Below are 64,796 nucleotides of genomic sequence, written 5' to 3' on the forward strand. Positions count from 1 at the left end.
ATTTCCTTCTGCTAATACATTAGGAACTGCAATCTATATTCATAACAGAGTAACCTTACGATGCTATGTCCTTTAGAACCTCAGAATTTCAATTATCTGGAGTTAGATTACATTTAGATAATAACTCTTTAATATTTATAATATGTACAATCAACCCTCTTGTAACTATAATTTGCAAAATCTACCTAAAGTATTCCCCAAAAGGCAAGAGAATTTCCTATTATTAGGGGACTTTAACTCCCACAATCCCATCTGGGATACCAATTGTGTTGATGTTGACACAAATGGTTCAAAGGTCGAACGATGATGAATGATCACAACCTCTGTATATTGAATGAGGCAGAGAGTAGCACTTACTACTCAAAAACTCATGGCACCTATTCGTCAATTGATTTAACACTCTGTCCCAAATAATATTGTTGATAGGTTTGAATGGAATGTCCTAGATGACCGTTTTTAACAGTGACCATTTTCCTATTTTGATTACCATATTTAGGACATACACCAACTTCTCCGATCCAACGGTATAATATAAATAAAGCTGACTGGGATAAGTTCAAGTTTTACACTAGGCAAATGCCTGCCTTTGATTATCCCCAGGATCATGATAAACAAACGACGACTTTGTGAATTTTATCACACAAGCGGCTGATAAATCGATGCCTCTGACTGGCACTCGACAGTTGAAACATTCGGTCCCATGGTGGTCAGACACATTAACCCAACTGATAACGAAAAGCATGCAATTGGAAGAAAATTAGAAACCCTAAATAAAAAGATTCAAACATTTGAGTACAGGTCCCCTAATGTTAGGGAATACAATAAACAAATTAGTTGACATAGCCATAGAAATTAGTGTATTGAAACCATATTTTAATAAGATTTCTGCTAAATTTAGGAAGGAAGTAATTAAAGTAAACCAGGTCAAGATAATTTCATGGCAAAAATACGTGTCAAGCATATCAGAGATACTTCTATGCAGAAGGTGTGGCAGAAATTTAGGAAGATTAACGGTTCTTACAGCAGACCAGCAAGACACGCATTAATGCATAATGGCAATCTCTAATATTATCGGTCGTAATATTGAAAACATAAGCAGTATTGATAATTTAGTATGCCCACTTTGCGAGCCCCCCCCCCCTTAAAAGATGAGAAGAATCAATACCATTGAATTTTGATACTGTAGAAGATATTTACTACAATAAAAGATTTACTGAAGAAGAGTTGGAATTTGCATTATCAAACTGTAGCTCAACAGCCCCTGGAAAAGATAATGTAAATTTCGATATGATGAGAAATCTAGCCCCTTTAGCCAGGCTATCTATTGGATTTCTATAATCATCTTTGGACCAAACATCTATTTCCAAAGGCATGGAAACATGCAATAGTAATACCAATAGCTAAGGCAGGAAAAGATCCTTGTAATCCAGATAATTACAGACCAATTTCACTAACCAGTTGTGTTTGTAAATTACTGGAAAAGATGGTTAATTATAGATTGAATTGGTGCTTGCGTCGTAATAATGTTTTATCAAATTCTCAATTTGGCTCACAATCGGAGCGATCCACCTTGGACTCTCTTTCACACCTGGAAAATTATGTACGTAGAGGTTTTGAACGAAAACAGATCACAATATCCCTATTTTTTGACATTCGAAAGGCATATGATACAACATTGGAGGTACTCGATAGCTAAAATCCTTGCATCATAACGGTTTCCGAGGACATCTTCCTATTTTTATCAGAAATTTTATAGATGGAAGAACATTTCAAACTCGTATTGATAATATTTACTCTGAATCTTTTAAGCTTGACTGTGGTGTACCCCAAGGCAAGGTGTTTTAAGTGGAACGCTTTTTGCGTTGGCAATTAACGATATAGTAGAAATTCAAATGCCACAGGGAGTGCAAAGTAGTCTTTATGTGGACGACTTTACAATTTACTATCACCAACAATCTTCGTCATTTGCAAAGAATTCTAAATAATGCCATTCGAAAAATACAAGCTTGGACTGCGTCTGTTGGTTTCAGACTTTCGGCAGAAAAAACTCAAGCAATAATGTTTTATAGGAATAGTAGATGGAAACAGAATCAAGATATAAATCTTACTTTGGGCAATGTACAAATCATTTCCAAGATAAAGTAAAATTTTTGGGACTGGTCGTTTGATACTCATTTGAATTGGAAAAGCACATGTATCTTACATCAAATCTAAAATGTAATAGTGCTCTTAACTTAATGTGAAATTGGATCTCTATACAATATGGGGTGCAAGGAGATCAACTTTACTGATGATATATAAGGCATTGGTCTTATCAAGAATAGATTATGGAAGCCCAATATATGGATCAGGATCTGAAGCAACTTTGAAGTCTTTAGATCCAATACATACTCGAGGCCTGAGAATTTGTAGTGGAGCGTTTAGATCATCCCCAAATCTCTCGGTTTTATGTGAAATTGGAGAACCCCCTTTGTCGTTGCATCGGGATTTTGTAACAATGCGGAGTGCATTGAATATTCTGTCTATAAGTTCTCCTACAAAAAGCTCTTTTTTCAGAGTGATATTTTTATAAATAATCATGTGCCACCATTCCCCATTAGAGCAAATAGGCTGTTGCAGTCAACAAATATCAAAATGAACATCATTCAACCATCTCTTTTCCCCCCACCTTGGATCATGAAAAAAACAAGATATTCTCTCATCTTTTTTCATTTATCAAAGAAATTTAGCTATACCCCGAGTCACCATCAACAAATTGCCATAGAGCATATTCAAAGGAAAGGTCCTCACTACGCCATATCACTGATGGCTCTAAATCTTCAGTGGGTGTAGGAAGCGCTGCAGTGTCTTTGAAGAAAATGAGCCAGTTATCATTGCCAAATGAGTCTTCAGTATTCACCTCCGAGCTATATGCCATTTTACTAGCCATCAATATTGTTAAGCACATGAAGAAAGACTAAATTTAAAATTTATCATCTACTCGGATTCACCGAAGTGCCATAGAAGCCCTCAAAAGCTATTCAACATAAGAACCTGTTGGTATTAAAGATTAAAGAACTTTTAAACAATTTTTATCTTGAAGGGGTAGATATTGAATTATGTTGGGTCCCAGCTCATGTAGGAGTTGTTGGAAATGAAAGAGCGGATACTGCTGCTAAAACAGCCGTCAACCTGCCTCAACGGAATATTAATCTCCCGTTAGAGATTACATAACTTTATTAAAAACATTTACAATGGAAAAGTGGCAAAGATTGTGGAGCAACGTATCTCAGAATAATAAATTAAGACATTAAAGTCAACTGTTTCTCCATGGGAGTCATCTAATCAATACGACAAAAAACTGAGGTAATATTGACTCGATTAAGAATTGGCCATACGAGATTGACCAATGGATTTTTTAACGTGTACACCTCACGGCACTATTCCCATGTGCAGTGAGTGTGATACTTTTTTATCTATTAAACATATATTTTCGGTTTGTCGGGTTTTTAAGCGAGAAAGAGAGATATGTTTTGGCCGGAAAAACGTTTTCTGACATTTTAAACTGAATCTAGTAGTTTTTTTTTCTGTTTTTAGAATTTTAACTTTTCTAAGGAATACACGTTTAATTGATAGAATTTAAGTTTTTACCTAAGATTTTTATTTTATTACTAATTCTTTTTAAATTACGTAGATTTTAATATATAGTTAATTTTTTTATCGCTTAGATTTCATATATATATTTATTTATTCATTCATTTTTTCACTTAGATTTAGTACTATATTTGAAGATAAATAGATATATATGTATATTTTTTTTTTATTTTTTTTTTTTATTATTGTTTTTTTTTTATTTAATTTTTTTTTATTGTTATATCCCGATTTTTTTTTTTCGGGCCAGCCCTGTGAGAGTCAAGTTTGACTCATTGGACTGGTAAAACTCCTTTCTTTAATAATAATAAAAGAGTATGAGAGACAAGGTCTGCTCACTTCCCCCAAATCCCCAAGTTGTTGGAGCTTTGACTACTACTAATTGCGTCAGCAGATGAGTTGCCGTCGAGGAAAAACAAAGAAAATGGGTATAATTTGGGGGAAACTACTTTCACTGTCATAATATAATTTTGTGTGTGTGTGTGTTTCGTTTCTACTAATGTAACGCTTCCAGTGGATACCAAGGAATTTTTATTAGAAACCTTTAATGGTCTATGGGTTTCCCATACATCTCCTGATTCCTGGCATACATCAATTGTAATTCCAGGCCACAAGTCTGGTAAAGACCCAGAACTGCCATCTAGTTATAGGCCCATATCCTTGACCAGTTGCATATGCAAACTATTTGAGAGAATGATCAACAACAGACTTGTGTGGTATCTAGAATCAAAAAATCTTTTATCTAACAGGCAGTTTGGTTTTAGGAAGAACCGAAGTACTCTAGACCCTTTGCTGATGTTATCAAGGGAAATTTCAAATGCCTTTTCTAACCAAAACCAGGTGGTGGGTGTTTTTTCTTTTTTGACCTCGAAAAGCATATGACACGACCTGGAGGAGTGGTATTTTAAAGCAATTGGCCTCGTGGGGTATAGGTCGGACATATGTTCTCTTTTATTGAAGAATTTTTATCAAACCGCTCAATTAAAGTGAGAGTAGGGTCAGAGAAACTATCTTCAATCCTACATGCAAGAAGAAGGTGTCCCCCAAGGCAGCGTATTGAGTGTGACCTTATTTGCTGTTGCAATTAATAGTCTCATGAGTCACATACCTCCTGGCATACAAGGATCACTATTTGTCGATGACTTTGCAATTTATTGTAGTGGATCATCTGCACTACAAGCATGCCAAAATCTTCAAATTGCAATAAATGCTGCATCCGCATGGGCAAATTCTTGTGGATTCATGTTTTCACCTCAGAAGACCAAAGCCATTCGCTTTACTCTTACTCGTAAAAGGGAAGAGATCCCCACCCTTTTCTTAATGATTGTATTTTGCCATATGAGGATAATATCAAGTTTCTTGGAGTCATTTTCGACAAGAAAATGACATTTGGTCCCCATATAAATGACCTATCTATCAGGGTTAAGAAGTCACTGAACATTCTGAAAGTTGTATCGCATTTCGATTGGGGTGCTGATAGAACAACTTTGCTTAGAATTTATACATCTTTGTGTCTGAGCAAGTTAGACTATGCATGCCAAATATCTGGGTCAGCTACAAAGACTTTACTTGGAAACTTGATATTGTTCACAATGCTGGGCTTCGCATCTGCACAGGTGCTTACAGAACATCTCCCATTGACAGTCTCTATGTGGATTCTGGCATACCTCCCCTTTCCATTCGCAGAGAGGAGTTGAGTTTGAGGTTTTTAGCTAGGTCCCTTGCTGTGAGAAACAATCCTAACTATAAATATGTCAGGGCGCCTTTAGATCGGGCTCCTAACAGATCTAGAGTGCCCAAGCCTTTGGAAGTTGAAAAATGATGCTAGAGAAGTAGGCTTGTTAACAGCACAGATAGCAGAGGTAGGATATCCCAAGTCTCCCCCCTTGGTGTAATCCACCAAGTTAAAGTATGTTTTACGGCAGGAGGGAAAAATACCTTACCTAGTAGGGTAATGAAAAGTGAGTTTTTAAATCATGCTGCTCAACATCATGGGAAACATGTTTTTACAGATGGCTCCAAATCGGCTGCAGGAGTTGGAAGTGCAGTGCAGCTGTGGTGGGGGATATTGTTATTAGAAGGAAACTCCCATCCTCTTGTTCAATATTTACTGCTGAGCTGTACGCAATAATTCTCGCAGTCCAACATATTTTTAAAAATGGCAACCAAAATAGTTTTTATACAATTTTTACGGATTCCCAATAGTGTTTTACTCTCATTAAACAAATTATGCCAGGGCCATCATTCTAGTAAACAAGAGGAGCAGGACTGGGTAAGTACTTACTGCAGTCTAGGAAGAGTATCAGTGTTCACTTCTGTTGGGTCCCTGCCCATGTTGGGGTGGATGGAAATGAACAAGTAGATAAGGCAGCAAAGGAAGCTTCAGGGCTAAGTAATCCATCCCCCTTGAGTATTCCTTACAAAGATCTTAAAAGTGAGATTCATCTTTACTGTAAAAATAAGTGGCAGGCTCGATGGTCTGAACTGACCACCAATACAAAATTGAAACAAATCCACCCATTGGTGGATAAATGGTCATCTTGTAATTCTACAAGTAGGAGGGATACCATTATTTTAACTAGGCTGCGTATTGGCCATACACATGCAACGCACAATTATTTAATGAAGAGTGGGGAAGGGAGACAGGCCCCTCACTGTAATACCTGTCAAGTAACAATGGATGTTAAACATATTTTAGTTGATTGTCCTGTTTTTAATTTTCAGAGGAGGACACATTTACTCCAGGACAAACCTTTGAGAGATATACTGGGGGAAAACTGTAATACCCTGAACTTGAGAAAATTTATACAAAGTATTGGGTTATATTACGAGCTATAATTGATTTTATTAATTTATTTATTTATTTTACCCTTTTAATCCTATTTATTTATTTTCATCTAGATTTTATTGTATGAAAGTGTTGCGATTGATATTAAAGGTTAAAATGGTACTAAATGGTGTGAGTATACAGATATTATGATTGAATGAATTTTGTTATATAGCGCTGAATGGCCTTTGACGCCCCAGTGCTTGGCTTAATGCCTAAATCCTATATTCAATTCAATTCAATACTAATGTAACGCCAGTAATAAGGATGCAATTCTTGTACCGTAATGAGTTTAATGAATGAGTTGAATATCATGCATTTAGCATTATATTACTTATCAATAATGTAAAGTGTATTTCTTACAATTGGGACAATCGGTTATGAAAACTGACTAAGTGTTAGCTAATTTCCTATTTTCAGGCATTTAACATACAGGGTTTTTGTTATAAAGAAGGTATCCAGTTTTGGCCTCATTCATAATCAGTTAAGATATTCATTTTCTTATGTATTTCATTGATTTGTAACTCTATTTTTAGCATCTGCAAACTGTCATAATTGAGGAGTCGCTCGTTTTTTGTTCCTTGTCGGCAACAGACCAAAAATACAGGTGATATATACTTATCAAAGGAACTATATATCAACACTAATATAATCTGAATATACTTGTTGCTTATGTAGCTATAAATATAGAGTATATTTCTATATATAGTGTCTATGAATATAGATAACGTAATAGATAATATAATAGGGAGATATATACATTGATTGATTGATTGACCAATGTGCTTTTTTGGTGAGTGTGATATAAAGATTCGCGTATCTATTTAGATTGATCCTTATTCTGGTGTCAGCTTTCTCCATTTTGTTTATGGTTAGGAGTCGCATTGCAGTTGCATTTCTCCAACGACGTGGACAAAGTGACATGACAGCCATGACGGCCATGAAAAATCCGTCTCCATCAATGACGCAGTGAATACTTATAGCAGAGTCTAGATCTTGACTTATTGTGCGACTCCTCCATACGACAGACAGCCCCTTGTCATGACGGTATATTACCTGACACGCCGAGGATACTTTAAACAAATACAATGGGAAAAATTAACCATTTCTATGGTCATGACGTCAAACCTCGCTATCCTTTTCATTATGAACTTTCCAATTATCTGCTGGAATTGAAAAATATCAGGGAAAACATATTACTTGGGGGAGAAGTGAGAAACACGCGATAAAGAAAGAGTGAGAGAAAGGGAGAGAGAGGGAGGGGAGGGGGATAGCGGGTGTTCGAATCTGTAAACGAGTCCTGCTGACGCATACGACTTTGCCTTTTAAAAGTCAAGAATAAAAGCCTTAACTAACACCATTTGACAATGCACTATATTACTAAAAATTAGGGCGAGATGTCTTGTACACATTGTCAAAGTACCATTTCGATCAAATAATGAGTTTGAAAGATATTTGAGAAAAACGATGACTCACGGTCACTGAACTGCATAGTAGGAAAAATAGTCCCAGGTATGAAGGGGGATGGTGGGGGGGGGGGGGGGGGGGGGGGGGGGGGGGGGGGGGGGGGGCGTTTGGTTCCTGTCCCACTGACTAATAGTCGGTCATGAGGTTCTCTCGTGCCGTAAGGAAACACACCCCAATATTAAAATTCATGTTATAGAGAGAGACGAAATTGGTCAACTACCCTTTTTGGATGTCCTGGTATTCCGACTTAACGATAGTTTTAATACTGTTTTTTTTTATATATCGAACAAATAGCCTTTTACAGGCTTGCGTTCATATTTTTTTAACCGTGCTTGCTTTTATAATTTTAAACTTGATTCAATTTTTACTCACCTAAACAGGGCTTATACTTTGACCTCGTCAGGGGGAATCATACTATTAAGAAATATTTTTACAGAAATATTTTACTGACGACTGGTTTCCATCTCGTATTTTCTATAGATACAGCAAAAGTTTCCTAAACAGGAAACCGTCCGATTCTCCTGGCATTACTTCAGTACCAGTGTATCACATATTCAAGACGGTAAATTCAGAAAAATCACATTAAGTCGGGAATAAAAAAACAGGTTATTCTTATTCCAAAAAAACCATTTGCAGTTGTAGGGTCACTTCTTAAATTTGAAGATAGACTCTGCCCCGTAATGCGATCTTTAGTCGTGTATATTTGCTCCAAGTGTGGAGGGTCAGAGCTGAGGATTCGCATGAAGGTATCAGCCATCGCACCTGTTGCAGCCAGACTGTCCAATCTTCAATTTTCTTACATTAGAAATCATGCAAAAACGTATAAAACCAATATCGAATACTCTGACTTCTCTGTTTTGGGCCAAACAGCTTGCTTTCATGAACTGCTCATTTCAGAATCGTTATTTATTTTTAGAATCTATTTATTCAGCAGTTTGTGCCCAAGTTGAACTCTCACACCGCCTCTGTACAGCTGCACCTGGTTTGAGCTGGTTTTATGTTGCTTTTCTCTCATTTTCGGGTCGTTCAGTCTTCAACTTATGGTCTAAAAGGGACTTTGGCCTGAATTATTTTGTTTTAATGTATATATATGTTGAGAGTCTTAAAAGAAACATTTTTATATGCCATGTGTTTTGATATTGTAGTACGTTTATTTGTGCCTCTTTTATCCTTGAGAACGTAACGATGTTGGTATGAAACACGTCGGCGTAATTAATGACCCACTTTGAATTCGCCACCCTTACCTGATATATATCTATATATATATATATATATATATATATATATATATTTATTTATTTATTTATTTATTTATTTATTACATATCACGTATGTGAATAGGAAGATGTAAATTTCGTCCATCATCATTAACTGTCAAAGAACCCTCCTCTTTATTAATATTATTAATATATGCATAAATTTGTAAGTAGGCCTGCTTATACTTCAGTGTATGTATTATGCAAACGTTACTTTTTATGTTTGTTTTCAGGCTTAAGTTTAGTATGGGAGTAGAGGCCTTGTGGCGTAGTTGTTTTACTATGCATGCAGTACCGAATAAATGAATATAGATGAAATGATGATTGAACTTGAGTATTTTCCTAACTTACTCTTCAGTTAGCGTACCTTTGAAATAGCAGTCGCTGTGGTGTAGGGGCTTTTGTTGCGCCTTTGGATATGTTGCCGCCAAGTTGTTGGATATGTTGCCGCCAAGTTGTTGGATATGTTACCGCCAAGTTGTTGGATATGTTGCCTCCAAGTTGGTGGATATGTTGCCGCCAATTTGTTGGATATGTTGCCGCCAAGTTGGTGGATATGTTCCCGCCAAGTTGTATAAGAGACGACGCTCTTTGGACACCCGCGCACTTTGTATGTAGGAATCTTCGCGGAGTTAAACACAATCACGGTACATCTAGACCGTGAACACAATGAACACGAGTGGTCACATCACTGAACTCTCCCGTGCTTGCGCTGGACCCGAGGCTGTAGTTGGAATACTCGTCTTTTCCTTTTACTGGAATGTTAAGCAGGCGTGCAACTTCGGTCTTCTTGTTTTAAGCCGACGATGCCACGCTTGGATCCTTCTCTTGTCCCCCTCCTTCTTTTCCGAAGGCTGGGGTTTAATTGTAGCACTACACTTCCTTGGGTGTTCCTCGGGTACCTTTACCGCTGGGAAGGTTACCTTGACGAGACTATGAGAGTGTTTGTCGGGCTCTTGCTCAGAGTGATAGGGGGAGGGAGGGAGAGGAAACCGGTTCTGTGCTTGCGCTTCCATTCCCTGTGCTTTTGGGTGCAAATACTAGTGAGCGTCTTTGGTTCCTTGGCTAGATGATTTTTTTTTTTTTTTTTTTTTTTTTTTTTTGTATCTTGAATGGTTGTGTGTGTGTGTGTAAGAGAGACCGAGAGACAGAGAGAAAGTTAGTATAGATCGCGGTGCTTGCCTATTCGTGAGCGAAGTAGGAAAGTGTCGAAACACATGGGTCTTTTCTAATGCTTCTCGTTTCCTATTTCGTGTCCTCATACGTATTTTCATTGGAAGCCTAATTTTTCTCCCGGTTTTCTGTCCGGTTCTCGGAAAATAATTTGCGACGAGGTTGTTATTCTCATTGGGACCCACCGTAATCAACTAACTGTCAGATACGTATTCAGTGAAACGTGCAACATTCTTACAGCGCCCCCGCCACTCTCGGGAATTGAACCCTGGTTCTGTCATATATATAGGCATGCAACACAATCTACTCTCTCTCTCTCTCTCTCTCTCTCTCTCTCTCAATAATCTATATATATATATATATATATATTATATATAGATACTATAGATATTGAATACTAGTGTTTTGTTATTGAGCAGTTTCCGAAAGTGGTTTGAGGTTTTGAAATCATTTTAAACTGATGATTGAGCACAATTGGATGATCATACCAAGATGTGACATTTCAGAAATTATTATATGAATGAATATGTTAATCATTATAATTTTAACATCATCGCTAAAATGGATTTTAACGTTTGATTTGACTCTACTTCTCATATTATTGCCCATATTATTGTCTCTGTATGTGTCGAGAACAGTTGTAAACGGCTGATTAGATGATTTTGCAGTTCAGATTTCAGGGTAAAATGAACATACCCGCCCAGTTGATTTTCAGACAATCCTCCCCTGAATTTGCCGGCCGTAGTTTCTTGCCAGAAGTTTGAATTGCGGCAAGGTTAAGTTCAACCAAGTCTTGCTATTGTTATTGACAAAATAAATATGACGTGTCGAGCAGAAACTCCGCATTCGATGCTTCATCCATGATGAAACTACTGGAAGGAAGACGGTTTCTCTTAGGGGGCAACCGGTCGGTTGTCTGTCGGGTCACTGCTGTGACCCCTTTGCATGTGCCCCGAAGGTGGCTCTAATGGCCTTCTCCAGGTTGCAGTTTGGTCATTTGAGCGCTTGATGCGTAACAAAAGATAGTGGCATGGAGGTAATAAGACAGATATCTACACCTCAACAGTACTCGGAACACCCTTTTTATGTGAGGGGGGGGGGGGGGGCGCCGTGAACTTCTCGATAAATTTTTTATATCGGCAGCTGTTTATTGCTTGTTTGCTTGTCTGGTGTTTTTACGTTGCATGGAACCAGTGGTTATTCAGCAACAGGACCAACGGCTTTACGTGACTTCCAAACCACGTCGAGAGCGAACTTCTATCACCAGAAATACACGTCTCTAACCCATCAGTGGAATGCCCGAGAATCGAACTCGCGACCACCGAGGTGGCAGGCCAAGACCATACCGATCGCGCCATGAGGCACTGAAGCATTTGCTTATGATTGGCTCATATATTTTTGTTAGTTTGAATCCGTACATAGAGCCTCTAGAACTTCACACGCGTCATCGGGAACTTAATCAGTCTCCCCAAGTTTCTTATAGGCATTTATATACTGGTCATTCCCCTGTATGATTCTGAATGGAAGAATCTTCCTTTCCTCATAAAGGCACTGGTAGTATCGCTTCCAGTGAATGCGAGTAGACCCAAGCAGGGCTTTGCTAACACATCCCCGATATTTACTCGAATCTTGCCAATATCAACGATCCCGCGATGATCACCGGATCCTGTGTCCACATATATTGGTCCACTAAAGCTGTCAACAAAGGCAAGCAGTAGGTGAAACACATTTGTGTCTGGCGACCTATTGGTAACTGAATTGTGCATCCTTGACATGCAACATCAATGAGACGTCCGTTAGTTTGACCAGTAATTAATTATTCAATGAAGTTAAGTATATCTTAGTTTTACCAGACCACTGAGCTGATTAACAGCTCTCCTGGGACTGGCCCGAAGGATTAGATATTTTGACGTGGCTAGGAACCAATTGGTAACTTAGCAACGGGACCTACAGCTTATTGTGGGATCCGAACCTATTATATCGAGAAATGAATTTCTATCAACAGAAATAAATCCCTCTGATCCCACGTTGGCCGAGCCGAGAATCGAAATTCGGATCACCAGATTGGTAGCCGAGCATGAAAACCACTCGTCCAACGAGGAACTATTCAATGAAGTACCGTAGCAATGTTGGAGGGGGAGTGATGTCTCTAATAATTTTGCCTAGAGGAGGAGGCCAAGACAGCTCTTCTGAGGAGAGAGAGAGAGACCTTACAGACCTTACAGACCTTACAGTTCGTTCGGGTTGCCCCAGGTCCCTCAGTGTGAGGCGCCTCTAATGTCTACCAGAGTTGCTAGTACATCTTCCGGTATATTTTGCATCTTCCAATCTTGGATGGTCTGGGATGCAGTTTAGATATTTGTCGAGCTTATTCTTAAACACATCTACGCTCACTCCTGATATATTCCTCAGATGAGCTGGCAACGCATTGAATAGACGCTGCATTATCGATGCTGGTGCGTAGTGGATTAATGTTCTGTGTGCCTTTCCTTATTTTTCCTGGTATAGTTTTGGGCACTATTAATCTACCTCTGCTTGCTCTTTCTGATATTTTTAGTCCATGATTTTATTTATTTTCTTGTTTATTCCTTCTCTATCTGTTTCCGTGCCTGAATTATCATGTAGCGTTCTCTTCTCCTTTCTAGACTATATAATTTTAAGGATTGTAGTCTTTCCCAGTAGTCTAGGTCCTTAACTTCTTCTATTCTAGCTGTAAAGGACCTTTGTACACTCTCTATTTGTGCAATATCCTTTTGATAGTGTGGGTACCATATCATATTGCAATATTCAAGTGGACTACGAACATATGTTTGATAAAGCTAAATTCATGTGTTCAGCTTTTCTTTTGTTTTGAAGTGCCCGTAACAACCTTCCCATTTTTGCTTTACATTTTGCCAACAGAATGGCTATTTGATCATTGCATAACATGTTCCTATTCATCATCACACCAAGGTCTTTAACTGCTTCCTTATTTGTGATTGTGTCATTATTAGGTCCCCTATATGCATATAGCTTTCCTTCTCTGTCTCCATAATTTATTGATTCAAATTTATCAGAGTTAAATACCATCCTATTTACCTCTGCCCAATCATATACTTTGTTAAGGTCTCTTTGTAGAGCGTTCCTATCTTCATCACAAGTAATTTCTCTACTTATTCTTGTGTCATCAGCGAAACTACTCACTACCGAATCCTTAACATTACTGTCTATGTCTTCAATCATAATAACAAACAATATTGCAGCTAGCACCGTACCTTGTGGCACACCGGATATTACCTTGGTTTCATCCGATTTCTCATCGTTTGCAATAACTATCTGTTTTCTGTGTAAAAATTCTTTTAACCATCTTCCTACTTTATCTACGATATTGTGTTTTCTAATTTTCTTTGCTAATATATTATGGTCTACTTTGTCAAAAGCTTTTGCAAAGTCTAGATAAACCACATCTGTTTCATTTCCGCTTTTCATATTTTGAATATGTTCTCACGGTGGACTAACAGTTGGGTTTGTGTACTTTTTCCGGGTACGAAACCGTGTTGTCCTATATTAAACAAATTATTTTTTATTAAATGTTTCATAATATTTTTCTTCATTACCCTTTCATACACTTTTATAATATGTGATGTTAGACTCACAGGCCTATAATTACTTGCCTCTAGTCTTGATCCACTTTTGAAAGTAGGGGTGATATATGCTAATTTGTGCTCATCATAAATCTTGCCTGTATCTACACTTTGTCTTAATAATATTGCAAGTGGCTTTGCGATAGAATGAACTACTTTCTTTAACAAAATAGCAGGGACTCCATCCGGCCCTGCAGCAGCTCCATTTTTAATTTCATTAATTGCCTGCACAATATCAAGCTAAATATTCACTATTTTCGTCCCTTACTTCTATATCATTATCTTCATTATCTTTTAGTCTAGGGGTGAATTCTCTCTTTATATCGTTCTGCCAGTATGTTGCAAATTTCTTTTTCTTTTTTTCATTCGTTAATCTCCTTCAATTCTCAGAGGGCCTATTTCTATTCTTCTTTTATTCATCTTCTTCGCATATGAGTATAATAGTTTGGGGTTTTTGCTTGATATTTAATAGGGTTTTTTCTTCCAAGTCCCGTTTTTCATTTTCTTTTGATTGTATAATCTGTTGTTCTGCATTTCTATCTTACTTTTTAGTTCTATAACTTTCCATGCATTTTTTTCTTTTGCAAGACCTTTTTTCCACTTTCTGATTTTCTGGAACAAGATCCTTCTGTCTCTTGGTATGCATGAATGATGTTTACTTTTCTTCTTCGGTATATATTTATCCACTATTTTCTCCAATATTTTATATAATATCTCCGTATTTACCCTTATGTCATCACTTACGAAAATGTTATCCCAATCTTTGTTTAATTCTTCATTAATTTCTGACCATTTTATATTTTTACTGTAGAAGTTGTATTTTCCATATCCTTCCCACTTTTTCATTTCTTGCTTATCTCTATTTTCACTTGCTTTGGAATGACTGTTAATTCTATGACATTATGATCTGAAATACTCGCATTATAAACTATTATTTCTTTAACATAATTCATCTCGTTCACAAATACTAGTCTAAAGTATTTTCCTTTCTTGTTGGCAGGTGATTTATTTGTTGAATGTTGTATTCTAGTAGCATATCTAATAGCTTTTCAAATTGCCTCTTATCTTCTGCACTACTATTACTCTCTTTTTTATATGTATAAGTACAACCACAGTCTCCTATTCGTTCTTTCCATTCTACGAAAGGAAAGTTGAAGTCACCAGATAGGAGAATAGTCCAGTCCTTGTGATTTCTACATATATCATCCAAATTTTTCAATTATTAAGTCAAACTCTTTAGTATTAGGAGGTCTATATATTACTATGTTCATCAATTTTTCAGATTCAAATTCTACCGCTATTAGTTCACATTCTGAGTTACTATATTTCTCATATATTTTTCCTTTGTTTTTTTGTCTTTCCCATATATTGCGGTTCCCCTTGATTCCTATTTTTTCTATCTGATCTATAAGTTTGGAACCCTTTTATTTGATCATCATTACCAGGTCTCTTCGGGAAATAATCCACGGTTTCCACTTATATTCATTCTAATCTACTTTTCTTTTCATTTTAGGGAGGTTAGTTCTTCTTAAGTACTCTATTTTTCTTTTGAGTTACTCGTAACTAAACAAACCCTGCGCATTCATCACTATGATGGTTTGCGTGTTTTCTCCTTCATTTAATATTGGTAGTAATAAGGATTTTCCCATGTCTCTTCCTGTTCTGGTATGTTGTTCTTTTTTTCATTTCCAGAAATTCTGACATTAAAAATCCAACTTTTCCATAATATTTGATCTTCCTTCTTCATCATAATTATTCATTTTGTGTCTGAATCTGCAATTTTCTCCGTTTCTGCAATATCCTCTTGCATAATAAATACAGTTATTATCTCTTGAGTAGAATTTCGGAGCTGATGCTTTGAAATTTTTTGCTGGACACCTCTGCATATCTCATTGGTGGTTTGCTTTTCTCTTTTACCTGATATTCTTGATTTCTCTCTTATTTGTTTCTTTCTTATTTTGGATTTTATTACTTGGTTGGTTATTTATTTGATTATGATTCATGGCTACAGGGTGCATATATTTGCATTTTTTGTCGAACTTACATCCTTTTCCTTCTTTTAGGTTTTTACATATTTTTGGATGCAGATCTCTGCAATCATCCCCATAGCCACAATAAGTATGCACATTTACCATATATTTCATAGTTTTGACATACCTTAGGATGTTTGTAGTAACATCTTTCTCCAAATCTGCAATTCCCTCTTTTCAAAAGGTTGCAGATTTGTCTTTCTTGTCTATTTTTTCCTCTTTCCCGTCATTGTGTAGATCTGGGTAGAGCCTCTTCGGATTTGCTTTTCTGTTGTCATATCGTAATTTATTTCTTCGTAGGTATGCTGCTTTATTTGCCTCATATGTAGTATCAATGAGTATCTCTGCATCCATACTTTTATCTTGTTCTTTGTTTTTCCTTATTTTTTTTCTGTCATTTCATTTTTGTTTACTTCTCTTCCGTTTTCCTCTTCTTCTTTTTCTTCTTCTTCTTCCTCTTCTTCTTCATCCTCAACTATTTGTACATTCAATCTTGATTTAATAACATGTCTATCCATGATGGCATGTTGAACAAAAATTCTTGTATCTTTTCTCAAATCTTGCATTACCTCAGCACACTGTGGATGGGTCGGAGTGTAGAGAGAGAGAGAGAGAGAAGAAAGAAGGAGAACGAGAGAGAGAGAGAGAGAGAGAGAGAGAGAGAGAAATCGTTAATGACTTTGATGACTATGATATCATAGTTTATCAGTAAAATTGAAATATATACACCGATCTTGACCCTGTATTTGACAATGACCTCTATAGGCGCTCTACTAGCCTGTTTAAGTAGCACGGAAAAAGCCGCTATTCGAAAAATAGAGAAGAATCTCTACAAGTGTAACGCTGCTGAAGTAGCCATTACTTTTAATGAAATAATTACTATTATTATTATTATCATTCAGATGAACCATATTGATATAATAACAGGCTGCAGGGGCCACCGACTTGAAATTCAAGCTTCCAAAGAATATGTAATTTGAAAGAAATTACAGATGATGATAGGAGGAAATAAAGAAAGATGAGATCAGTTATTAGACAACATAGACAAATCAACAAATTCAATAAAAAAACAGACAAAAATGTCAATAAATTAATAAAATTACACGGAGAATTGTTTTAGGTGTGTGTGTATGTGGACTATATATAAATAAATGGATAGACAAGGGCATGACATAGCTTTAAAAAAAACAAAAGTCATAAAAGCGATACAGACCCTCCTCATTTTCCTAATATCATCCAGGGAGGTTGAACCACTCAATCCCGGACTTCCCATTTAATGGGTTTTCCAGCAGTAAGTATTATAGTATTTTACGTAAAGATGTAACAAAATGGGAAACAAAATCCCTTCCTGACAATTTTCCATACTCTCTCTCTCTCTCCTCTCTCTCTCTCTCTCTCTCTCTCTCTAGGAAGATTGTGGATCACCCCATATGAGTCATCGGACCATAATTTGTTCGACTACAGCTGCAGCTACGCCAACTTTGGAAGAAATCAGCTCTTTACTATACTGCCTCTCCTCTACACTATCCCTCTAGTTTTCTATAAAAGAAAACTATTGCGATGACATTGTCAGTTCGCGCCTTTTCTGTCCGCCCTCCTATCTTCAAATACAATTGGGACTAAGGGGTGCAAATTGCAGCGTTGATCACCCACCCTCCAATCATCAAACATACCAAATGACAGTCCTCTAGCCTCAGTTGTTTTGATTTGATTAAGGTTAAAGTTATGATGATCGTGCCCCTGGCACCGCCGAATCCAAATCCGGAGGCGTCGCCGAAGCATCTTCACTTGACCACATCTGGGGAGCAACTGAGCGCTCTCCGGTCGTAGCTGAGATTTAGTACATACTGCAGCACATCGAGAGTTACATCCAGCCATACTATACGTAGTACAGAAAACTCGATTTCTTCGGCGCATTTTTACTTGTTTCTTCTCCTTCTTAGCCTTAATGTAAAAGATCTGTTTCCTTATAACTCGAAGTAAAACAATTCCAAGCAGGTAAATATTGTGTATTTCTCTGAAAGCAAGAATGACGTCATTCATATGTATCTTCTTCAAACAATAAGCAGATCCACTGACGGTCGATAAGCATTTACTTCCACCCTGAGTTTTCATTGGAACTTAACATTCACCAAGATCTTGACATTTACATGCGTCATTGCGACCTGGTAGACACTACACTAACACTTTTCTAACGTCAGTGTAAATTAGCTAATACTTTCTTAACGTTACCATTTATTGGTAGCTACTTTTTTAATGCATGGATTGGTAAACATTTTCTGGAAAAAGCTTGAACTTGTGTGTGAATTATGACAGCATAAACTTTTTCATCACACAGACTGAGTGGAGTGGAAAATAAATGTGGAACGTCAGCGCGAACAGAAAAATATGTACCTATTCTCCGTGTGAACTATCAATACTTATATCTATGTGAACGAGTAAAGACTTGTCTGTCTGCTGTCAGTGAGAAACTCTAAACAATCCTCCAAACTGTTTATACCGAGTGGCAGACAAAGCGCTACTCCCTGTGTATACTATTAAACAATGCTTTTAAGTTACAACGAACTGGTAATAACTGTTTTAGTCTTATCTGGGATTTTGAATATTTCCTTATGGGAACCAAGATGGGAATGAAAGCGTTCCCTACCCGAATCACACGGTCATTTCCAAGACGATCAGGATAATTTATCCATAACATCCACAATGATAATGTTACTCGTTTACTAAGCTTACGCACATTCAAGCGCCTCTCAAATTTCAGTATCATTTCGCAAAAAAGAGTTTCTGACACAAACTAGAATAGGCGATTCCCAGTCTCTTTTATTCCAGTTTACTTTATTTAGGGGGGTAGGGGGTGATTCGCAACAAACTTCATGAGTATGATGTGTTCAGTAATGAGCCACAGCAATGTCAGAGAGACAATGTATGTATATGTGTGATGTAACTATATATGTAGTATACATATATATATATATATATATGATATATATATATATGTATATCATCATCATCATACTATAATGAGCATAATGTCTGTCTGTCTCTCTGTCATTCAATCACGGCCAAACGGCTAGTCAGATGGGCATGAAACTTGGCAGGGTTATGGTGGGGACCCCTAAGATGGTTTGTAGTGGGGTTTCATCCAACCTACCCCTCTCCTTTGTAAGGGGTGGGAGTGAGAAGGGATTCCCTGAAACGGAGCTGTTTCTGGCCGTGAAACGAGGCTGGTTATTGCCGTAGACTTAGTAACTTTACGATTTTTCATACATAATTTCTGTACAACTTCCCCGGAGAAAGTCGCGAATATTTCAGCTCGGACACAATAGAAGATGAAAATTATCATCAATATCCGCAAGATTTTTTGAATAACTTAAATCCATCGGGACTGCCAGTGCACAAAATAACGTTGAAGAAGTACTGCCCGGTAATATTGCTTCGGAATTTCGATCCTGCCAATGGACATAATAAAAAGGAAACTGACAAGTTCCTACTTTCTACTCTTTTTTGGAAGACACAGGATCATAAGAGCATTTATCAGTAGCCATAACGCACTGACATACAAGTTGCGTCTTTGCAGTAACATAATGAAAAGAAAGATACTTTATTATTCGTATCACTGTGCAAAGTAATTGACAAAGAAACGAACCAGTCAAGATCCCTGTTCCGTTAAATGAAAGTCACCGACAAGAGAGAGAGAGAGAGAGAGAGAGAGAGAGAGAGAGAGAGAGAGCGAGAGAGAGAGAGAGAGAGAGAAATTTAACGACATTAATGCACTACAATTTTATAATTTTATCTTGCTATCGAAAAATGAGAGAGAGAAAGAGAGAGGAGATAATTTGTGATTTGAGAGCTAAGTAATCCGATAATCCCATCACCGTCTTCGTTACTTGACTTACATTGAGAGAGAGAGAGAGAGAGAGAGAGAGACTCATTAAAAGAGGGTAAACAATGAATACGAACTTCTTTACGTTCATTGATCGTCCCTTCGCTTACTTTAAGTGAGAGAGAGAGAGAGAGAGAGAGAGAGAGAGAGAGAGAGAGAGAGAGAGAGAGAGAGAGAGAGAGAGAATATCATTAAAAGAGAGGAGACAACAATGAATAAGAGTTTCTCTGCGTTTAAAGATCGTCCCTTGAATTACATCACGAGAGAGAGAGAGACCTTACCTTACCTTACCTTACATCTTGTTCGGGTTGCCCCAGGTCCCTCAGTGTGAGGCACCTCTAATGTCTACCAGAGAGTTGCTAGTACATCTTCCGGTATATTTTGCATCTTCCAATCTTGGATGGTCTGGGATGCAGTTTAGATATTTGTCGAGCTTATTCTTAAACACATCTATGCTCACTCCTGTTATATTCCTCAGATGAGCTGGCAACGCATTGAATAGACAATGCATTATCGATACTGGTGCGTAGTGGATTAATGTCCTGTGTGCTTTCCTTATTGTTCCTGGTATAGTTTTGGGCACTATATATCTACCTCTGCTTGCTCTTTCTGATATTTTTAGCTCCATGATGTTTTCGGCTATTCCTTCTATCTGTTTCCATGCCTGAATTATCATGTAGCGTTCTCTTCTCCTTTCTAGACTATATATAATTTTAAGGATTGTAGTCTTTCCCAGTAGTCAAGGTCCTTAACTTCTTCTATTCTAGCTGTAAAGGACCTTTGTACACTCTATTTGTGCAATATCCTTTTGATAGTGTGGGTACCATATCATATTGCAATATTCAAGTGGACTACAAACATATGTTTTATAAAGCATAATCATGTGTTCAGCTTTTCTTGTTTTGAAGTGCCGTAACAACATTCCCATTTTTGCTTTACATTTTGCCAATAGAATTGCTATTTGATCGTTGCATAACATGTTCCTATTCATCATCACACCAAGGTCTTTAACTGCTTCCTTATTTGTGATTGTGTCATTATTAGGTCCCCTATATGCATATAGCTTCCCTTCTCTGTCTCCATAATTTATTGATTCAAATTTATCAAAGTTAAATACCATCCTATTTACCTCTGCCCAATCATATACTTTGTTAAGGTCTCTTTGTAGCGCGTTCCTATCTTCATCACAAGTAATTTCTCTACTTATTCTTGTGTCATCGGCGAAACTACTCACTACCGAATCCTTAACATTACTGTCTATGTCTGCAATCATAATAACAAACAGTAATGCAGCTAACACTGTACCTTGTGGCACACCGGAAATTACCTTGTCTTCATCCGATTTCTCATCGTTTGCAATAACTATCTGTTTTCTGTTGTGTAAAAATTCTTTTAACCATCTTCCTACTTTATCCACTATATTATGTTTTCTAATTTTCTTTGTTAATATATTATGGTCTACCTTGTCAAAAGCTTTTGCAAAGTCTGGATAAACCACATCTGTTTCATTTCCGCTTTTCATATTTTTGTATATGTTCTCATGGTGGACTAATAGTTGGGTTTGTGTACTTTTTCCAGGTACGAAACCATGTTGTCCTATATTAAACAGATTATTTTTTATTAAATGTTTCATAATATTTTTCTTCATTACCCTTTCATACAGTTTCATAATATGTGATGTTAGACTCACAGGCCTATAATTACTTGCCTCTAGTCTTGATCTACTTTTGAGAGAGAGAGAGAGAGAGAGAGAGAGAGAGAGAGAGAGAGAGAGAGAGAGAGAGAGAGAGAGAGTATTTGTGTAATCGCCTTTATTTTAATATTGCTGAACAAATAGTACATATAAATTTTTCACTTCTGCACCCGTATTTTATCACCCATTGTAGATGGGTAAGTTTGCTAGTATATATATATATATATATATATATATATATATATATATATATATATATATATATATATATATATATATCACATATCCTTGTTGATACTGGATTCAACTTACCTTCGGACAACCCAAAACTATTTGGGTATGACCGAAGGTGATAGGGACTGATCCGCAAGGCTGTTACCAGAGATAAAAGTTCGCTCTGGCACTGCTACATATATTCTTGTCGAATTCAGTTTCTATGTTCAGAAATAAAATAAACCCAGGGCCACCACGTAAGAATATTGGTAAAACTTACCATCTAAGAGCTAGGTGCTTCAAATTTGCCTACCAGAGTGGAAATGGGTTGGTTTCGATTCTGAATGCTGAAGCTGAATTCGACTTGAATACGTACAGCGGAGCTGAAATCAGTTTATGCCTCCGCCACAGGTAAGTGGACAAGTCCCTTCCACCTCTGCATCGAACCCATAAGACATAGGTTCGAATCCGGGCCAGGGCATAAGCATTCACTACAAAGAATTCTCTTGTGGGTTTAAGTCATCTGCAAGGTACGGTGTTTCAATATCAAAGGGTGTTTGTGGCTTATTGTTTGAAAATATAAATATGTTATGTGCCAATTGGAATGTAGAGAAAAGAATATAGAATTTAGGTCAAAGGCTAAGCAATGGGACCTATGAAGCCATTCAACGCTGAAACGGAAATTGACAACAAGAAGGTTTGAAAGGTGTAAAAGGAGGAAAACCTCAAAGCAGTTGCGCTATGAAACAACTGTTAAGAGAGGGTGGAAAGTAAGATGGAAGAAAGAGAATATGAACAGAGGTACGGTAAAAGGAATGAAAGGGGGTTGGAGCTAGAGCCCAATGGGGAAGCTGCAAAGAACCTTAAGTAATGCCAAACTCAACTTATACCTCCAGGGACAACTTAGTGAATCAAACCCAAAAGCATAGGTTGAAATTCTAGCTAGACTCGCAGTGGATCTTAACCTTTTTATTACCACGCCCCCTGTAAAAGTTGGTCCTTTCTTTCACGGCCCCCTTGCATCTATGAGTGAAATTCCCTCCCAGATTTAAAGGAAAATAAAAAAATGAGAAAGAGAAGGGGTTATGAGGGTAAGAAGGGAAGACTATTGGCTTGGTTTTGGACATTTGGGATTTGAAGGAGGGTGAGGATGGACGGCATGCCACCTCACCCGTAGAACTCTTAGTACCTGACGTGGTCGAGCGAGGGGAAAGTTTAATGTCAAACCCTATCCTCAGTGCCGGGTCTGATCTCGACGGACATCATGACGCCTTAGCACCGGAGCTAGGGTGTATATCCAGTAATTACCCCTAGGACGATCCTAATTAAAGGTATGACCCGTCCTCTAAGTGTGACTCCATGGTGGGTATGGGGAATATCTGTATGAACTATGTATTTTACGTTCTATGGCAACCCCCCCTATTTCTGTTGATGACCCTATGCTTTCATCGAAGGACTTGTCCACGGAACCCAAACATCAATTTTTCATGGTCAGTCCCCAGGATCAATGTAGTATCCCTGGGCCGAATGACAGACGGACACAGTTGACAACCCAAAGCAATGCAAGTAGATATAATACAGCCAGGAAATCTAAACAAAAAGTATCTGGTTCCAGTATTGTCACACTGGAACCATTTGCCATGAAGAAAAATAAAAAGTATGAAATAGCTCCTGGGGTCTTTGTACCCAATTCCTTTAATAAATACCTGAATTTGAAGCTTGAAGGTGACAATATAGACATTTTTCAAGTACACAGGGAAATCGTGAAATGTTGTGGCAGACAGCCAAAAATAACACCGCAGAATGGAAATATGTTCCTTGTAGAAAGCATCTCCCCAGAGGAAAGTATTAAGTTGATGGGATTGTCAGACCTTGCGGGAGTTACGGTTGAGTGCACTCCCCACTCAAGCCTGAACTCCAGCAAGGGCTTGATTTATGCCCCTCAGTTGATGGCTTTCTCTGAGGAGAGACTTTTAACAGAATTAAAAGACCAGGGTGTAATAAAGGTGGAAAGGATGTCAAAGAATACCTCAGCCTACCTTAATATTAACTTTTGACACCTTAAGACTTCCGGTCTTTGCAGCCTGGTATAGGTTTAAGGTAAAGCAGTACATCCCGAGACCCAGAAGGTGTTTCCATTGCCAGCATTTTGGACACACACTACAATCATGCCGATCCAAATTGCAAGAAAATCCTGCAGTCTGTGTCAACTGTGGAGAGGATGAGCATGGTATGTGCACCGGGGAACTTAAATGTGTTCACTGTGGTGAGGGACATGCATCATCATCTCTGCAGTGTGATGTATATTTACTCGGAAAAGAAATCCAAGCAATCCGAGTAATAGAAAGAAAAACATTTAAGGAAGCACGAGAGAGAGCCAAAGCAAAGATTGTAAGACCTGGTCTAAGTTTGGTACTGTAGTAGCAAACTTAAGAAACCAAAAGAAAGAGACAAATAAAAAAAACCCAAGTTAGGAGCACAAAGGTAGAATCAAATAAAGAATCATTAAAGAGACAGCTAACTGAATCATTAGAGTTAATTGAGGATGAGAAAGTAAAGACAAGGTTCACTAAAACCAACAAGAAAGACCCTAGTATGGAATTGGAAAAAATTCAAGTGCCAGTTGAGATACAACCTCCACCATCTGCCTCTTTGGAGGCAAGGCCAGTGGTTACTGGTCTGGTGCCAACTCCCCTTTGGAGGACAAACCAGCAGATGCTGGTCCCCTGGTGCCAGTCCTCGCTGATGAGGCAGAGCTGGCAACCGCCAGCAATACAAAGACTCTTGAGGTGGTCTCTTTAGAAAACACCTCTGCTTTCTCCATCTCGACAGAGATGGAGAGTGAAGAAACTAAAATACACTTCAGTGTCAAGGACACTGAAGGAAAAGATGTTGGCTCTATGAAGGCAATAACTTCACCCAAGAAGCCAACAAAACTTTCCATTAAAATGCCTCCCCCTAGTAGAAAAAGGAGCTCTCCTAGTCTTGTAAAAAGGAACCCTAATATCGGTCCCAAACATGACTAAATTCACTTCCATTATTCAATGGAATTGTCAGGGACTGCGAGCAAAGTATGAGGAAGTCAAGCTTTTGATCTATGAACACTCCCCTGTAGGGTTATGTTTGCAGGTGACCATGCTAGGTGAATATGCACCTTGTCCTAGGGAATATTTTCACTATAGAACTAAATTTGATTTAGAGGTGGGAAATCATGGTGGATCCCTCATCTACATCCGTCGAGATGTGCCACACTACCAAGTGAAACTAAATACTCCACTTCAAGCTGTGGCTGTAAGAATTAATTTAAGAAGGAAATATACTTTATGTTCCCTTTACATTCCACCCAATAACCATGTCTCCCAAGAGAACTTAATATACTTGATGCAGCAACTACCAGAGCCATTTCTTCTACTTGGTGACTTCCATAGTAGACATCCATTGTGGGGAGATGTAACATCAAATCAAAAAGGGAATATGATGGCATCTTTTATAGAAAATGAAGATATAGGTCTTCTTAATGCTGGAGAACCTACCCATTACCACATTCAGACAGGCACCATCTCCTGCATCGACCTTTCAATATGTAGCTCCAACTGCATTGTTGATTTTAGTTGGAGAACAAGTGATGACTGGCATACCAGTGACCATTCTCCAATTGTGATCGACACCAATGATGGTCCACCTATCTTGAGATCACCATGATGGTGCTTAGAGAAAGCAAATTGGAGAACATTCAAAGATTTGAATGAGTTGGAGGGGGATGCAAAAGATTTCCCAAGTGTAGATGATGCTATTGATCTACTCAATGGAACATTACATACTGCAGGTCTACACTCCATTCCTCGAACTAAAGGACTATTCAGGAGACGGCCAGTACCGTGGTGGTCAGAAGACCTAAGGCTGTTACACCGAACTACCAGGTCATCATTGACAAGGTGACGTAGACATCGCACCTTGGACAATGCTATAATTTACAAACAGTGTAGGGCACGATTTCGAAAAGCCATGAAAGCTGCCAGAAGACAAGCATGGGCCGGATATGTATCCTCTATTAACAGCAGAACACCAGTCTGTAGCATTTGGAAGAAAATAAGAAAAATTCAGGGTAAATTTACACCCAATCCTCCTCCAGTACTTAAAGTGAATAATAATCATGTCACTGATGCCACAGAAATTAGTGATATGTTTTCTGAACACTTTGCTCGAGTCTCTGAAAAATCAGATAGTTCCCCAGATCATCATTTTAGAATGATGGAAGAACAACAGGTACTTGACTTTTCATCAAACAAAGCTGAATCATATAATATGCCTTTTTCTGAAAGGGAATTTGACTCTGCTTTAGCTAGGAGCAAGAACACTGCCCCTGGTCCAGATGAGATTCTCTATTGCAATGTTTAAACGCATTTCAAGGAACAAAAAACTTTTTACAATAAGTATTATCAATGGAATATGGGATGGAAGCAGCTACCCTAGCATATGGGAATTAGCTACCATGTTACCATTCCATAAGCCTGGAAAAGATCCTCTCTGTGCTGCAAGTTACCGCTTCATTGCTTTAACTTGCTGCTTATGTAAATTGATGGAAAAAATGGTAAATGTAAGACTGATGTGGTATCTAGAGCACAACAATATTCTAACGCCTTCTCAATGTGGTTTTCGAAAAATGCACTTCACCCTGGACATTTTACTGCAACTTGAAGCCTCTGTCTGTGAAGCCTTTGCCTTCAAGCAACACCATGTGACAGTGTTTTTTGATATAGAAAAGGCATATGACACTGCTTGGAGACATGGGATTCTGAAGACTATGCATAATAGTGGTCTACGAGGCAAATTACCTTTATTTGTGAAATCTTTTTTACATCGTAGGTATTTTAAAGTTGGCAGTAGGCAGTACTTTATCTGACAAAAGGTGCCAAGAAGAAGGTGTTCCCCAGGGCAGTGTTCTCAGTGTAACACTTTTTGCTCTGGCCATAAACAGTGTTGCAGCTGTTATTCCAAGAGAGGTTTTAAAGACACTGTTTGCGGATGACTTGTCAATATCGTTTGCTGCCACCCGGATGACTGTAGCCGAAAGAAAGCTACAATTAACAATAGATAAAATAGTAAGTTGGGCTGAAAAACAGGGTTTTAAAATCTCTGTAAGCAAGACTACTGCTGTCCACTTCTGTCGTCAGGGGAGTGCATCCTGATCCAGACCTGTATTTGTATGGCCGTAGAATCCCATGTGTAGAACAAGCACACTTCGCCTAGTTTTTGACAGTAGATTGACTTGGGTCCACCATATCAAACATATAAAAGCAAAGAGCCTAGAAGCTCTACAAATCTTGAAGGTGCTTTCTCACACCGAGCTTTTGGGGAGCTTGATAGAAATCTTTTACTAAGGCTTCATAAATCTTTATCTTATCAAAGCTGTCATACGATTGTGAAGTATATTCTTCAGCTTCCTCATCTAGCTTAAAAATTTTAGATTCAGTTCATCATTCAGGTATTCGTATAGCCACAGGAGCTTTCCGTTCATCACCAATATCTAGTTTGCTAGTTGATGCAGGAGAGATGCCCCTTGAGCTCTATCGCCAGTCATCATTACTTCGGTACTGGTTTAGAGTGCAAAGACTCCCCAAATCTCTGGCATTTGCTGTGGCAAATAGAAATATTTTTAACGGTTTTTACGAAAGTCATCCAAGGTATCCCATTCCTTTTATCTATAGAACCCATTATCCCCTTTGTGTATCCCAGTACTCCTGTCTGGAGGTTACGTGTTGTGAAATTCTGCAGGTACTTCAATGGAGCAAAGAGGGATAAATCTGATGAGGAAATGAGGGCAATATTTTTAGAGCATGTATCAGAGCATGTAGATACATGTTTTATATTTACTGATGGCTCCAAGTCCAATGCCGGCGTAGGATTTGGAGTTTTTAGCCCATCTTTTAACCGAAGAGGTGCACTTCCTTCTATTGCCTCAAACTTTACAGCTGAATTGTATGGCATCCTAGTAGCACTGGAACATATTGTAACACTCCCAGTGTGTAGCTACACAATATTTTGTGACTCCAAAAGTGCCTTACAGTCTCTGGAAGTCTTTAATACTGATCATCCCTTGGTGTTGAAGATCTTGCACCAAAATAGAGGCAGCATTGTTTCATTTTGTTGGGTTCCTGCCCATGTGAACATATCGGGAAACGAAGAGGCAGACAAGCTAGCCAAATCAGCAGCTCAAACTTTGGTACCGAGAAAATGCCCTGTTCCATATCGTGATACATTCTTTGATATATGGAAATCTGTCCAGCATTTATGGGCACTTCAGTGGGACAGAGTAGGCCCCAATAAAATGAAAGAAATTACTAGACAGACACACCCTTGGAAATATGACCTAATACCAAGGAAGTGGGAGGTTGTATTGTGTAGAATACGTATAGGCCATACGCGTTTAACTTACGGCTATCTGATGGATGGGGAGAATGAGCCCTTCTGTGACGATTGCTTAGTTCCGCTGACTGTTTGGCATTTGCTGGTTGAGTGTCCCAGGTTAGTGGAACTTAGGAATCTTATTTTTAGCTTATAGTAATGAAGCAGGTGGTAATTATAGCATGCCAAAACTGTTGGGAGAAAGCATGTGTGTTAATAACGTTATCTCTTTTATCAAAGAAGCTGGTCTTCTCAAATATATCTGACAGGTGTGCTTTCTTAGTATATACTTTTTTCCCCTTTTTTATATTTTATTGTTATTTATTCAGATTAATTAACAATTCTTTTTATTAGAATTTTATTTGATCAGAATTTTATTCCTATTTTTATCAGAAATTTATTTTATTTTTTAAAATCAAATTTATATGTATCTTTTAAAAAAAAATAAAATTTATAATATATTAAACAAGATTTTAAATAAAGTTAAAAGATCACACTTAGTATTCGGCGTCGGTGACCCTGGTAGTTGTGACGCCAGAAAACCCACAATCAATCTCACCCCCAACCCTTTCGGCGGGGAGAGAGAGAGAGAGAGAGAGAGAGAGAGAGAGAGAGAGAGAGAGAGAGAGGATGAAACCCCATTATAAACCATATTAGTGATCCTCACTATAACCCTGCCAAGTTTCACGTCCATCGGACCAGTCGTTTGGCCATGATTGGATGACAGACGGACTGACAGACATTACAAGATATTAATTAAACCAACTTAAGATCAGGAGCAGTGAAATCCTTACCGTACCTGACACTGGACAAAAGCTTCTCAACAAAGGGCAAGGAAAATGCATGTTAAAGAAAAAAAAAACATCAACTGTTAATAATCTACACATCCCCATAGGGGGTTAAGGCAGTCAGTGCACCTCTTACTGTACACTGTAGGCACTACTCAAGGTTCTTTGCAGCGTGCCTTCGGCCCCTACCTGCTACCCTTTTCGGTCCTTTAATTGTACCTCCTTTCATATTCTCTTTTTTTTTTTTATCTTACTTTCCATCCTCTCCTAACAATTGATTCATAGTGCAACTGAGAGGTTTTCCTCTTGTAACACCTTTCAAACCTTTTACAGTCAATTTCCGTTTTAGAGCTGAATGGCCTCATAGGACCCAGTGTTTGGCCTTTGGCCTAAATTCTATATTCATTTCATGATCTACAAACAAACTTGGTTCACACTCATTATCATCACAACTGGAACGACCCTACGTAGTCATTTGCTTCCCATCCAACTGGAGAGCCCCACGTCATTTGCTTCTCTTTAACGTCCATTTTACTCCCTGCTGATGCTGCCATGCCCCTCTAGGGTATAATTCTAATTCAAGGATAATCTAGGAATCTAAGCTTAACGGCCATTTGTCAATCCTATCTATGAGTTAATCTGCAATTGCATTTAAATTCTGGTGATTATCACTTTAGTTATTTAATGCACAGATGGAGTTGATTTCCAAGTGCTGGACGACTTACTTAGGACATTTTATTGTGACCACTTTATACTGACTCACTAATACTACCCGAGACACAGTCACCAGCCGACTTGTAGACTTAAAGTTGCCCCCTAATACCATCAGTCTCTCAGTTCAATTTGCCAAAACAATTAATACCTGCAATACTTATCTCTTTTTTTCAATTCTATGTAGCTTGGCTTCCATGGCATTAATTTTTCACTTTTCTCTAGAAATGACGGGCCAGTCCAAAATCCTCTACCTCTATGTTCCAGAGTAATGCTCCATCCATGGGAACTTTTCTTATCAAGAACAACTAAATCCCTTTCTTCTCCCACAAAATAAGGTTGGGCCTGAATAAAATCTAACCGTATAATTCGGGAGACCCAAGAAACTACAATAAAAGGAAAAATATAAATATTTTGTTCAAAATTTCTATTGCATGCAGTGTCTTAAGTTAATCTTTTCATGGTTCCTCATAATCATGTTGATCAACATCACTGCAATGGATAATGAAAGGGCGAGATCCTATTTTGCCCCATTCAGACCAGAAATAAATTCCCCTGTTTCCGCATTGGCAGAGCGGGGAGCAAACTCAGGCTACCAAATCAAAAGGCGAGTACGCAACCTACTCGTCCAATGAGGAACTATATATATATATATATATATATATATATATATAATATATATATATATTTATATATATATATATATATATATATAAAAATATATATATATATATATAGAATATATAGTTATATATATATATATATATATATATATAAATATATATAATATATATATATATATATATATATAATATATATATATATAGTATAACATATATATATATATATAATGATGCCCGAGCACAAGAAGAGAGATTTGAGATCATGTCAACACTATTACATTCGTACGCAAATAGAAAACGACCCCTAAGCCTCATATGAATTCATGAAATCGTGAAATAAGGGAACCGTGCTACGAGATTTGGGACTAAACAACAAACAAACAAACAAACAACGCACAAACACCAACAAACACATTCAATATTTATATAATTATATACACTTATTATTTATTCATATAATGTATGTATGTATGTATATATATATATATATATATATATATATAATATATATATATATATATATATATATATATATATATATATAAGAGAGAGAAGAGAGAGAGAGAAGAGATGTTCTTGTCCTGTTGAAGTATCGCAAGTGGAAGGATGATTAGAATTATAAAACATAAACTATGCACAATGAGCTACTTGAGCAACGGCGCTATTGATTGTTATAAAGATCAAGGTTAAGAAATGCAAAGATTTCAAGGTTTTGCTCGACATTTCAGGTGTAAGTCAGCTGCTGCAGACCCTCCAAGGGAACACTATTTGAAAAACGGAAGAACTAAAGAACTGAAGCATTCCTAAAGAAGAGAGAAGTGAATTTGCGATCACTAATAACATCCAGAACCTTAGACGAGTTGCATTTTATGCAAGAGACATTGTAAACACCCAGATTTTTTTTCATCTGGGTGAGAGGAGAGGTTAGTTTGTTTGTATGGTGTTTTTACGTTGCAAGGAACCAATGCTTATTCAGCAACGGGACCAGCGGCTTTACGTGACTTCCTAACCACGTCGAGAGTGAACTTCTATCATCAGAAATACACATGTCTCACTCCTCAATGGAATGCTCGAACTCGCAGCCACCGAGGTGACACACCAACACCATACCTACCACACCACTGAGGCGCTTCGGGAAGAGGGTAGTGGAACCCATTCATAGTGCTGCTAACAAAAATACTAAGAATTTTGTTAGGGTTCGACCACATCCGCCATGATTTGCACCATGCTCTGATTTTAATGAAGTCTTAGTTAAAGAGATTCAGCAACCACCGGTCTATAATGAAGAGACAGCATCGGTGCTAAGACAGCAGCAGCATCTACATAACAACAAGTTTATTTTCAAGGCCAAACCAAATCTCGTACTTAAATAAAACGTAATGAGCCAAGAACACTACTCTGGGGAACACCAGAAATTACATTTCGGTTGTCACTGTAGCAACAACTACTCTTTGCAATCTGTTCGTTAGAATAACAGTAATAAGAACTGGTCCACCATCTCCTACCTGTCTGGGATTGTGGAAACGGGCAACCTGGGTCACTCATTGGATTAGATATTCAAGGTCCACAAAGGGACAGGTCAGCCGACCCAATTTTTCACAGAAAGGGAGGGCTGATAAGTTTGGACGAATCTCTGGTCAAGGTATTCTATTAAATTCCTACTTTATGCCCTCAAATTGAACACACCACTCAGAGCTCTATCTTTAACAAATGCCTGACTTAAAAGGTAAAAGGCAAAATCGGTTCAGGAGAAATCTGGGCTTAGGAAAGTCATGTCACGGAATATGTCTAATTTAGGGAATACAAAGTTCAGTCAAGAAGCAATCTAGGTTTAGGATTGTGAAGTTATTCAAAAGAAAAAATAAATAAATAAAGAGAGAGAAGGAAATATAAAAAAAACTATCTTTGCCTGTAATAATATATCGGGAGTAGCAGAGTAAAAAAAACAAAGAAAAACTGGCTTTGACGAATTATTCAGCGACAAACACTAAGATCCCCATTCACCCTGCAAGCATATTCATAATGGTCAGGGACTAGGTAATGAACTTCATTATAAAAAACTACAATATTTTCGATGGTAATGATGTTTTAATATCTGAATCCTTAACAAAAGATCTCTATATAGATCTATATAGATTCTTGGCATAATGCCAAGCACTGGGGTAACAAAGGCCATTCAGCGCTGAAACGGAAATTGACAGTAAAAGGTTTGAAAGGCGTAACAGGAGGAAAACCTAAAAGCTGTTACACTTTGAAACAATTGTTGGGAGAGGGTGGACAGTAAGATGAAGAAAGAGAATATGAACGGAGGTACGGTAAAAGGAATGAAATTAGTGCAAGCTAGGGGCCGTAGGGAACGCTGCAAATAACCTTAAGTAATGCCTACATTGCACCGAATGAGGTGCACTGACGGCACTAACCCCATACGGGGTCCTTAACAAAAGAGAAAATAACTAGGATAGGCTCCTGATAACTATATAAACACTTCGAGGAAAGGTTCATTAGAAAATATCTTTAAAATAATCTAAGGAATTTATTTTTACCACACAATCCAATGAGCTGCAAGGAGACAAAAAAAGGAGGCAAAAAAACTGCAAGAGGGAAAAATAGTTATCTGAATGAAATACAACCATCTGATGGTAAGGGCAGAAAATGAAATCATGATCAATCATACCTTACATGCGACTCCGATGACGAAGCGAAGTTGAGTGATGTCCTCCTGAGCAGAGACTACTTTCAAAATAGAAAAAACGAAAAAAAAAAACGATATAAACGTAAAATTAACATATATTATTATAAGATTTCTCCTTCCAACTAGATTAAAATAGTAAAGCACTGGTTTAATATACAGAGAGTGAAGCACCGTTTTCTTGAAGACATTATACATATTCAAAGATGGTCTGAATATCTGTAAACATAATGTCCTTAATATTATTAACCCTCTTCTCGTGCACACCTTAACATATATAACATAAAATATCAAGACAGTAAAACTGTAAACACTACGATCAGACAATATAAACAACTGGCAAAGAATATGAAGCTTACAGGTAAATTATAGCTATATACTACTGTATTTTCCGATTGAAAATCCATAGCTATGACAGTAAACATCCTAACAGGCATTTGCAACATCACCGATAAATAATAACAAAAGCACGCGCAGACACAACATAACTGCACTTGGCCACGTCTATTGGCGAATGGAATTCTACGAGATGCCATATATACCTAGTTCTAAAATCTAGTGGCATCTCTGATAAACAGTCTCCAATAAAAGTTGTTAAATTTGGCAACACACAATAAGCCCAACAAGTCTGCAAAATTATTTTGAGGAAATTAAATGTCATATGGAAAAGAAAAGGAGAGAGAGAGAGAGACTCCTAAAAAGTTAAATCAATTTTGAATTAATGATGACACTTCAGCCAACATTCAACGCTGGCTTCAATTTCTTATAGTTTACAATTATCAGTATCCATGAAAACCCGTTTTCTTTACATACAACCTCTAAGAAAACGGCGCATTACCCATAAAAATAACAGCCAACTCACTTATACGGTTATAAAATCATACACATTGTTTCTGGCTTTCCACAGACATGCGCATTGGCATCAAAACTGCAAAGGTCACCGAAAGAAGACATACTTCAAATATAAATTATGGGACCATCAATCTTACTGACATAAAAGCCATACTGAGTTGCAATTAACACGGAATTAGTCAGCCCTTCACACAACAATTTATGCGTTTAATGATAGAGGCCAGCTTCTTCATCAACTCTAACAGCATCCAAAGATCAGCGTAGTGTACTGATCACCTCCTTAGATGAGAAATCAAACTCCTCCCTGTGAGTGACAACATTTTTCACCTGTGCAATTTCATAATTCACTATAATGATCAACTGGCCTGTATTTATTAATACTGTGCTGGAATAGACCCGTGAATCATTACAGATACGTTTCCACGAAAGGAGAGACCTTTGCATCATTACACGTTGCCTTCCATACAGGCACTGCATGCACAATCACAAGCATGCAATCTGTACATCCAAACAATCTCCAAGAACTAGCCTGTCGTGTCGAATGTTGAGTATCATTTGGATGGCTGAATGTGTTGTCAATTTTCAAAGGCGCTCTGAATTGAATAGAATGTGTTGTGACTTTTCAAAGGCTCTCGTGAACTGAATAGAATGTGTTTTGAATTTTCAAAAGTGCTCTGAATTGAATAGAATGTGTTGTGACTTTTCAAAGGCTCTCATGAACTGAATAGAATGTGTTTTGAATTTTCAAAAGTGCTCTCAATTGAATAGAATGTGTTGTGACTTTTCAAAGGCGCTCGTGAACTGAATAGAATGTGTTGTGAATTTTCAAAAGTGCTCTGAATTGAATAGAATGTGTTGTAAATTTTCAAAGGCGCTCGTGAACTGAATAGAATGTGTTGTGAATTTTCAAAGGCGCTCTGATTGAATAGAATGTGTTGTGACTTTTCAAAGGCGCTCGTGAACTGAATAGAATGTGTTGTGAATTTACAAGAAGCGCTCTGAATTGAATAGAATGTGTTGTGAATTTTCAAAGGCGCTCGTGAACTGAATGGAATGTGTTGTGAATTTTCAAAAGTGCTCTGAATTGAATAGAATGTGTTGTGACTTTTCAAAAGTGCTCTGAATTGAATAGAATATGTTGTGACTTTTCAAAAGTGCTCTGAATTGAATAGAATGTGTTGTGAATTTTGAAAGTGCGCTGAATTGAATAGAATGTGTTGTGACTTTTCAAAAGTGCTCTGAATTGAATAGAATGTGTTGTGAATTTTCAAAGGCGCTCTGAATTGAATAGAATGTGTTGTGAATTTTCAAAGGCGCTCTGAATTGAATAGAATGTGTTGTGAATTTTCAAAGGAGCTCTGAACTGAAAAAAATGCACTCTGTAAGTGTATCCAAGTTGGTGAAGTGTTGTCAACGTCTTCAAATATGTCTCCCAAGTGAAGCACAGTTGCTTCACATGGTGAGGCTTTCAAGCCTATGAATGTGTGCACGAGCTTGGCTCATGAGTTAAAGTTGAACGCTGCATAGTGGCAACAAAGGAAATGGTGATGATGTCTAGTAGTCTGGTGGCAGAGGGGTGTAGGTGTGTTTTGGCGTACATACAATGTTTTATTGGTGATTCTGGTAAAACAAACCATACAGAACCCAAATCCGCGTGATGCCACTTTGTCATCCTTGAGCAATTTTTTTTACTGCCAAAATTCAAAATGGCCGAAGCCGAGATCACCGAAATTCGAATTTCGCCTATACCTTCGCCAAAAATGGACATAGAGATCTGATTTTGGTGTCTAAACATATGTTTTAAGGGTCTGGGAATCCATTAGAACACACAAATAAACTCTATTTGCCTTCTGTGAATATAGATTTCACATTTCGACGATAAAAGTGCTCAAAGTGTGATGCCAGTGATGGCTGCATAGGTTTTAGACAAATATGGGTTTAGCAAAATGTTTTATTCACACTTATATCCCACAGTTAAGCCGAAAACATATATTCACACGCTACAGTTAACGTGATTAACAAGTCATAGGGATGAAAGAAACAAACAGCAGTCAAGAACGGAAACAGTCAAATGAACCAAGCAGAGATCGTTGTATGCAAGACGGAAATTATATGCTAATTTGGCCAACATAACCACACAAATCTTGTGACAATCCCAAAATGTCCATCATTAGTCTTCATCCGAATCCTCATTTGCCAGGACAGATGATTTAGTTTGATCGTTGCCGCAGTCTTCTGCACCGTGACATCCGCAGAAAACTGAGCACGAGAGTCTCGCTGCAGAACACCTGCACTTGGCTGTTGCGCAAGGCGGCACTGAACGGCAGCAACATCTGATCATTGTGAGTACCTCATCCGGGCGCTTGTCACATTCGAGGTAAGGGTATTGGTACCAATGTGTTTGATGTCTGGTCTGTTGTCCACCCGTGTGTGTGTTGAAATGCTGGGGGTCAACTTCAAGTGCTGCACGCCACACTGCGGCTTGAAAATGGGCTCTGTGGACGTGTTCAGTTGAACGTCTCAGTTGTTGGTGGGAAGGCTCTTAAGCTGTCCCCCGGGTACTGCCGTGAGTTTTTTGTTTCCCATCTTTTGTGACCAAATGTCGAAACGAACTGCTGTCATGTTGTCTCTCTCCTTTGATCCTAACAGGCAGCAAGGAATGATGTCGCTTTCTGATATGACGTCCGAGAAATCAGAATCAAGGTTGACCGAGTTCTTCAGCTGGTAGCCCATCATCAAGCATTTTACGACCGTGCCTTTGCCTATTGCCCCACAGGTTAAGAAACAGTATCACACCCTGAGACGACATGTGCAGCCAAGATCTCGGAGACAAAGTCGGCACAGTTCTGGACTGTTGCCTTGATATCTACTGATGTTCTGCTATGACAGGTTCCTAACATCACTAGATCACAGGTGAGAGATTCGGACTTGAAGAAATGGAGCGAGCAAAACAACACATCAGTGTCCGTCTGAGATGACTCGGATGCTTGAAGCTCCTGTTAGGCTATTGCGTGAACCATTTGCTGGACAATCACAACATCTGCTTCCTCGTGATGGTACAAAGGTCATGTCGCAGTGTCACCTTCCCGTTGGACACCTCATGGGAGTTGGGTCTTGTCCAGTTACGACCAGACGGTTATTGGCTAGCAGTTCTGCATGCTCTTTGATGTAGGTACAGATTAGCTTGATAAGTTGCAGTTTGTTCTCCGTGACATTGAGGACGACCTTTTGAGCGGGGAGAGGTGTATTTAGGTCCAATTTGTGTCGACGGCTTGCCTCCTTGCCGGCATGTGCTGTGCGTGTTGCGTTCTTTATACTTTTCTCATAGTATCTGTCGAACACCAAGTATGTATTGCATGACTTCAACCTTTCATTCACGTAGCCAAGCAGGTTCAAGATGAAATCCTCCAGACGATTTACCTCCTGAACGAGAGAATACTCGCTACACACCCGCACCGGACAGGACCAGAATATCATGTCCAAAATGTTGTGATAGTTTCGACATCAGATTGCGGCGCGTCAGGGACTCTCCTCCGTAGGCAATGTATTGTTCATGCAGTTCTATGGAGTTCCAGATGCGTGTACGTCTTCATTTAGATCATGTATGACTCCGTTGAAAGCTTCATCTTCAACTTGTACAGGCTTTATGAGAAGCAAAATGGATGTTGCGAGGACCACGAAAAGTTGAACATACAGTCTTTGTGGTACTGAGCATCAGCAGCATGTAAGTCGCTGACAGCACCTTCCACCCTGATGCGTACTTGTTGTGCCCACTCATCATTTCAACGCATCACATGCTTTCAGGATAACATCCTTCAGTGTCTTGGTTATGTCCGCGATCAGCAGTTCGGCATCTTAGAACGACACGGCGCCACGTTCAGGGTTTTTCGAATCTGGTTCTGAAGAACACTGTCACCACAACATATTAAACAATGCTCTTTGAATTTGAAGGGTGTGATAGTCGAACGCCGAGATCGTTTCACATCTTGGTTCTTCTGACAATTTCCTCTGTTTTTGTAAGAAGCGTTTTATGTGAGTCTTTGATGTGTATGTTGAAGCACAGTTTCTATGCACGAACAATGATCTAGATGTATCTTGTAATGCGGATGTCAATGAAGCATGCAGCCCATCACCCTACGTTGACTAGCAGCTACAATGGAATTGAGTCTGTCGGGTCCGCAACTGTTAGAGGTGCTTCACTATCACTACAGTTCATGCAACTTTCCAAAAGGCAAGCGGTGTTGGGCTGTGATGAAGAATCCATCTTGTTTGACAGCCTGAAAATGAGGATACACCATCACCAAAGGAATATATGATAGAAAGCGAGTTTATAGAGTTATGTTATTAGGTTTCTGCAATAGTAGAAGCAATATTAGCATGCATTAATTATACGCCAGCGGTCAGAGGTACATTGTGTAGGAAATATTTTGAAAGCAACAGAGACCATGCCCATAAGAACAACTATTCTACTATGAGTTCTATGCCAATGACTGTATTGTGCGGTAAAACAAATCATCAGAGGGGAGATAGAGTTTATTTGTGTGTTCTAATGGATTCCCAGACCCTTAAAACATATGTTTAGACATCAAAACAGATCTCTATGTCCATTTTTGGCGAAGGTATAGGCGAAAATCGAATTTCGGTGATCTCGGCTTCGGCCATTTTGAATTTGGCAGTAAAAAAAATTGCTCAAGGATGACAGAGTGGCATCACGCGGATTTGGGTTCTGTATGGTTTGTTTTACCAGAATCACCAATAAAACATTGTATGTACGCCAAAACACACCCAGGCAAAAAATCCTCATTCTGCCACCAGACTATAGCAAGAGTACTCAGTCTTCCCCAGGTTACCAAAAGGTTCAACAGAAATGTGATCCTGTCACGGAAATGGAGAAGCTTCTATTTATATGGGTTCAAGATATGAAATTAAAGTAAAAAATAATATCATCACATACAGTAATGACGACTAATTAATTGTTATTTGCTTACTTCAAGGATCAGGTTGGAGGCCCAGATAACAAAGAATGTTTTAATATAAGCCATTGGTGTTATGAGGACTTCAAAGAAGCAAGGTGATATTTGCTTCTTCTTAACACCACTGGGGAAGGTGCTGAACCAGGTTCTTGATGATGGTTACAGTCATGAATGTGGAGAGGACGCTTCTACTGGATAAACCCCCCAGATGCTAAAGCCTTGCCGAGGATGGGGGCTTAGGGTTCAGCAGCTGGGCCCTGATGCCTGGTGGGAACTACTTTCTCGCTGGGCCTTGGTGCCCAGCTGTTGATCCAACTAAATAAGTCAGCTCTTTTCCTTTTACTAAAACTTTTCATCCTTCTGCTTCCTTCCCCTATAAGGTACAGATTTTATGTTGATGACTTTTGGATTGATTTTGGACATGATTTGGACTTATTCATTGGATTTGGTGGAGGTTAAGGATGATTGGCATGCCACCTCACCCGTAGAACTCGAGTACCTAACGTGGTCGAGCGAGGGGAAAGTTTAGATGTCAAACCCTGCTCTTAGTGCTGGGTCTGATCTCGACGGACATCATGACGCCTTAAGCACTGAGGGTGGGGTGTATATCTGGGTGGTACCCCTAGGGCAGCCCTGTATGGGATAAAACTGTCCTCTAAATGTGGCTCCATGGTGGGTGGGGGGCTACTGGACGAATCATAAATCCTTCGTCTTATGGCGACATCAATTAGACCTTCGGTTGACGACTTAGGCAAGGATAAGGACAAGGAAAAACCTGGTAATTCCTCCATCGTAACTTTGGAGCCTTTTTCAAATGAGCTCCTTGTTACAAAGATTCTGCATGTGAAACCAGTCCCTTTGGGACTGGATTATGACACAATATTTAATGAATTTTATTTTGTAAATTTGGGAACATCAAAGTATTAAGGAATAAACTTGGCAAAAATTTTGGTTATTTTGAATTCTGGATAATTTTCAACAATGAATCAGAAGCTCACAGAGCGTTTAGAGAATTTAGGTCGGATTCTATGAGTGTTGGACTTGTGGAGACAGAAGAGGTCCCTAGGTATCTTGACATTTATAAACCACCAAATGAAATAAAAGATGCTAGTAGAATAAGTAAAATATCCAGATCACCAGACCCAGCTAAGTGGTTAATTATCACACATGGTGAGAGAGGCAACCTCTTCAAGGTGAAAAGGTTGGTAAGCCAGAAGATCGCAACGTTGGGAGCCCAGAAGTAAACTCGCTTTGGGCGTAATAGTTTTTTTAGTCCATACCAAGACAGATGTTCAATCGATAATGCTCCTAAATTTGAAGCTTGATCCTGAGGGTATGGTAAAAGAGGTAAAACCTCACTATAATTTTAGTTACGCGAAGGGTGTTATCTTCAATGAAGATCTACATGAAATGGATGAGGAGGAAATTTTGGAAATGTGTCCAGACTTGGTTTGGAAGGTTTTTAAAGTGCCCCGCTCATCAATGCTTATTTTAACTTTTATAAATTCTTTCCTGCCATCTGAAATTATTCTTGACAGTGAAATCATGAAAGTTCGTCCTTATAGACCGAGAGTGCTCTAGTGCTTTAAATGTTTTGGTTTTGGACACTCCTCTAATGTTGTACCAGAAATAAAACTCTGTGAAAATCGTGTGGCCAGCCTGAGCACGACGAATGTTCTGGACCGGTAATTTGCATAAACTGCAAGGGTGAACATCGAGCCCGTGATAAGAAATGTAGTGAATTCAAAAAAGAACAAGAGGCATTACTAAAATCTATTGCTGAACATATCAGTGTCGGACAGGCCAAAAAGCTGTTGGGCAGGAAATCCTATTCGGATGCCTTGAACCGGCACAACAGTTGAATACTGCTGCTTCTAGTGCCCCTTATGGTGGGCTCCCGGTGCCCTGCTGGTGGGGTTTCCACACCCCCTCTAGTGGGGCACCCCGTGCCCCCCCTGGTGGGGCCTCCCATGCCTCCCCTGGTGGGGCCTCCCATGGTGGGGCCTCCCTGGTGGGGCCTCGCGTGGCTCCTCTGGTGGGGCTTCCCATGCCCCCCCTGGTGGGGTTTCCCATGTTGCAGAGAGACTGGTTAAGCCAGGGGACCCTGTTGATTCTAGGGTTCAAGCCAGATCTCAGTATGATGATGACTTCTCTGTGTCAGGGACATTGCCAGACATTGAGCCCTCACCTGATCCTGACATTACAGTGCACCGTGGAGATGACGGTCGGGAGATGGAGGCCCTCCTTATTCGTCAGAAGAGGTCCCTTTCTCCCTCTTCGCCTCATTCACGGTCATTCAGACATCAAAGAAAAAACAAAAGCAAAACTGAAAGGGCAAGTGAAGGCCCTTCGTCAAAAAGATCTGTAACACCTAGATCTAGATCAAGTAGTACTGGTAAAGCTGATAAGATATCTCTCACCAGGACACAGATTCCTAAATTAGTAGAGAATTTTAAGATCCCTTCCTCTAAATAATGGCTCTCATGCAGTGGAACATCCGTGGCTTTATACCAAATAGAGAGCAAGTTCGGGTTCTGTTTAGGGAACATGATTTATCTGCGATGTGTCTACAAGAGACAAAGCTGGGAGAGCACACCCACCCAATGTGGGTTTTAATTATTCATTTCACAGGTCTTCACCCTGATAGGTGTACGTGCTCAGGGAGGCACAGGCATCATAGTCCGCAAGTCTGTTAATTATCACAGGGTTGTTCAATTGAACACTGTGTTGCAGGCTTGTGCAGTCCAAATTTTTAATTATAAATGGATCACAATTTGCTCTCTCTACCTTGATCCATCATTAGAAAGTAGATTGCAGGATGCTCAGGGTAATCCCCGCCATCTAGAATTAAACGATCTACAGACGTTAATAGACCAGCTTCCTAAACCCTTCATTCTGATGGGGGATTTTAATGCCAAGCACACCCTCTGGGAGAGCCAAACTGCGACCGGTGGGGTTTAATAATAGAGCAGCTGCTTGACTTGATGACATCACTTTAATGAATGATGGTTCCCCTACAAGACATGATGTTTTTCATAATACTGATTCAGCCATTGACCTCACTATCTGCTCTTCGTCTTTGAGGTTAGATTACCAGTGGGTAGTAGACCAGAATGATCATGGCAGTGATCATTGGCCCATTCACTTAAAGTATAGTGAAAAATAAAAAATATTCCATCTCCATGTTTACCAAAAATGGAAGGTAGGGGAGGCTGACTGGGGATTATTCAAAAAATCTACTGAAATTGATCAAGAGATAACGATTTTCAGAGCCCAACATCTGCTTATGAGTATTTAAATCGGTATATTGTTGTGTGGTGCCATGCTGTCTATTCCTCGAACTTCTGGTAAACCTCGGCGTCCTCTAGTACCTTGGTGGAGTGATGCATGCGCATTGAGCCGAAAGATAACAAGAACTTGCTACAAGAGATATCGTAGATATCCTTGCTTGGTAAATAAAATTATCTATAAAAGAGCTCTTGCTAAGCAAAAGAAAACATTTAAGCAAGCAAAGAGGTAATCGTTTATCAGATATATAAATGAATTAAAATATGACTCGCCGATGTCATTAATCTGGAACAGAATCCGAAAGCTGCAAGGGAAATTTTCTCCACCTCCCTTGCTATATTGAAAATTGATGGCTTCCTCATATCTGATTCTGGAGAAGTTCAGAAACCTTTGGTAGGCATTTCTCCAGTATACCTAGTGCCCTACATTACTCTCCTGCATTCAGGAATATTAGGGACAGTACCACGGTTGTTCCTGCTGTTAGTTTAAATTCAGAATCTTATAATCTTTCCTTTCACTATAAAAGAATTAAGATCATGCAATCTCGTTATCTTCACCAACATCTCCTGGGGAAGATGATATACTGTACTCAATGATTTTTAATTTGCCTAGAAGTACAAAAACAGTTTCTTTTAGACATTTTAAACAGTTTTTGGCTTTCAGGAACTTCACCAGAGTCTTGGAAGATATCGATTATTGTACCTGTTTTAAAACCTTTTAAAGATTCCTTCCTTCCTAAGAACTATAGGCCAATTGCTCTAACCAGTTGTGTTAGCAAGATTTATGAGAGGATGGTCAATGCTCGACTTGTGTGGTATTTTTGGATTCAAAGAATCTTTTATCTAATCGCAGTTGGCTTTAGAAAAAATAGAAGTACTTCTGACCTTTGATGTTTCCTACTCGGGAGATACAGAATGCTTTTGCTGTGCAAAACCAGACTGTTGCAGTGTTTTTGACTTAGAAAAAGCCTACGACACTACCTGGTGAGGGGGTATCCTTATGCAACTTGTTGAGTGGGGTATTGTGGGTAATTTGTTTTATTGTCTTAAAGATTTTTTTTGACAGAACGTTACCTGAAAGTAAGAGTGGGCTCTTACATTTCTTCCGCTTACCCTCAAGAAGAAGGGTTACCTCAGGGAAGTGTCCTTAGTCCAACACTCTTTAATGTAGCTGTCAACGGTCTACTAGAAAAAGTTCCTGTCGGGGTGCATGGTCTGGCCTTTGCTGATGATTATGCAATAATCTGTAGTAAGTCCACAGCTGTTGAAGCTTGTCAAATGATCCAGACTGCTATTAATGCTTCAACATCATGGGCCAGTGCTAAAGGTTTCAAATTTTCACCAGAAAAAACCAAGCTATACGATTTTGTCGATTAAGAGAGTGGAAGAGATTCCTACGCTGTTTTTAAATGATTCGGTTTTACCTTATGAAGATAGCATTAAGTATCTAGGTGTTACATTTGATAAAAAATTAACTTTTACTCAACATATTAATGAAGTTGTATGTAACGTGAAGCTTCGAATTAATATTCTTAAAGTTGTGTCTAATTTTAATTGGGGGGCAGATTGAATCACCCTTTTGAGGATGTACCAGGTTTATGCCTAAGCAAAATTGATTATGGTTGCCAAGTTTATGGTTGTGCGTGCAAGACAACACTGCAGAAATTAGATGTTGTCCATAATATGGCTTTACGTATTTGTACGGGAGCCTATAGAACTTCACCAGTTGAAAGCCTATATGTTGAGTCAGGTTTTCCCCACTATTTATCCGTAGGGAGGAATTAGGCTTGGAGAGTCATATCAAGAGTACTTACATCAAAGCTGCTACCCCAACTATAAGTACGTTAGAGAACCAACTGATAGAGCCCCAAATAGACCTAGACTGCCAAAGCCGCTTGAAGTTCAACTTGCAAGCTCTGCCAGGGAGGTGGGATTACTACCTCCTGCAGTAGCTGAAATTTCGCCCTCAAAGTTTCCTCCTTGGAATAGACCATGCCTAGAGATCTGCCCAATTAGGGACAGCAGGAGCATCAGTTCTGGTGATCAGTTGAGGGCAAGTTTCTTGGACCATGCCTCCGAACATGGTGACTCTCATCATATATATTTACTGATGGTTCGAAGGGTTCTGATGGTGTTGGTTGCTCTGTAGTGACTAGTGATAATATTATTAAAAAGAAGCTTCCATCTAATTTTTCTGTTTTTTACAGCTGAACTGCTGGCAGTTTTGACTGCTCTTAAATATATTTTTTATAGTTCTTGTACTAACAAGGTTTTTACTATTTTTACCGACTCTTTGAGTGTTTTTTCTTCTCTCAAAAGCCTAATGTCTTGCCACCCTTGAGTGCAAGAAGTACAAGATTGGTTTTATCTTTTAATTAATAGAAGAGGATTTTCTGATAGGTTTTGTTGGGCTCCGTCCCATGTTGGAATTGTTGGGAATGAGCGAGCCGATGCTGCTGCTAAGGCTGCAACTAGGCTTAGGCACATTTCCAACATGAGCGTCCCTGTTTGCGATTTTAAAAGTACCATTCGATTTTATTGTATAGACCAGTGGCAGGCCACTGGTCTACTTTAGATAATAATCTTAAATTTAAGTCGATTAGACCTTCTGTTCATCCTTGGCCTCATAGCCGGATGGATAGAAGGTCTGAGATAGTTTTAGCTAGATTGCGTATTGGCCACACTAAATATACTCACGGGTATCTAATGACGAGTGGAGCGGATAGGCAGGTTTCCTCGCTGTTCCCACCTGTCATGTGGATTTGACTGTGGTGCATATTTTGGTGGAGTGCCCTCATTTTGAAACCAAACGTAGAGCTTGTTTGCTGGCAAATAAGTCTCTTGCCGATATTTTAGGCGAAGGTGCTCGGGCAGAGCAAATTATGAAATTTTAAAAAAATATTGGTCTTTTTACGAATTGTAGTTTCTTTTAATTGTTTTAGGTTTCTTGTTTGGTTTTTATGAATGAATGATTGTATGTTAGATCGGTTGTGTGTATGTTTGTTTGTGTGACAGTGACTTTTTTATTCTTAAGATATATATGCGCTGAATGGCCCCTTGGCTCCGGCGCTTGGCTATGTGCCAAAATGTTATAATCTAATCTAATCTTCTACTGATAAAGTCCAACGAAACTTGTCGTTAAGTACTAAAGGGAAGCTAAAACTCATACTGCTCCTGTACATGTGCCACTTATGAGAAACATTGGCACTAAAAGAATTAAACAACGAGCTACATTGGGTCTGTAAGAAACTCTGATTTGAAGGCTGGATATGAAATGCCTGAATTTTTATTTACATTGTGCACTGGTCATTAACAAATTATTGTGTTTCTGGCATGGTTTAGGATACATTTGTATACCTTTAACATGCTCAACTTTCTCCTGTTGATTTCTGTAGTTTCTTGCATTTTGAACTTGCCTGAATAATGCCTTGAATATCTATTGAAGTTTGTTACTGTTGAATTCTACCATGCATTTGCTGCAAAGTTATGGAGTGTGCTCATCAGCTAAAACCTCTTGCAAAGTTTTATGGAGTGTGCTCATCAGCTAAAACCTCTTGCAAAGTTATATTGGCCTGCACTCACTGGATAAAACACCTCAACACTTTAAACTCCATCCTCACATCCAGCTCAAATATTTATGCACTGGCTTTTATCTTTTTGTGGTAAAAAAAATGCTATCCAAGTAACTTGGAACACTTGCAAATGCATTATCACGGAATTCATCTGAGAGCAGATTGTTCTAATCATGACAATGCCACTACAAAACTAAAACATTTATATTTATATACAACCAGCTAATGAATTTGTTTCTTAAGACACCAACTTGCCACATGTTGGCAACCATCAGAAAAACCCATTCATGAATATTTAATGCTTTCAATAAACCTAGCATTGGAAGCAATTCCAGGGATGTTACTTCACATTTGAATAAAGATGAAAGTATGTGATGCCTTCTGGGTTCAATTCAAGTTTTGTTTAGTTTTTCATTCAGTATACCAATACACCAATACACCACTGTTATGCAACGACTCACCTGGTTAAGGGGCTTCATGCAACAGTGTTTTATAAAAAGAAATCATGCAGTGTTTAAGGTCCTTACAACATCATGTAGGGGACGCAACACCATTCTAAAGCGTTGACTTATTGTTTTTATGGTAGCTTCTACATGAAAGAAGAGGAAAGATAAAAACGAAATAAACTTGCAATTCGAAGTACTGGTTTATTCAGTACCAAATGGGTGCTAAAACCAACATATGTCATTTTAAATTACATATAAGCTAAGGCTTAATATAAATTTAAAATTTCTTGTACAGATAAAGATACATGGTTTTAAATAAAAAATAAAATAAGTATTGATTTTCTGCAATAGTTGCATCAGTACCCTTCCGTGAATGTTATTCAAACGCAGGTATTAGAAGGAAAAAAAAAAAATGCTGCTCAGAGCCCTATTTTGGGGTGAGGGCGATTGGGGGTCACACGCTGCAATCGCATACTACACCCACCTCGGTCACTTTTTTAGCTCTCACCCTCCAACGGCTGAAGTAATCCTATTTCTGAAGTGTTCAATGATTAGCCCAACAAATTCTCTATGATATGCAAGAAACAAATCTCATATATAGCGGTAAATAATATAATTATAGATAACTATATTATATCGATAAATATAATTATAAATAACTATTTTTAAGAATGCTATAAAATCGGCTATATCCGATATTCGTGGCAATTTTTCTTATTGAAATACTGTTCCTAGGTATTTCACCTACTATATATTAAGAAAATAAATATTGTGCCTAGGTATTTTATTACTTTATATTGAGAAAATAAATACTCTTACTAGGTATTTCACTTACTTTATATTACAAATGCTATAAAAAGCAACAGACCTCATTTCAATTATCTTTATTCATAATCGAGTAACCTTGATTTTATTCATAATCGAGTAACCTTAAGTGCAATTATTGAGATAAAAAAAAAAACTTCTTGCATTTGACCTTTGACCTGGCCTCATGACCTCTACCACGCAATTTGCTTGAGAGTTGGCTTATCTAATAGTCCCAAGTATATGCTTTTTACTCAAGGAATTTCTTTTTCAATATCTATTAACCGATCATCGTTGTATCACATCAATTATCGTAAAAATAAAAACTTGAAACAATTAACGAAGTAGCAGATTCGCTGTGAAAAGAGAACTCTTATTTAAAAAGATAAAATAGGATCAAAACGAAAATTTTAATCCTTAATGCATTAATAATAATTTCGTTCTTCCAACACCCAATGAATGGAAAACTTTAAGAAACACTAAGCACCTAACAAATAAATCATTTAACGTAAACTTTAAAATACACTAATTAAATACACTTTCAACAATGAACAGTCGACATGATCCAGTAATGGTTTGAATTTTTATTTAACAGGCCTTGAAGCCTTGAAATCGTACAATAGTCGCTATACTAAGGACAAACTGTTGACGGATTAAAAAGAGGTAATTAACTTAACGTTCCATATTAACTTTAATTTCATCGTTTATGAAAAATCATTTTGCGTTTATTTTTAAGAAAAGGCATTAAAGCGTAAAAAGGCAAAAAACAACTTCATCTCAAACTGTTACTTGATACAAATATTTAACTTTAATAAAACAAAAATATTACCTAAAACTGGGCTCATTTGATAAAAAATGAGCTTATAAAATAAAATAATAAAATGCTTAAAAAGGAAATAAACAATTCAATAATAAAAATCATTCTTACAGAATGCAGTATAAGACAAATAACCAACGTTATTCAAATCATAAAAAAAAAGATTAAAATTAAATGAGGTTGACATTATCTTCATACTGGCCCAAAAAAGTCATTGTCATTATTATGTGATTTCTGTCTTCAGCATGGCTGGCTAGTGCAGAAAGCTCTGGCCCGTAAGGTGCCATCATGGATTAGTAGCGCCCACGAACAGGCTGATTTCACTTATATATCGGATCCTGCCATCCTGTGCCCAATCTATTGTTCTTATGTGAGCGTTGATTACGATCCCCGCCACACACGGCCGCCCAGAAACTAAGCTGGACCTCGTGAAAGAGGTCCTTCTCAGAAGGACCTCGTGCAAGAGGTCCTCCTCGCAAACGCTGGAGCGTGTGAGAGATGTCCTCCTCGCAAACGCTGGAGCGCGTGCGAGAGGTCCTCCTCGCAAACGCTGGAGCACGTGCGAGAGGTCCTCCTCGCAAACGCTGGAGCGCGGACGAGAGGTCCTCCTCGCAAACGCGCCGGAGTTGTGACTCTTCACAAACACGCCGGAGTTGCGAGGAGAGGTCCTCCTCGCAAACGCTGGAGCGCAGGCGAGAGGTCCTCCTCGCAAACGCGCCGGAGTTGTGACTCTCTTCGCAAACACGCCGGAGTTGCGAGGAGAGGTCCTCCTCGCAAACGTGCCGGAGTTGCGAGGAGAGGTCCTCCTCGCAAACGCGCTGGAGTTGCGAGGAGAGGTCCTCCTCGCAAACGTGCCGGAGTTGCGAGGAGAGGTCCTCCTCACAAACGCCGGAGCGCGTGCGAGGGATCCTCCTCGCAAACGCCGGAGCGCGTGCGAGGGGTCCTCCTTGCAAACGCCGGAGCTCGTGCGAGGGGTTCTCCTAGCAAACGCTGGACCTCGTCAGAGATGTCTTCCTCACAAAATTGCCCAGCCAAACAATCGAGGCCATCCCCAACGCATCGACCTCGACGGTTTCCTGAAGAGGGTGGCCCACAGGTCGACGGAGCCTACACAACCTCCCGTAGCAGCAGCAGCACCAGCAGCAGACCGACGTAGAGGCAGACAACGATCCAGAGACACCCCATACACCGCTACCAGAGCTCCGAATGGAAAAACAAACCCAAAATGGAAGAAAGTCCCAAGACGGTATTAATTTCTACCGCTGGAGGTTCGGGACTGAAGCCCGAAAATCTGAAAACGACTGTCGCATGTCAAGCCACATGCAGCGCCTCAGTCGCGTGGTTGGTATGGTGTTGGCGTATCACTTCGGTGGCCGCAAGTTCGATTTTCGGGCATTCCATTGAGGCGTTAGAAATGTGTATTTCTGGTAATAGAAGTTCACTCTGGAAGTGGTTCTGAAGTCACGTAAAGCCGTTGATCCCGTTGCTGTATAACCATGCGACGTAAAAACACCATACAAACAATCAAGCCACATGCAAAGGTTGAGTTGAGTTGATAGAATTTAGGCCAAAGGCTAAGCACTGGGACCTATGAGGCCATTCAGCGCTGAAATGGAAATTGACAACAAGAAGGTTTGAAAGGTGTAACAAGAGGAAAACCTCAAAGCAGTTGCACTAGGAATCAAGTGTTAGGAGAGGGTGGCAAGTAAGATGGTTCATGATCATAGTGTTTACAGTTTTACTGTCTTGATATTTTATGTTATATATGTTAAGGTGTGCACGAGAAGAGGGTTAATAATATTAAGGACATTATGTTTACAGATGTTCAGACCATCTTTGAATATGTATAATGTCTTCAAGAAAACGGTGCTTCACTCTCTGTATATTAAACCAGTGCTTTACTATTTTAATCTAGTTGGAAGGAGAAATTTTATAATAATATATGTTAATTTTACGTTTATATCGTTTTTTTTTTCTTTTTTTCTACGGAGTCGGTTCATGATCATATGCCTGAAGGATTTTTTTTTAAAGTGTTAAGACAAAATTAAAAAATAAATTTTGAAAGTAGTCTCTGCTCAGGAGGACATCACTCAACTTCGCTTCGTCATCGGAGTCGCATGTAAGGTATGATTGATCATGATTTCATTTTCTGCCCTTACCATCAGATGGTTGTATTTCATTCAGATAACTATTTTTCCCTCTTGCATTTTTTTGCCTCCTTTTTTTGTCTCCTTGCAGCTCATTGGATTGTGTGGTAAAAATAAATTCCTTAGATTATTTTAAAGATATTTTCTAATGAACCTTTCCTCGTAAGTGTTTATATAGTTATCAGGAGCCTCGTTTTCCTCAGGTATTTTCTCTTTTGTTAAGGACCCCGTATGGGATTAGTGCCGTCAGTGCACCTCATTCGGTGCAATGTAGGCATTACTTAAGGTTATTTGCAGCGTTCCCTACGGCCCCTAGCTGCAACTACTTTCATTCCTTTTACCATACCTCCGTTCATATTCTCTTTCTTCATCTTACTGTCCAACCTCTCCCAACAATTGTTTCATAGTGTAACTGCTTTTAGGTTTTCCTCCTGCTACACCTTTCAAACCTTTACCTGTCAATTTCCGTTTCAGCGCTGAATGGCCTTTGTTACCCCAGTGCTTGGCATTATGCCAAGAATCTATATAGCTCTATATAGAGATCTTTTGTTAAGGATTCAGGTATTAAAACATCATTGCCATCGAAAATATTGTAGTTTTTTATAATGAAGTTCATTACCTAGTCCCTGACCATTATGAATATGTTTGCAGGGTGAATGGGGATCTTAGTGTTTGTCGCTACATAATTCGTCAAAGCCAGTTTTTCTTTGCTTTTTTTTACTCTGCTACTCCCGATATATTATTACAGGCAAAGATAGTTTTCTTATATTTCCTTCTCTCTCTTTATTTATTTATTTTTTCTTTTGAATAACTTCACAGACCTAAACCTAGATTGCTTCTTGACTGAACTTTGTATTCCCTAAATTAGACATATTCCGTGACATGACTTTCCTAAGCCCAGATTTCTCCTGAATCGATTTTGCCTTTTACCTTTTAAGTCAGGCATTTGTTAAAGATAGAGCTCTAAGTGGTGTGTTCAATTTGAGGGAATAGTAGGAATTTAATAGAATACCTCGACCAGAGATTCGTCCAAACTTATCAGCCCTCCCTTTCTGTGAAAAATTGGGTCGGCTGACCTGTCCCTTTGTGGACCTTGAATATCTAATCCAATGAGTGACCCAGGTTGCCCGTTTCCACAATCCCAGACAGGTAGGAGATGGTGGACCAGTTCTTATTACTGTTATTCTAACGAACAGATTGCAAAGAGTAGTTGTTGCTACAGTGACAACCGAAATGTAATTTCTGGTGTTCCCCAGAGTAGTGTTCTTGGCTCATTACGTTTTATTTAAGTACGAGATTTGGTTTGGCCTTGAAAATAAACTTGTTGTTATGTAGATGCTGCTGCTGTCTTAGCACCGATGCTGTCTCTTCATTATAGACCGGTGGTTGCTGAATCTCTTTAACTAAGACTTCATTAAAATCAGAGCATGGTGCAAATCATGGCGGATGTTGAACCCTAAACAAAATTCTTAGTATTTTTGTTAGCAGCACTATGAATGGGTTCCACTACCCTCTTCCCGAAGCGTCTCAGTGGTGTGGTAGGTATGGTGTTGGTGTGTCACCTCGGTGGCTGCGAGTTCGAGCATTCCATTGAGGAGTGAGAACGTGTATTTCTGATGTTAGAAATTCACTCTCGACGTGGTTAGAAGTCCACGTCAAGCCGCTTGGGTCCCGTGCTGAATAAGCATTGGTTCCTTGCAACGTAAAAACGCCATACAAACAAACTAACCTCTCCCCTCACCCAGATGAAACAAATTCTGGGTGTTTACAATGTCTCTTGAATAAAATGCAACTCGTCTAAGATTCTGGTTCTTTAGTTCTTCCGTTTATCAAATAGTGTTCCCTTGGGGGGTCTGCAGCAGGTGACTTACACCTGAAATGTCGAGCAAAACCTTGAAATCTTTGCATTTCTTAACCTTGAACTTTATAACAATCAATAGCGCCGTTGTTCAAGTAGCTCATTGTGCATAGTTTATATTTTTTAATTCTAATCCGTCCAATTCGATATTCACAGACAATATCATCTCTCTCTCTCTCTCTTATATAAATATATATATATATATATATATATATATATATATATATATATATATATATATATAATATAATTACAATACATACATTCATAAAATGAATAAAAATAATACATGTATATAATTATATAAATATTGTTTGTGTTTGTTTGTTTGTTGGTGTTTGTGCGTTGTTTGTTTTTGTTTGTTTGTTTGTTTGTTTTTTAGTCCCAAATCTCGTAGCACGGTTCCATTATTTTATGATTTTATGAATTCAATGAGGCTTAGCGGGTCGTCTTCTATTTGTGTACGAATTTAATAGTGTTGACATGATCTCAAATCTCTCTTCTTGTGCTCGGGCATCATTCTATATATATATTATGTATATATATATATATATATATATATATATAGTATATATATATTGTATATATATATGTATATATATATATATATATGTATATATATATATAAATATATATATATATATATATATATATATATATATATATTTCCTCATTGGACGAGTGGGTTGCGATTTGGTGGCCTGAGTTCGCTCCCCGCTCTGCCAATGCGGAAACGGGAATTTATTTCTGGTGATTAGAAATTCATTTCCCGATATAATGAAGTTCGGATCCTACAATAAGCCGTAGGTCCCGTTGCTAAGTAACCGGTTGGTTCCTAGTCACGTGAAAGTAACTAATCTTTCGTTCCAGCCCTAGGAGAGCTGTTCATCAGCACAGTGGTCTGGTTAAAACTAAGATATACTTAACTCTCTCTCTCTCTCTCTCTCTCTCTCTCAAACAAAATATACTCGACGGAAAAGTGAAAAGAAATTATGAGTTTAAGGAGTTTTTGCCTGTTTATCAAGACAGTGATTATTTCTTGATAAATAGAGGAAAACTGTGAACTCCGAATTTTGTCTCACTTTTCCTGCAAGCGCGTTTCATATATTCAGATGCCACGAAAGAATTGTGGTATTGGTTGAATATATATATATATATATATATATATATATTATTATATATATATATGCATATTTATATATATATAATGTATATATACATTCATCGGATAGAATGGCTTTTTTACTGTTAACCAGCTTTTTTTTTTTTTTTTTGAAATTGCTTCATATTTTCTAATTATTTTCTTTACCTCAATTTTTCAGGTTACTAATGGACACATAATGGGGTTTTCTTCCATTTACTCCAGTATTTTATATATAATATATATATATATATATATATATATATATATAAAATCACGAAGTATATAAAACGTGATAACTATTGGTATAAACATAAAGGTGGATGCCACGGAGGAAAATGGAAAGACGAGAAAGCCAAGATCTTTCGGTCTACACGACCCTTTACTTAGGCACAACTGATCATAAAACGAGCAAAAACATAGTACAAGTAGTGTTTTCTCTTCTTTCCATTTCCCTCCGTGGCATCACCTTCATATATATATATATATATATATATATATATATATATATATATATATTATATATATCATATATCATATATCATATTTATATTTATTTATTTATTTTTTTATTACCTTTTATATAAAAGCAGGCATGATGATGGAGGTGCAATTGTACGTGCCCATTTTGCCTATCCTGCATCCACTTCTATGGGCACTTTCACTGTAACTCATCCACTCACTTTCACCTTTTATTTATGTAAGGGATGACACCGGTCTTGTCTTATATGGGATGGTGAAGGTGAGCTCAGTGAAGGTCTTCTGACGCTACCTGGACCTTTGTGTTGATGTGATCCTCGCTTGCATTTCATTATTATTATTATTATTATTATTATTATTATTATTATTATTATTATTTTATTAAAAGTAATGGCTACTTCAGCAGCATTACACTTGTAGAGATTCTTCTCTATTTTCCGAATAGCGGCTTTTTCGTGCTACTTAGACAGGCTAGGAGAGCGCCTATGGAGGTCATGATCAAATACAGTCAAAATTGGTGTATATATTTGAATTTTACAGATAAACTATGATACCATAGTTATCAAAGTCATTAACGATATATATATATATATATATATATATATATATATATATATATATATATATATATATATGTCTCTCTCTCTTTCTTGAAGCAACGCGAGCTTTCGTCTGGAGCTGCCAGACATCCTCGGGCTGGGAAGCTGAGGGACTGATCTCTGAAGCGGTGTCCGTCCTCGTTTATATTTGGAGTTGACAGCATGGGGTCTGCCCCATGCTGATCTACTATTGGCTGGTGGCGGTAGGTCTTCGTTTTCATTGGTGGCTTGGACCGGGTCTCAAGCCACTTTCCATGCGTTGATGGTTGCGATATTGTAAGTCCTGCAGCCGCCTAGACCTCCTTAGCGGCGCAGTTACGTCGATGGGCGTTTTTCGCTATGCTGCGGGACGTCACGGCTAACTTGATTATGATTGGCTGCAGGAGTATCTCGTTCGGGGGCGTTGTCTTCCGTGGAGTTGTCGTGCTCGGTGGTGTCATTGTTGGTGGCAGGTCTTCTCATACTCGTAGGGAGGAGAAATTCTTCCTGCGTCGTATTAGTGTAGGTTTTACTTGCTGGATGAGAAGCACCTCCAGCAGGCGTAACCGACGGGCATCAGGTGGGCCTTCCCGATGATCTTCGTGTTTGGATGATCACATCCCGGGAGATGGCCTCTTGATGTTTGGTGCGTGCGTATTTTTGATAGCCCCCTCCTTGGGCGTGGCATTGAGAGTCTCTTCGACAGGCGCATGGTAGTCATACCAACGTATGAGCCGCTGCAACCGCGGACTGGGCATGTATACTGGTACACCACATGCGTCTGCTTCAGGGGGTCTCGTACCTGTGGAGAGGGGTTATTTTTCATAATAAGGTCGCGCGTCCTCCGATTCTGGTAGTAGATAATTAGGTCGATATTTTTGGTGTCGTCGGTCGGGGATACATTTTCAGAAATAATTTTTTTGACTGAGTCCTCTTCTTCACGGTAATGTGAACTCATGAAGGCTTTATAATACAGCTTGATATTATCCTGGGCGCGGGGTTGCGGGCTCTCACTACCGTACCATTTCTCCAGGGCTGTACGGACTTCTCTGCTTATTAATTTATTTGAATACCCGTTATTTACGAGTACTTGGGAGGCGCGGTCGAGTTCCTGATGAGTGTCCTGCCAAGTCGAGCAGTGGGAGAGGGCTCTCCTGACGAAGGCCCTGACGGTCGTGCTTTTGAATCTGGCGGGGCACTCGCTGTCACCATTGAGGCAAAGTCCTAGGTTGGTTTTCTTTGTGTAGACGGAAGTACGGAGGCCGTCTTCCGTCTTACTCACAAGGACGTCGAGAAAGGGGAGCCGATCGTCGGTGCTGTATTCAACCGTGTAATTCAGCATGCTGCACTGCTGAAATGCCTGACGGAGGGCTTCGACCTCATTCTCGGCGTCGACTTGAACAAAGATGTCGTCGATATATTGTCCATATCTGCGGGGTTGCTGCATCCTAGCGAAGACTCGTTCCTCCACGGTTCCCATGTAAAAGTTAGCGAAGAGTACCCCCAGTGGGGAGCCCATCGCTACGCCGTCCTTTGGCGGTACATTGTCCTCGGTGGGAGAAAAGGGGCCTTCTTCGTGCAGATCTCCAGCAGCGTACGGAGCGAGGCTTCGGGTATGTTGAGGGGCGCCGTCGACTGACTCCTGTAGACACGCTCAAGGATGATGTCAATGGTTTCGTCGACAGGCACGTTCGTAAACAGGGACTCTACGTCCAGCGAGGCGATAATCCCGGTGCCAGGGGCGTCCTTGTGGTGTACCAGTATACATGCCCAGTCCGCGGTTGCAGCGGCGCCTACGTTGGTATGACTACCATGCGCCTGTCGAAGAGACTCTCATGCCACGCCCAAGAGGGGGCTATCAAAAATCACGCACGCACCAAACATCAAGAGGCCATCTCCCGGGATGTGATCATCCAAAACACGAAGATCATCGGGAAGGCCCCTGATGCCCGTCGGTTACGCCTGCTGGAGGCGCTTCTCATCCAGCAAGTAAAACCTACACTAAATACGACGCAGGAAGAATTTCTCCTCCCTACGAGTATGAGAAGACCTGCCACCAACAATGACACCACCGAGCACGACAACTCCACGGAAGACAACGCCCCCGAACGAGATACTCCTGCAGCCAATCATAATCAAGTTAGCCGTGACGTCCCGCAGCATAGCGAAACGCCCATCGACGTAACCGCGCCGCTAAGGAGGTCTAGGCGGCTGCAGGACTTACAATATCGCAACCATCAACGCATGGAAAGTGGCTTGAGACCCGGTCCAAGCCACCAATGAAAACGAAGACCTACCGCACCAGCCAATAGTAGTATCAGCATGGGGCAGACCCCCTGCTGTCAACTCCAAATATAAACGAGGACGGACACCGCTTCAAGATCAGTCCACCCTCAGCTTCCCAGCCCGAGGATGTCTGGCAGCTCCAGACGAAAGCTCGCTTGCTTCAAGAAAGAGAGAGAGAGACATATATATATATATATATATATATATATATATATATATATTATATAGTTAATGACTTTGATAACTATGGTATCATAGTTTATCTGTAAAATTCAAATATATACACCAATTTTGACTCTGTATTTGATCATGACCTCCATAGGTCGCTCTACTAGCCTGTCTAAGTAGCCCGGAAAAAGCCGCTATTCGGAAAATAGAGAAGAATCTCTACAAGTGTAATGCTGCTGAAGTAGCCATTACTTTTAATAAAGTATGCTTGAGAGAGGGTCTGCTTCCTAAGTACACTAATATTATTATTATTATTATATTCCTGTCGTCCTCAGAATTCTGTTTTATAATTGCTTTGCTTTTGTTTCGTATAGTATCTCTCTCTCTCTCTCTCTCTCTCTCTCTCTCTCTCTCTCTCTCTCTCTCCCCCTTGTATTATGTGTGTATGTATGTAATATTATGTATGTAATATACATATGTATATAATTATATAATATAAATATATATATATCATATATATAATAATATATATCATGATGATTATACAAAAACTATCACATTTCCGTGATATATACATATATCGAGCTACAATGTCCTTTAATATCTAATTCATATATTCTTAACCGAAGGGGCATTTTTTCTCGATAATAGACTTGCCTGGACCTGGGCACGAACCATGGAGCCTTTCAAATCCAGGAACGTCAGTGAAGCTTTTACACTCTTGTGGTGGTGTAGTAGGTAAAAGCTTCACTGACGTTCCTGGATTTGAAAGGCTCCATGGGTTCGCGCCTAGGTCCAGACAAGTCTATTATCGAGAAAAAATTCCCCTTCGGTAATCATATATGAAAATATATTAATTCCGAAGTAGAAGCGAATTAGATATTAAAGGACATTGCAGCTCGATATATATATATATATATATATATATATATATATATATATATATATATAATATATATATACTAATATTTATATGTGCAGATACTTTTGTATATATATAAATTTATATACACAAACACACAAACACACACACACATGTATATATATCTATATATATATATATATATATATATATATATATAATATATATATATATATATTCCCAACATTGCCCTACTCGCAAACATGGGGTGGTTCTATCTAGAGAAGAAACGAACACCATAGTTAAGGCCGCATTCTTAATTTAACAGCCGAATCGTGATGGAACCTCTTTTAAAAATTAACCTCTACAACAGCAACCGCTTTATACAGACGCACAATACCTGTCATGTTATCTCCTGCACATACAGTTGCATTACCTCCGAGCTTCTTGGTGACTAAGGCCCTTCCTTCCAAGTAGTAGTATTTCTTTCACTCCATCTGTCCAGCACTTACTAATTCTTATTTCCTCCTAACATCGAATTGTACAGTCTTCGTCTGTGCATCATCTTGCTTTCTTTGATCGTGGTCAAACGATGTCAAAACGCTCTCGGTCCATCCTTTCACCTACTATAGTATTTACGTAAAACCACATATATCATTCCATTTCTCTTTTGTTTTTGCGACTGAAAGGAAGCGATACATACTGGATATTTAAAAAGATAAAATAAAATCCGAATTTTAGATCGATCAACGCGCGAAAGTCGGGTAAATGATCTGGTACAGTGTCATTCCCAAAGAACGTTAGCCATCATTTTTTTTTACTTATTTTTTTTACATAGAGCATATTGATTTTTTGTTTACATAGAGCATATTGCATCAAAATTCCCCAAGGTCATTTTATTTGCTAGAACTGACTTAGTTTTTGGTAGGGCGGAGCGATGTAGCCATTCTACTCCGAATAGAGGAAAAGTAATAAAAATAATAATAATGAATTTTTTTATTAGCAAAATTGTAACTGTATATGTGTCATATATATATATATATATATATATATATATATATATATATATATATATATATATATATATATATACACACACACACACACACACACGCACAACTATGTATAATACATATTTATATGTGTGTGTGTACATTTACATAATTTTCCAGCCAAAGTGAAGGTGAGATTATAGTGAGTTGAGGAAAATGTCTTCCTATCTCCATCAGCAAAGATGATGATGATGATGATGATGATCACTTCTTTTGTACGTTTGTTGTTTACCAGATTCAGACTTGGTCTTTAATCGTGGAAGAAATTCCTCTGCACCTCCGAGATAACATTCTTCTGGCTGGTATTGGAGGACTCACTTGCCTGGGCATCGTGAAAACGGACTAAGTGCATCGAGTTTTGAAACATCCGAAGAATGATAGAATATATTTATATGTATAATTTTGTATATAATATATATAATGTATATGTATATGTTATTATAAATTTTATACAAATATATATATATATATATAATATATATATATATATATATATATATATATATATATAGTATATATATATATATATACAAATATATGATATATATATATATATATATATATATATATATATATACAAATATATATATATATATATATTATATATATATATATATATGTGTGTGTGTGTAGTGTTATATATATTATATCATTCTTCGAATGTCTATGGAACCAACAAAATCCATTTACAACGTTTCTAAACTTAATACATTTATATATATTATATATTATTATAATATATATATATATATATATATTATATATATAATATATATAAATTCAAAGATAGATAAGGTAGAAAATACAATCAAGATACATTGACTAGACAGCAGTTTGTGAATCACGAGTGCAAAAGGAATGGAGAAAAAAAAGGAACGGTGAAGGGGTGATGTGTTTATTTATTCAGGAAGAACAGAAGTAGGCCTGATTTCAACTCCAGATGCAAAGAGGCAGTAACTGACTGGAGAGCGGTGAGCAGTACGTATGTAGATTAACGACGGCAGGATTGAAATGAAACGTCTTCTATTATAGTTTTATATTATATTGTATTGTAGTATTATAGTCTTCCGTGCACCAAAGAATGAACCCTGAAGAAATGAAAGGTGAATTTTATGTAGAACTTCCGGAAAGAAATAAAGACGTAAATTGCAAGCAGGAAAAAAAAAAATATTTTTTTCACTAAAAATGCCTCTTAACTAGTTGCTCAAGTATCCGCGTATCGAGATCTTGACAGAAGACACCTTGATTTGAGGATATATGAGACGTAAATGGCAAGAAAGGTGGACTTCTCTTCTTGCCAATAATATAGAATATAGGAATATTAGAAATAGTATACTGCCGTGGCTTTCGTCATTCCACCTTGACAGACGAACAAAGGTTGTTATTTTAACCAGATTAAGGATTGGGCACACTCATTTAACATGTGTATTTCTGGTGATAGAAGTTCACTCTCGACGTGGTTCGGAAGTCACGTAAAGCCGTGGGTCCCGTCGCTGAATAACCGCTGATTCCATTCAACATAAAAACACCATACAAACAAACAAACCAACAACGGAGCACATTCTGATGGTTTGTCCCAGATATTTCAAGCTAAGGGATATATATTTCCAGGGTAAATCCCTCTCCAATATTTTGGGAAATGAAGCCAACATTTAAGTTGTAATCTTGATTTTTAAAGCGTATACAAATTTTTGATAACGTTTAATATTTTCTTAATAATTTCTCAGTATGTATATCACATCATATAGATTTTTAATGAAATTATATATATATATATATATATATATATATATATATATAATATATATATAATATAATCACGCTATTTATTAAACTTCATATTTTAATATTATTTATTGGTCGCATCGCTTCATTTTATTTAGTAATCATCTCCTTCACTAAGTCGTTAATCCATTATCATAGTATAATTTATTTACTCTTCATTATGACTGAATGGCCTTCTTGGGCCCAGCGCCTGGATTTTTGGCCAGAATATCGTCCATCCATCCATCCATCACACAGGTACCAAAGAAAGGTGACGTGATTGAATATAGGCATTGTGTCCCAGCCATTTGCAAAGAAAATTTTCAGTATGCTGTTTAATCGATAGCCTGGAGGAAGAAATCGGTAAGATGCTTAGAGCTGAACAAGCTCATTTTAGAAATGACAAGAGTTGCACAGATGATAGAATATTTGTGTTCAAGAAATATTGTGCAGCAGTGCATGGAGTTTTGAAAATCCCCTTCTGGTGGCTTTGGTTGATTACGGCAAGAGATTCGAAGATTCCGCAGACCAGTATTATGGAAGATTTATCTCAATACGGCATTCCCGTTAATTGTGCAGCCGTCATTGCACCTCACGCGATGCACTTGAAGCCCCGTCCACACGGTCGAACTCTGCCCGACAGACTTTCTTCGGTGTGACGTCAGAAGCGGGAAAAGCCTGAGCCAAACTCTGCCCGACAGACTTTGTTCGAAATGACGTTAGAAGTGGGGGAAGTCAGAACCGAACTCTGCCCAACAGACTTTGTTTGAGGTGACGTCAGAAGCGGGAGAAGTCAGAACCGAACTCTGCCCAACAGACTTTGTTTGAGGTGACGTCAGAAGCGGGAGAAGTCAGAACCGAATTCTGCCCGACAGACTTTGTTTGAGGTGACATCAGCAGCGGGAGAAGTCAGAACCGAACTCTGCCCGACAGACTTTGTTTGACTTGGATGGACGTTCAGAAGCGGGAGAAGTCAGAACCGAACTCTGCCCGACAGACTTTGTTTGAGGTGACGTCAGAAGCGGGAGAAGTCAGAACCGAACTCTGCCCAACAGACTTTGTTTGATGTGATATCCGAAGCGGAGAAACTGCAGATAAGGTTCTGACTTTTCCCACTACTGACGTCACATTGAACAAAGTCTGTCGGGGAGAGTTCGACCGTGTGAACGGGGCTTTAGAAATTACCAAGGGTTCTTTGCAGCCTCCTTTCGACCCCTAGCTGCAACCCCTTTCAATCATTTTTACTCTACCTCCATTCATATCATGTTTCTTCCATATTGCTATCCACCGTCTCCTAACGATTATTTCATGGCGCAACTGCGAGGTTTGCCTCCCTAAGGGACACCTTTCAAACCTACCCACTCTCAATTTCCTGTACAGTGCTGAATGACCTCATAGGTCCTATAGTTGATTCACATCAACCGTGCATTTGATGTCTAGGCCAGTCCCTTGCAACGCTCCTGATTGACTGTTGATAAGTCAGTCAGGGCTGGAAACTCTCAGTCTCTCTCGAGAGTTCACAGAGGCAGGATGTGTGTTCCACCTCTGCTGAGGGATAAGTCTTTCAAAAGTATCCCTCAGGAGAGGTGGAACATCGATCCTACTCATGTGAACTCTCGAGAGAGACTGAGAGTTTCAAGCCCTGTGACTGGCTTATCAAGAGCCAATTAGGAGCGTCGTAGGGGACTGGCCTAGACATCAAAATGCACGGTTGATGTGAATCTACTATAGTGCTTGGCCTTTGGCCTAACCTTTATATTCCTATTCCATTCCATTCCTATTAATTGTGCAAAGCCGTATGAAATTATCCATGAATGATATAGGAGCAAAGCCAATGTTGCTCGGGTCTTGTCAAGGGAATTTGAAGTAAGTAAGGGACTCGTGTAAGTGATTCCTATTTCGTATTTTGGCGTTTCCCCTTGCATAGATTTTGTAATGAAAAGAATGCGCTGATTGGAATAACGTCAAGACTTGACAGACTGAGATTATGCAACTGATGCATTGCTAGCAAAACAGCAAGAGACTGACAAAGTTTGCTTAGTAGAATTCAAATGTCTGGAGAGATGGAACTCACTATGAAGAACAGTATATTCACAAAGGGACATACATATGCTATATATTTGTTATAATGTATATATATGTATATGTAAAGGTATAAGCAACGAAGGAAAGTGAAACACTGGAGCTGCTGCAAGATCTTTCAAATCAACGTCCTTTACATAGCAGACTTCCTAACTTTCGTGATTCAGTTATACATATATGTATATGTATATATTTGTGAAGTGGAAATTTGCATTATCTTTGTATATATATTATGTCAAGATATGACTTGGTGACATTGTGCATTAATGTGCAAACATTGATTCTTAAAACCTTTCACGGTAACAAGTAACTCCCATTTTTGTACTAGATATTTGATTCCCAATATACATCGTAAGATGTATTCTTCTCGTACTCAAAAATATGTGAAGCTGTAAATACTCTTCTACCAACGTGGAATGAGAGGGATTTGTTTCTGGGGATTAGAGATTCATTTCTCGATTTAATGTGGTTCGGATCCCACAATAAGCTGTAGGTCCCGTTGCTAGGTTAATCAATTGGTTCCAAGCCGCGTAAAGATATCTAATCCTTCGGGCCAGCCCTAGGAGAGCTGTTAATCAGCTCAGTGGTCTGGTTAAACTAAGATATACTTCAATTTGTAAATACTCTTTGTTTAACTTACAGCAACCTAAAAGCTCCATTCCTCGTTTAAGAAGGTAATTAGTTCATCGTAATTCCTCTCTGGATTCAAGATTACTAGGTTGGAAGCTAGTGCAAGGTCCAGTAAAAGGGACTGTAGAAACCGGATTTTGTAGAATATCTCATAAAATTGTGGCTCACTCACACCTACATAGCCAATTTTTTTTCGTTAAGATGAGACTACATTTTAGTACGAATGTCTGTTATCCCATTTGGTTGGTATTGCTTACGGAACCACGTCTCTGTCGGTAGTTTATAATTACAGAATTATTGTCATCAGACGTTGAAAGTGTGACAGTTAATTTCACTCTGCTATATAAAAAGATGAAGAAGAAGAAAACTTACTTTCTTGACGAAAATCATTTTTGTGGGTACAGTTATCTTTCCCGATGAAGACAATATACTTTTGGTTCAGACAGACCACTCCCTCGTCCTCGGGGATATTGGCATGTCACACGGAAAACCCTCCGTCTTTTAAGCATAGTAGAAAGCTTTGTTGCTTGACCTACTGCTGTAGAGGAGGTGAATCTGATTAAGGCGTAGGAAAAGAAAGGCTTAAGGGACGATGTTTGTAGAAAGGTGTAGGTCAGACGACGGGTTAAACGCCAAATATGCATTTGGGAAATTCACAAAGCTTCAGCATTTTTCGATGCGTCAAACTGAGTGCAGAAGATTATAGAATTGTGTTTTTCTCTTTCTTCTTTGACAGTCATAGTACAATTATCCTCTTCAGTTTGAAGATAGACATTTTACGATCTGCAAATAAACAAAGAAAGAAAAAGAAAGACCTATTTGAGTGTTTGCTTCCGTCGGTAGTTTGTCGGATGAAATGAGGAAAAAAATTTTTTCTTTGTCTTTAGCCTTCCCAATTAAACTTTGAAACAATGGGACAGGCTACACACTTGAGCATGTACAGTACAGCATATGTAAATTGAATGAGCCAGCTAGCCAAGACTCGGCCAGATATTCTTTTCCTTAGTCGGGGAATGTAGGAAATGATCCCCCCGACATTCCCCGCTACTTTCAAGGCGGACGCCGCAGGGGGCGTTCCTTTCATGTGATGATTATCATGTTTTTGGTTGGGTGTCTGTTCCTCTCATTGCCACTCTCTCTCTCTCTCTCTCTCTCTCTCTCTCTCTCTCTCTCTCTCTCTCTCCCCGCAAGTTGCTTACCCGATCTCTGGGTTCTCTCTCACGGATTTGAACACCTGTCTGACACTTGGTCCCTTTCATTCGTGAATATGAAGTGCATCTGATTTTTAAGCCGTTGCTTGTTTGTAGCCATGTAGGCAATTACTACCCTAATGCCACTCTTCTTTTATTATATTAGATTTTTATCTATTTGTTTATTAATTTATTTGTTCTTTTTTAATAAGTGTTATCTCTTCTGTCTGTATTTCCCTTTACTTCCTGTTACTTCTTCCGAATGAACACCATATTCTTTAGAAATGCTTGAATTTCATGTCAATGAGCTCGGTGGGCTTGTTTCATATGAATAGGTTTCAAAATACTGAATAATAATAATAATAATAATAATAATAATAATAATAATAATAATAATAATAATAATAATAATAATAATAATAATAATAATAATATTATTATATTATTATTATTATTATTATTATTATTATTGTTATTATTATTGGTCAGGGGACCGTACAGATTCCCGAAAGCTATCCTTAAAGTTTTAAATTTAAATATATGTACATTTACATAACTGTGGATTTGTTTCTAACATAATATAATAATAATAATAATAATAATAATAATAATAATAATAATAATGATAATAATAATAATAATAATAATACACAAATGGTGAATGTGATGCGAGTGACGCCTTGGACATGTATGTTTATTACGTTGTCGTTTTGGGAGGAGATTCTTAACATAATTTTTAAGGCGTTGTCCCTGTTGTGGTTTCACTTGCTCTTTGTGTTGAAAAGAACTAGAACAG

General features: G+C 38.5%; 2 protein-coding genes across 2 annotated transcripts in view; one reads left to right on the forward strand and one right to left on the reverse strand.

Moving 5' to 3' along the window:
• LOC135226888 (uncharacterized) overlaps window positions 1-10,103 on the reverse strand; it is a gene marked incomplete at its 3' end in the record, with an annotated part of 85,307 nt that extends 75,204 nt beyond the window's left edge. The window contains 1 exon segment of the mRNA XM_064266579.1: window positions 9,548-10,103.
• Window positions 10,104-24,629: 14,526 nt separating this feature from the next.
• On the forward strand, window positions 24,630-48,918 carry LOC135226705 (serine/arginine repetitive matrix protein 1-like). The gene is made up of 2 exons (XM_064266412.1): window positions 24,630-24,782; window positions 48,214-48,918. The coding sequence occupies exons 1-2, from the start codon at window positions 24,630-24,632 to the stop codon at window positions 48,916-48,918; spliced, it is 858 nt and encodes a 285-aa protein (XP_064122482.1).
• The last annotated feature ends 15,878 nt before the right edge of the window (window positions 48,919-64,796 follow it).

Source organism: Macrobrachium nipponense, chromosome 15, assembly GCF_015104395.2.
Source record: "Macrobrachium nipponense isolate FS-2020 chromosome 15, ASM1510439v2, whole genome shotgun sequence".
Classification (NCBI taxonomy): domain Eukaryota; kingdom Metazoa; phylum Arthropoda; class Malacostraca; order Decapoda; family Palaemonidae; genus Macrobrachium; species Macrobrachium nipponense.

Excerpts from the sequence above, each read along its gene's own strand:
- LOC135226705 (XM_064266412.1), top strand. The coding sequence starts at position 24,630 with ATGGAGAGTGAAGAAACTAAAATACACTTCAGTGTCAAGGACACTGAA. Across the intron at positions 24,783-48,213 it reads AAAGGAGCTCTCCTAGTCTT|GACCTCGTGCAAGAGGTCCT; the intron begins GTAAAAAGGAAC and ends CCTTCTCAGAAG.